Here is a 72,089-nt window from a genome sequence, read left to right as displayed (position 1 = left end):
CATTCCCCTATGCCTTGTTTGGCGTTGTAGTCTGCCGGCATTTCTTTCTGTATTTCCTAACAAGCCCCTCATTTTCCAAACCCTATTATCGTGCGAAAGCTTAGTGAGGGCCTCTGTCCTGGCAGCCTTGATGCCAAGATAGCATAAGAGGGTTTCGCGCCAGTTACCCGCTTATGACCGGCTGTAAACGTTTGCGGCACTCCACGGGGGTTGAAAAGAAGGTCCCCTTCTCCCCGTGTAGTCTGAGTTGCAGTGGCTACCACCCTCAAGCGTCAGGTACAGTCGTACTAAATATAAATACCCCAGAAAGTGAAGGAGAACACAGTGCCCAGACAGCCGAATCGGTAAGGCATTCGAGATCTTATCGAAAGGCGTGCGTTCGGTCCCCACTCTGGGCGCGTGTTTTTCTTTTTTCTCATGTAATTATAATAAAAAAATATAGTAACGTCACTAACGGTAAAAAATAGTATAACCTTTCCAGTATGCCTTCTTTGGTGTTGTAGACTGCCATCATTTTTTTTTTGTATTTCCTAACGAGCCCCTCATTTTCCAAACACTATTATCGTGCGAAAGCTTATCGAGGGCCTCGGTTCTGGCAGCCTTGATTCCAAGGTAGCATAAGAGGGTTTCGCGCCAGTTACCCGCTTATGACAGGCTGTAGACGTTCGCAGGACGCTCCGGAGGTTGAAAAGAAGGTCCCCTTCACCCCGTGTTGTCTGAGTTGCGCTGGCTACCACACTCAAGCGTCAGGTACAGTCGTAATAAATATAAATACCCCAGAAAGTGAAGGAGAACACAGTCGCCCAGATAGCCGAATTGGTAAGGCATTTGAGATCTAATTGAAAGGCGTGGGTTCGGTCCCCACTCTGGGCGCGTTTTTTTCTTTCTTTCTTTCTGATGTAATTACAATAAAAAAGAATGTATCGTCACTAACGGTAAAAAATAGTCTAACCTTGCCCTAATGCCTTCTTTGGCGTTGTAGACTGCCGGCATTTCTTTCTGTATTTCCTAACGAGCCCCTCATTTTCCAAACCCTATTATCGTGCGAAAGCTTAGCGAGGGCCTCGATTCTGGCAGACTTGATGCCAAGGTAGCATAAGAGGGTTTTGCGCCAGTTACCCGCTAATGACAGGCTGTAGACGTTCGCGTCACGTCCCGGGGGCTGAAAAAAAGGTCCCCTTCTCCCCGTGTAGTCTGAGTAGTGCTGGCTAGCACCCTCAAGCGTCAGGTACAGTCGTACTAAATATAAATACCCCAGAAAGTGAAGGAGAACACAGTCGCTCAGATAGCCGAATTATTAAGGCATTCGAGATTTATTCGAAAGGCGTGGGATTGGTCCCCACTCTGTGCGCGAGTTTTAAATGCAGGACATTTCTTTACCTCACGCTGTTATGCGTCCGTAAGTCGGCGTCCGCAGCCAGCCAGCGCGTGCCCCCCTCCCCCGCTCCTCCTTGCTCTTAACAACAGGTGCGGGCGCGCATGCGCGTGCTCCGGCGCTGAAATAGGCGTTGCAGCAGCAGGTGCTACCTCCTCTCCCTCTACTGCGCGCGCTACGAATATACTCGTTGCCCGAGCGAAGGATCTGCGGCACGACGTTGACGTTTGGCCACGGCTTCTTGTGCACGAAGTTCGGCGTCGCCAGCGCGCTTCAGACGCTTGCATTCGGCGTCGGCAGAGCACCGTCTCGCCGCCATGTCTTCTGCCGCCTTCGTTGAAGAGGATGGCATGATGTCTTGAACTGGTACTGCAACGCTGACGTTGGCTCTCGTCGCGGTACTGGTTGAAGGTGTTGCTTCTATTGCTTATGAACTTCGACGATGGCGCACTGCCCTCCCAAGAGGGATAATCAGAAAGAAAAGAAGAGAAACAAAAGAATAATAACAAAGATCCAACCGATTGCCCCACAGATAGGGTGGGGTGCAAACAATGGCAATAAATAACACGTTACGTACTTACGTCTCTCGTCTCTCTTTCTCTCGTCTCGCAACCCACCTACCCAACCCCTACGACAACAACAACTACAACTACCACCGCCAACTACCACAACCTACGTCACGTGACCACCCCCAATGCTCTGCATTTACTCGTGTCCCTTGCGCGGGGGCATGCGACGGAGGATTTTTTCTTTCTTTCTTAATCATGTAATTAATAATAAAAAACTAATGTAACGTCACAGTCTAACCATTCCCCTATGCCTTGTTTGGCGTTGTAGTCTGCCGTCATTTCTTTCTGTATTTCCTAACAAGCCTCTCATTTTCCAAACCCTATTATCGTGCGAAAGCTTAGCGAGGGCCTCTGTCCTGGCAGCCTTGATGCCAAGATAGCATAAGAGGGTTTCGCGCCAGTTAACCGCTTATGAGCGGCTGTAGACGTTCGCGGCACGCCCCGGGGGTTGAAAAGAAGGTCCCCTTCTCCCCGTGTAGTCTGAGTTGAACTGGCTACCACCCTCAAGCGTCAGGTACAGTCGTACTAAATATAAATTCCCCAGAAAGTGAAGGAGAACACAGTGCCCAGAAAGCCGAATCGGTAAGGCATTCGAGATCTAATCGAAAGGCGTGGGTTCGGTCCCCACTCTGGGCGCGTGTGTTTCTTTCTTTCTTTCTCATGTCATTATTAATAAAAATAATGTAACATCACTAACGGTAAAAAACAGTCTAACCATTCCCCTATGCCTTCTTTGGCGTTTTAGACTGCCGGCATTTCTTTCTGTATTTCCTAACGAGCCCCTCATTTTCCAAACCCTAAATAAAATATATATATATATATATATATATGTATATATATATATATATATATATATATATATATATATATATATATATATATATATATATATATATATATATATATATATATATATATATATATACATATATAACTGTCATGAGTCAAGGACAATCCCCGCAACGACTCCGAAGGAGATCAAGGAAGAGAAAAAAAAGTGGAAGAGCGATGGATGCAGGTGTGGTGCGAGGGGACCAGGCTCCGAAACAGCCAAGCCAATGGTGATGCGACCAGAGGAACCGACGTCGCTACACAAGCCTGGCGGGAGCGGGCTGACTACGCATCGGCTTCAGCCTCCCGATATTCCACCAACCGACGTCTTGGCAGCTCCAGCACCGACGGAGGAACCTCTTCGGTCAGCGGCATTTAATCGTTGTCCTGTGCTACAACGGCCCTGGTAACGGCAAGGTCTTCCGGCATCCCAGGCTCACTACGCCAGTTTGCCAATAACACGACAACCACACCCGGGTACCGGCTCTTCGCGGCGCCCGGCGATTTCCTCACGTCAACACGCATGATCTTCGTTAGCCTCGCCTGTAATGCCATATCTTGCAAGGACGTTGTTTGGTTGTCAGGCAGAACTGTCATAGGAGAGTTTTCTAGTGTGTTCGCGTGTGTGTTTTTCTTTGCTCTTTAAGTTTCTTTCCTTTATGATAAATCTTTTTTCTGAAGCCTTCACCCCTTTCCTTTTTCTCTGGCGGGCAGGACGCGTGACAGTAATAATTGACAAGCCTGCCAGGATCTTGGCATATCAGCTGCCAGGATAGGCCCAGTGTCACGTGCCTCGCCAGCTTAGAAGAATGGATTGGGAAAAAGTGCTATCGTTAATTCAAACGCTCGGGTTGAACATAGAGGAGCCATTTCGAATAATTGAAGAAGAGAGTCAGAAAGAGCAGAAAAAGTTTGAGGGAGAAAAACGAGAATTGGAAGAACAGAAACAAAAGGCAGAGTCAGCTCCGCCTCGTGCAAAGTAGCGTCGGAAAAGCAGAGAGCATTCAACCCGCCGCACATGAGATGGAATGCACGCGCACTGCAGGAGGCGATAATGTGGAGAGTACGATAGATGGAAAAGATAAAAATGTCTCACGGCAGACCATGGAGGAAGAAGTAGCGTTCCAAGTGCGAGATTGGAAACGTGGTGCGTGTGGCACGGCGGAAGGCAAGCCACAAGAAGATGGGTGCATCGAGAGGGTGCCAGCCAAGGACAGTTGGCTGTCCATCGTTGCGTTTGGAGGTTCCTATAAAGACAGAGTGGTCCTCGAACAGCGAGTGATGACAGACAAGGTCTTTTCTGAAATGAGCGCTTGTTGTTGTAAGACCGCGTTCAAAGGCGGAGTTCCCTCTGATATAGAGAAAGGTGCCATTACGGAGGCTAGAGTTGGTTCTGAAAAGGCCAGGGAAAATATTGGCCTTGTCACGGCAATCACAGAAGCTGAGCCATTCGCTGAGTTTGGCAAATCAACTGGAACCGCGCTTTAATGATGAAATGTGCACTGTCGATACAGAGACGCGAAGAAAGGAATTGTACAGGGATGTCATGCACGAGGTAGTTGTCGCTCGAAAATATCCTTGGCGAGGCCAAGATAAGCAGTCTCGGATGCCCACCAGAAAGCAAAAACATGCATCCTCGAGATAGAGAGCTCGGAGCAACGAGAAGGGGAGAGCTGGACACGTAGACGAGTTCTAGAGCGTCAGCGTAGTCCTCTGGAGAAAGACTGGCAAACTAGAAAACTGCACAAGCTATCGTACGCAACACGGCGGACATCTAAACGACTGACCACAATGCGGATGAGCAAATGCAGGCTCGAAAATAGGCATCGGGCGCAAGGTAAACCACGTCAAGGGAAAGGTGTTGCGCCACAAGCGGAAAGAGCTGGCCCAAATATTTCGCGTGATCTCGAAGAGCGGATGATAGCAGTATTTCGGCACCTTCAGATACTGTTGAGAAAAAGCTTGTGTGCCAGATGTGGAAAAGGTAGGAGGAAAGCTGTTTGGAGAAACCGAAGCGGTTGCCCTGAGCAAGATGTTAAATGGGCTCGCTGGAAGAAGGTGAAAATCTGAATCGTTCTGAACTGGCGCAGAAAGGTGAGCAATTGCGCAAGGTCACATCGGCCGGAACTAACAAGCCACACACAGACTAATCGTTTGTAGGCACTTTCTCAACAGCAGCGCTGGAGAGGTTGAATAGAGGGAGAAAATTCCGGTGCCTACAATTCCCACCGAATGAAGAGAAATGAGCGTGTTCATGAAATTCTACAATAAGACTTTGGGTGCACCCTCACCCCGGCGACCATTGCCGGTAACGCACTCCCTCAAGACAGCAGGATTGTTCACCCTGGGACAGTATTGTCGGCGAAGAAACTTACTGCAGTCACAGTCTCCAGCGGCTGCGAAGCACCTCACCACGGCGGTTGTCAGACCTGTGACGCAGCAGAGGGTAGTACGAATCGCTAGATTTGGGCAGGCCGTCATTGGAATCTGAACTTGTCATCGTTTAACACCAGCACATTATCTTGTGCGGCGAGTTTAGAGGTGTTGTTCAAGGTATTAGAGGGCAATAAATGGGATGTAATATGGCGTAGTGAGGTTAGTAGGAAAGGTGAATCCATTACAGTGCTGAAAAAAGACGTCCTATGTTACAGTGGTCTACGTATACAGAAAAGAACTGGCAATGGGACAATAAAAGCATAGCTGGCAACGTGGACAAACTCTACAGTATGAACGAAAGAGTAGCTGTTCTTGTAATTAGGCCTAATAAGAGGTACGAACTCAAGGTGGTACAGGGCTCTGCGAATACATTTACCCACGGCGACTAGCTAGTGTAACACTTGTATAAAGATGTGAAATCGACAATGGTTATATCAAACACATAATATACGGTATTTATATGAGACCTAATTGCTAAAGTAGGCAAGAAGCAGGATGAAGAGAAGGCAGTCGGGAACGATGGTCTGAGTTTTTAAAGTGACAGAGGGGACATAATACTTCAGTTCGCAGAAAAAAAAATAGACTACGCATAATGAAAACGGGAGAGCCGAAGTGGACGTGGATGAGCCTCAATGGGAAACATAAATTTGAAATTGACTTCAAACTATGCGATAACCCTGCCGTCATGCAGGATTAGAAGGTGCACGGAAGGTTCAGTTGTAGGGACAACCGTATGGTAAAATCTCAAATTGGGCTAGATTTCAGGAAGGACCGTAAAAAGCTAGTAAAAAAGAAGATGATCAATCTGCAACTGTAAAACAGGACGTTGCAGAATTCAGGATCGCGCTGCAGATGCGAAACTCAGCTTTAACCGAGGAAGCAGAGCTTACGACACGGAAAGCCTGCGATAACCTTACATGCATTATCACGGAATGTGCAGTAAGATTTGGAGTTACGATCGCAAGACAGGTCAATGGTAAACTTTCAGAGGAGACAAAAGCCTGACAATATTTACCCCATCTTGCAGAATAGTGCTCGTGGATTTTTGGAAGTTAATCAATAGGCGTAAGACAGCAGTTGTATTGCTGTGTAATATGAAGAGAATTGAGCGTGCTGTAAAAAACAGAGACAGTCTGAAATTGGCGAGGAGAGATCAAGTCATAGGTAAAAATTAAATGCATGCACTGAAAGACTTGAAAGGCAAATGCATCAAAAATATGGATAAAATGGTTATAGTCGCCTAGGAGTTCCATAGAAATCTGTACAGTAGCCGCGACATCAAGGATATTACCTTACGAGGAAAGGATTCAGATGGGATAGACATCCAACCAGTAACAACACAAGAAGTAAAGAATGCTTTCAAAAAATAGAATCGGGCAAAGCACCCGGTGAGGATCAGATAACCGCCGACCTCTTCAGGATAGCGGGCAAATTGTAGTACAAAAACTCGCAAACCTGTCTACACAATCCCTTATTGCGGCGAGTTTACCATACTCTTCGAAGAAAGCGAACATCATCCGAATCCCTAAGAACGCTGCCATGAATGACTTGAAAAACTACAGGCCGATCATCTTCTGTAAGTTGTCTACAAGATACTTATCAACATATTCAACAAAAGTTTGTGTCACTTAATTTTAATCAAACTAAATACTATAGCAGGGTTACGTAAATACTATTAATTGAATATTCGTATTCACACGATCAATCAGGGCGGCAGAGAAATCAGAGGAGTGTACTCTACCCGAATGCATAGCGTTCATAGGTTATGAAAAAGCAATGAACCCTGTCGGAACCTAAGCAGTCATTCAGGCACTGCGGAATAAGGGTTTAAACGAGCAATATGTAAGAACACTAGAGCACATCTAGAATGGACCACAGCAACCATCGTCCAACATAACGAGAGCAGTAACCTACCTATAATGAAGGGCGCAATACCAGGGGACACAGTCTCTTCACTGTTATTCAGGGCATGTTTACAAGAAATATTCAGAAAATTCGTATAGAAGAAGGTTGGCGTTAGGGTAATGGAGAGTACCCCAGTATCCTTAGGTTTGCTGATAACGTTGTCTTTCTAAGTAACGCGGGGGACAAAGTGCAATGCATGTGAACCGCACTGGACCAGCAGAACAAAATCGTGGGCCTAAATATATTAGCAGAAAGCTATAGTAATGCTTAATAATCTCGTCAGAGCACAGCGGTTTGAAATGGGTGGGTAGGCAGTGGAAGTGGTAAGCGAATATATCTCCTCAGTTTAACTAATGACGCCGGATCTCAACCAGGAGGACAAGGAGGTAGTGCAAGGATAAAAATGGGGTGGAGTGGAATCGACCGGCAGTCTCAGATCAGGAATGGCATTTTACTATTGTTCCTGAAAGAGAAAGTGTATTACAGCTGCATCTTACTGGTACTCACCCGCGGGGCAGGAACTTGGAGGTTCACTAAGAGGGCTCAACCTATATTGAGGACGAGTCATCGAGCAATAAAGGAAAGATGAGTGGTGTAACAATAAAGCACACGAAAAGACCAGACACAGGGAACAAACACGTGTTAGTAAAATACTAGTAGAAAGTAGGAAGAAACGGGGGGTTGGTCATTAAGAAAAACAAACTGGATCCCTAGAGGAGGCAAGCTTGGCAGGGGGTGACAGAAAGTTAGTTGGTGAGATGAGTTCAAGAATTTTGCGGCGATAAATTTCTCGTCGTCAGCACAGGACTGAGACAATTGGACACACACGGGAGAGGCCTTTGCCTTGCTGTGGCGTAGATAGACTGATGACGATAGTAATGATGACTGAACTGGAATGTTACAATTTTTTGTAAAGCTGATGCAGTTCACATTTGTAAAATTTTAGACTTCAGTGCATACGCTTTTGCTCTATTTCTGTGATCTGAACTACTGCAGTGTGCCGCTTCAAAAGTCACCTTGTCTGACTGGTAACCACATTGATTCAATGGGGGACCATGGCGTAAATGTTAAAAGTTGGAAAGCATTTTGAGATGATGCCGTGGCAGATGGAGCAAGATTTCTTTGGTAATCTGTTGTTCTGAAATATGTGCCTGAAAAGCGTTAATTATATTGGAAATTTAAAAAAACTATCAGTGTAGGTCATAATGTACCCTGGTAAGGTCTGCCGAACCGAGCTTGATCACTTACAATTACTCGCAGCTTTTGTAGAAAGTGTAAACAGATTTCCAACATAAACCACTTTCTCTGTGCCTTGTTGCTTGACTTCAATAAAAAACTGCTGTCATGTTGTATGTCTTGAGTGTACGATAACATGGCGCACCTTCAACTTGTGCTGCAAGGCTAGAGAAAGAGCTAAAGGTCCACTTAGCCTCCTCACCTTTGGAAGCTGCTGCTAGACGGTGGACCAATTAGCATGGTACACGAGATATTGCGCGCCTCGTTGCCGTTTCGGCGTTGCTGCTTCGGCTGGATACTCGTGGTTAGAGCGTAGCCACTTCATAAGTGTTTTTGTAGCGACACAACCGCGTTCGCGCTACGCTTTTTCTTGCTCTGGCTCTACATACTTCTTCGGCCGAACCATGTTTTGTGGGAGTGTACACGATGTGCTCGGTGCGGAGTCACGAAGTGCAGTCTTTCGCTGAGCCGGCAATACGATACCTCTTTTCCCACCAGTGGACCTTCTGTTAAGCTACGCGTTCCTAAATAGATTGGAGCCTTGCTTTTTTAGAATGTTCAAAACCTGTATCAGGTGCTTTCGCTACCAATACGGAAATACTTGGACTGTACGGCCATGTATTCTGTTTGATAGCGCTTACTATTAGGACAAAAATTGTGTTCATGGCTATATATCACTGCGGTAGTGCGATGTTCTATACTTGAGTGCAAGCTGATAGCGGCAATAGATCATGTATTGTCCTACTCTGTCAAAGTGGCCGACCCAGATTTCAAGGCGGGCGCTTTTCTAAAGAAGATTACGCCTAATTAAGTGACATTGGCTGCTTTTTCCCATAGTTTTTTTCAGTGCCGATGTAGCATTTTAAAAGCTGACAAGGCTGAATAACGAATGAATACTACATGTGCACCGTTCAAAACGCTTCCAGTAAGACACTCTTATTATGATGATGACGAAGTTCCCGAGAAAGTAGAGGGAAGAATCGCACCGCCAGGAGCGTAGTGGTCATCGCACCAGACGCGTACTCTGGAGGTCGTAGGTTCGGATGCCCACTCACAGAAGGGGTGTTATCCACTTTCCATAGACATCTGTACCGGTTTCCACGATAATAAATTACCTAGCTCATTCTCCCCTAGGTTTTTGTTGGCCTTTTGACTGCCTCCCCTTGTTTTTGCAACACTTCAATGAGCCCCACATTTATCTTATGATACGATATATATATAAGTGTATATATATATATATATATATATATATATATATATATATAAATATAAATATATATATATATATATACATATATAGATGTTTAAATGTATGGTGAACCAGAATGGGATACGTAGGGGCTCGTTGAAATAAGGCAGAAATAAAACCTGGGAAAGCAGAGGGGAGCATATGCTAGGTCATTGAAACAGATGACGACCTTGGAAAGACTGAAAGTCGACAAAAAGTGGCCCCCGGGTGGGACCTGATCCAATGACCTGCGACCTGCAGACGCGTATTATCTAGGTCGTGGGTTCGGATCCAACCCGGCGGGGCTTTCTTCAACACTTTCTTTCAGTCTCTCCACATTCGTCGTGTGATTAAATAACCTCCCACATTCTGCCCTTCGCGTTCGGAGGTTTTCTTGACTGCCAACCCTTGTTTCTCTCTCTCTCTTTCTCTCTCTCTCTCTCTCTCTCTCCCTCTCTCTCTCTCTCTCTCTCTCTCTCTCTCTCTATATATATATATATATATATATATATATATATATATATATATAAATATATATATATATATATATATATATATATATATATAGCGAATCACAATAAGAAATGAGGGGCTAGTTGTAAATCACGCAGCCATAAAATTTGGCAGTCAAGAAAACCTGGGTAAGCAAAGGGGAGGCTATGGTAGGTCAGTGAAACAGATAAAGAGTTTGGAAAAAATGAAAATGGAGAGCAAATGCACGCTAGGTGGGATCCAAACCCACGACCTCCAGAATACTGGTCTGTTGCGGTCTTCTAAGACCTGTCTTCCAGAATACCGGTCTTCCAAACTCTTTATCGCTTTCAATGACCTACCATATCCTCCCCTTTGCTTTCCGACGTTTTCTTTACTGCAAACTTTATTTCTGTCTTACTTTCAATGACCCCCTCATTTCCGATTCTGATTCGCTACATGCATAGCGAGGGCCTCTGTTCTAGCAGTCTTGGTGCCATAGGATGCTTAAGAGGGTTCAACGCTGTTCGACCACTCTCGACATTCCGTAGACACTCGAGTCACGGCCCGGGGGTAAAAAGAAGGTCCCCTTCACCCCGAGATGTTGGAGTGATGCTGGATACCACCCCCAAGCACAGGAAAAAATTACATTGACATAAATACCCCAGAAAGTGGAGGGGAAAAATAGCCAAGCCGGTAGCGCGGTGGTTATCGCACCAGGCCGGTATTCTGGAGGTCGTGGGTTCGGATCCAACATGGCGGGCAGTTTTTCTCCACTTTCATTCTTTCCAAACTCTTTACGCGTTTCAATGATCTACCATAACTACCCCTTTGCTTTCCGAGGTTTTCTTGACTGCCAAACTGTATTTATGTCCTATTTGATGTATATATATATATATATATATATATATATATATATATATATATATATATATATATATATATATATATATATTTATATATATATATATATATGTGTGTGTGTGTGTGTGTGTGTGTGTATATACATCTAGAGAAAGATAAACTCACAAAGCGCGCAGAAATAGTATAAGTAAACAGTCTGATACACAGCAAGAACAATAACTAACAAGGTTTACTTACGTAGTGGCAACGGGACTTGCCTTCATGAGAGTAAAGTTACTAGATTTGGCTGTCACAAACATTTCGAACACATTTCTTATATAGGTTTGCAGAAAACTGTGAGAAGGAGCGGAAAATGTTTGGGAAATGGAGAGTGTGCATACAGTCGGGCTACGCCTATGTTACAACAACAACAAACTAAAAAAAAAGGGGGGGAGAGCGAGAGAGAGAAAAAGGGGTCATGATAACAAAGCAGCGTTCAAGGTTGCACCATGACGGGTCAACGTATGCCTCACGTCCTGCAAGTTCAGACAATGTGGGAAACTGGACAACCGCGGTTTCAAAAGAAAGGGAAGTGTATACAGTCAGGTATTCAGTAGCTGGGGAGACTGGTTGGGGTGGAAGCGAAGATGGGTGTGCCCCCGCGAATGAAGAGAATAGATAGGGGGCACAAAAGAGCATTTCATAGAAGCTAGCAACTGAACAGGAAATAGGTAGGGCCACAAAAGGTTAAACATGAATAGATCACTAAGAGTTAAACATTCTTAAGTGGTGGTTGGAACGAGGCCGCCTTCCCCAGGACAAATGGCATTGTTGAGCCGCATTAGGCTAATAAATCTGCTGTATTAGGAGAGTTTCTGCGAATTCTGATGGGAAACTCGAGGGTAGGAATAATTAACATCATTATAAAAATTATGAAGCCGCCAATTTTAATCGATGGATAAGCACGTTAGTTTTCCGTAACTTTCATTAATTCCAAGTGTGGCTGACCCAAACTTATAAATGAGATAAGATTCCCGAACCTCGCGGTCGTGGTGCGTTTTGAAGGCGGATTCTCAAATCGTTGCTTTAAGACGTTTAAATGCATGCCCGGGACTGTTCACATGTAGAAGGATCAACATTTGGGCGAGTTGGTACTGGTTATGTATCATCTTGACGAAACAGCGTAAAAAACGGGGACACTAGGAGAGAAAGACGACAGGACGACGCTGTTCACATGTCTTGACAGGGGCAACTATGGGCAGCTTTTTGCATGAGAGCGGTGAATATTGAACCGTATTAGGAAGGGCGTTTCAGTTTGGCCGATATATTATTGCCTACAAACAGTGCACTGTAGAAGATATACGCCATTAGCGGAGTCACAGTTAAAGTTACCTTTTATATTTACGTAGTAGTCTGAAGCCGTGCTGGTGGCGCGCTGTGTAATGGTCATGTGTGGGCATACTTCACATCGGAGTTTATTGCAGGGCATGCAGCCAGTAGTTGCCGGTCGGTTGATACGCTAGTTAGTAAGAAAGTCACCTAAATTCTTATTAGGCCGGTAGACAACGCGTGGTGGTTCGGGGTATATGCTTTTTAAGCGGTCGCTTTGCATTAGGATATTGTGATGTTTCTTTTAGCACGGTTGACACTCCTGAAGCGGATGATGAGTGGGTTAAAACTAAGTTAGTTTGCGGGTTCCCGTTCGGGGCTTTTTTCTTACAGATTTCGTTACGGTATAATTGGTTGGCTCGCACAATAGCGTCGTCGATAACTTTTTCAGGGTATTTTTTATTCAGGAGGGCGGCCTTGAGTTCTCGACAGTTTGAGTCAAAGTCGGCTGAGTTTGAGCAAATTCTCCTAAATCGGTGGGCTGGGCTGTAAGGTATTGCTGTCTTGCAGTGTCTGACATGGCTACGTCGGAAGTGCAAATACTGCCGCGTGTCTGTCGGTTTTCTATACAGTTTAGTTTGAAGCCGACCTTGGAAGGTAGTAACGGTGACGTCCAGAAAGTTTACACTGTGTTCAGAATAGGAATGAGCAAGGGAAATACTAGGATGGGCTAGGTTAAGTGCCTCAATGAAGGTGAGGAGCTCCGCCTCACCGTGTTGCCAGATTATGAATATGTCATCAATATACCTTTTATAGTACATTGGCTTTAAATTTTGGGTGTCAAGAAAGTTTGATTCGAGGTGAGCCATAAAGATATTAGCGTAGTTAGGTCCGATTCGAGTTCCCATTTGGGTTCCGCTGACTTGCACGTAATGAACTCCGTCGAACTCAAAATTGTTAAGTTCAAGAATAAGCCTAAGGAATGTTTGGAGAGCAGAAGAATCGATAGGTTTGTCGCACGATGACTGCTCATACGCAAGGGGTACAGCGGCGATGCCATCTTCATGGGGGGAAGTTAGTATACAGTGACGCAACATCAAGGGTGACTAGAAGGCAGTTATCAGGAATTTCAATTTTTGAGATGTCTGAGAGAGAGTCATTGGTATCCTTAATGAAGGAGGGAAAGCTGGGCGGAATGTCGCTAATGAGATTATCCAGATAGCACGAGAGGTTTTCGGTAACAGTGCCAATGCCAGAAACAATGGGGCGCCCTGGGTTGTTCACCTTGTGAATGTTTGGGAGAAGATAGAATTTACTGGCTACTGGGCTTAAGGGGATCAGGGAACGAGCCGTGGTTTCATTTATTTATTTTGTTTTTAACAAGCTCAGCAAGTTTATCTTTGACAATTTGCTTATAATCTTGAGTGGGATCATTGGGTAGTGCTTTATAGAACGTCGATACTGATAGTTGCTTATTGGCCTCGTTAACATAGTCGGTTTTGTCAAGGATTACGATTGCGCCTCCCTTGTCGGCAGGTTTAATAATTATGTCCGGACAGCTTGCGAGTTCCTCTAGGGCTTTCTTTTCGTTGGTAGTCATGTTGTGGTGGAAAGAAATTTGTGTTTGGTATGCTTGGTATGTTTGGTATACACAGAAAAAAAAATAACTTCACTAATGGTCAAAAAATAGTCTAACCATTCTCCTATGCCCTCTTCGGCGTTGTAGACGGCCTGCATTTCTTTCTGTATTTCCTAACGAGCCCCTCATTTCCAAATAATATATATATATATATATATATATATATATATATATATATATATAGATATGGGAAAAGTACCATTGGGCTCTATATGGGTACAAATAAACTTCAGGCACGAAAAGTTAAGAAAGGCCAGCGTGTAACATTTTATGAATTTTTACCCACCACCTTTTTACCTTTCTGAATGAAATGAAAGAAGGTGAGACAAATATATCTCCCCAAAGCCATATAAGCATATATTCCGCCGTCCACACAGCAATGCTTTGGCCCATTGAATAAAACCGCCTTGTGGCTTCCGCGGCAGATCTCTTAGCTGACTTACTTAGCGGAGTATTTTTTGCAAATACATTTTATTCAGTTTTTACGCCGAGCCTCTTTCATTTCACGGCATTACTCCACGGAATAGGCATTTCTTGTGGCTGGAGTGCAAAAGTTCTCGTTTGAAGTCACAGGAGTGTGTGCGTCTTTTGGGTGTAAATTATTAAGTATAATTTGTGAATATGGTCCCCTTCACTCGTTTCTTTCAAAAAAAGCGAAAAACATTTTTTTACACAAATACGCTTTTAGTGCAGGACAGTTTTGTTACGTGTGCCTTCAGAAAACGCCAGAAAAACATAGGCACTAAGCATGTCAGTGATTAACAAGGCAAATATTATTGCAAGAGATAAAATAAATGATCAACAGATACTTTTTAACTACAGATAAATTTTTTGTCCAGATCATTGTGTTGGTGTCGTTTCTTCTAGAGCACCCGTCGCGTAAGTATTTTAGCAAAAAATGTAGAACCTTTTCCCGCGGAAGTTGCAGTCTTTGTGAAATATTTTGGAAGTTTGCCTGTTTTCTGCACTATTCAAAGAATGGACGATAAGACAGTATTGTTATCTAGAAGCTTTTAGATGGTTTTTTCGGTTAGCGGCCCCGCAATATAGGCAAAAAACAGCACTCCTTTCAATGGCGAACATGTTTGCATACGTTTCAAACTAATGATTTCTGCCATGCTTGATATATTTCGGACATTTTATTCCTGTAAAGCCGTCAGACCTTGTCGCTCAAAAACAATGTTATATAAATCACTATTATTCACACAGGCAAGAAGCCGATTGTCATCATTCCTTATGTCGTGTGGCACAAGGTATATCGAGAAAAGAGAATAACCTGCCCAGAGAAATTTAGCATAAGCATTTCGTGCTTCTGCGAACATATAGGAAAGTTTTTCTAGACAGTCGAAAAAGGGCTCTATAAATAAAAACATCGTTGAGTAATTGTTTTGTTCTCATAGCGAAATAGTGGTTTCCAGGTTGACTTGTTAAGTTCTGCGGTAACCTGCCTCAAATGTTGGGAGATACTCGCATTCTTTTTTAAGGGCAAACTTTTTTCGTACCAAAGGAAAAATATCTCAGAGGCTCTACGTGTGCCTAAACAGCGAGCTTCAGAAATCAAATGTCTTAGAGTGTGTTCTAGTGGCGCGCGGTGACCGTTAAAGGTGCCAGCCATTAGTAACATTTGTACCAATGTATGCAGGCTGCAATATTCGATAAGAAGCTACAGTATACAGATACTGTTTACGTTTTTTGTTTTTCTTCCCGTGGAGAGGCATGTTGAGTAGACCATTTATTCTCGACTCCCAAAACAACGTCAGGAGACTACAACTAAAGGGTTCATTTTATTTTTGTTTACCTATTTAACGTATGTTTTACGTATTTAACATTACCTGTAGATTTTGAGACTGAAGCCCAGCTCGTCTTGAAGCTTCACAGATGAAAATTGGTCAGAATATTGTTTGCGTAATGACCAAAATATTGCATTTACGGTGTGTTGTGCTGAATCTTATGAAGCAATTAAAATTTACCCATGATTAAAATCAGCATGACGAAGGAAGCAGGTTTTTTATCGGAATGCCACCCTTTTACACAGACAATTCCTTCAAGTTCTTTTCCGTTGGTCAGGTGGGATTAGGAAACAACCCATGGCATTCTCATGACAACACAAAACATGCTGTCATTGTCTTCAGACGAGAAATTACACAACAAAAGGATTTGCGCTCCTCTGAAGAAATGTCGCAAGTTCTTTTGAATTTGCGGCGATGACAACAATTGCATCACATAGATTCCAGAACATACCGAATATTTCTTGAGAAAATATAAATATGAATATGCATAAGGACGTTATTTGAATATGCTTATAAACGTATATAAATATATATGAATATTATTATGAATATGCACGCTATTTAACATGGCGGGAATTTTCTAGAGCAACACCGCTATCATTCGCGTTGCACCCAAAAATAAGGAGTGTGCCTGTGAGCTTCGGTTCAGGAGATCCAACAAAAGTCTTGCAAATTCGGAAACGCTCACACAATAAATTTTTTGAGGAATTTTAGAAAAGCGCCTGGATAATAATGTCCTTACATGCCATTGGTTAAAATCAGGAGTAAAGGTTTGAATAATATGATCGCACACCTGTCAAAAAAATGTTTTGAAAGTGTTTTTAAATCTGTTTACATCCTCCCATTTCTCAAAAAAAGACTTCAATTGTAAGTCGTACTTCGGAGCCTTTTAAAGTACTGCCTGAGTTGCTCGGGCTATAAATTTATATTTATTATACCCGCCCAAAAGGTTGCGTTTCCAACCGTGTTAAGGAAACTTTCGAACAGTAAATCTACCCGATTGGGCGTAAAGTTATTTTTCTTAAACAAGCGTCCTCCGAAATCCATTCTCTTTAGAATACAACAAGAATACAGTGAGGTGTCTTAGCACATGACTGCGGTGCTCAAGGTTGGTCAAATACGACCATGGCACAAAAAAATTGAAAGGTAAAACAGACGCCAGCACTACATTATTATCTGACCCTAAAGCTGCAAAAAGGCCTCAAAACAATGGTAGGCATATGGATTATTCTCTTTCTGGGTCAAGGGGAACTCTCTCGATTCAGGTCACCTACTTGTTCTGCTGCGATTTGAAACAAGGTTTTTAGTTCCTGTCTTGTTGTTGCAAGATCATTTGCATCCCTGTGGTTTGAAGCGTTGTATTAAATAGGAGAACGGTCAGAACTGCATTTACGTTGTCACGTACCAAAAAAACGTTCGAAAGTCCGGCCACTAAACAAACTTTATTGAAGCAAACTTGTGGTCCCCAAAACATAAATCAACAAAAGGAGCCAGAAAGCACCCAACAAAGCGACGTGCAAAGTAGACCATCAGGAAATGGAAGGCGGCGGCATTTTCGCTGTGACTGCTTACGTTTCGGCGTAATTCTTTCTGGAACCATCCGATAAGACTCAGAACACTGAAAATCCCAGTAAAACTGTTCAGTCTTTTCAAGTCTCTTACAATCAAATATAAATCCCCAGTATTTGACAAAGAGAAGAAAACACATTTTGCCTTGATCACAAATAGCACAGTGTGCTTTGGGCAGACGCTGGAAACGAAACAAAAGTAAAGAAATTATTGCGCTAGTTTCAGGCAATAGCCATACTGCTTATTACACCAGGAGAAAACATACTATTCAGCGTAAATATGGGCATAGGGTACTGTAGTGAGTCAGAGAGGAACCGCCGAAATGACAAAAAAAGAAGACATGGTCGAAGGAAGAGATTGGACAAGATCAGACGAAACCTTTGACATTAACAATATTTTGCTGTGGTGTCGCCAAAACTGTTTGCATATCAACGCATCTAAAACAAAGTTCATGATTTTCCATTCGAGTCAGCGTCAACTTACACATGAACCAATTATAAGTATTAACAATCATGCCATTCAAGCAGTTAACCAATGCATTTTTTTGGGGGTTGTTCTTGACAGTCATTTAAAATATACTCAGCACATTTCATATTTAAAGACAAAAGCTGCTCATGGCATCAGGATATTACTCAAAGCACGCCATTTCTTTAGTGTGTCAACTTTACTTTCTCTTTACTATGCTTTTATTCATAGCCATTTTACCTACTGCTTATCTTCATGGGGTAACACGTACCCCACTCATTTGATGGCATTGCAGCATATCCAAAATCAGGCCATTCGCATATTAACTTTCAGTCCATTCAGCTCCCATGCTTCTTCACTGCTGCAGCAGTTGAGTATATTATCTATCAATAAATTATTCAAATATAACCTAGCAATCCTGTTGTTTAAGTCATTACATAACTTGGTACCACTGAATGTTTTCACCCGGTAGTCTTGTTAACGTAAATTTCACTAGGTTTGCCTCTAATCCTAATTTGCTGTTACCTAATGTACACTCTAATTATGGAAAACTAACGGCCAATTTTGCCGCTTTCGTGTTTTCGAATTCCCTGCCAACTAACGTTAAACTCTCTTCGTCGTTGCATTTATTTAAAAGAGGTCTTCTTGAAGTTTTTCTGCAGCTGTAACCACATTGTCTCTTGTAATTGTCAATATGCAACTACCTGTCTTCTGTTACCCTTGACTATGTGTTAATTTTGTTGATTTCTTTGATGTACTGCCAATATTTTATGTACGATTGACTATGCGCTTACTCACAGGAGGTCCCCTTTCAGCCCTTGGCTCTGGGACCTCCTTCTGTATTGTCACTCATGTATACAGAAAACGAACAAATAAACTCTTTTTCTGATTCTGATTCTGATTCTGAAAAATGGTCGCAGTTAAAATAAAGCGAGAAATATGAATGGCGGTAACAGATCCAATTGCACCGCCCCCCTAAATAAACAGGAGTTTAAAACTCTGAGAAGGCTTGAGTTACGCCTGTACAGGAGAGGCAGAAGGAAGAAATGTCGTGATATGCACGAAACAACACATAATCAAGAAACAGCAGCACCGGGCATGAAGGGAGTAAAGCAGCGCCCAGGAGCGAAACGAGGAGTAAACGTTTCGGATAATTAACTTGTTAGTAAATCTGTCCAGCAATTCACGTCGATACCGAGGCTCTAGCCAAATGGAGCTGTAGAATTTCCGTTTGAGCATTCGTTCTCAGCGTGTCTAGAGGTAATTCGTCAGTCCTGTCCCGCCGCCCAGTTCTCTATTAAGTTACTCTTCGACGGGCCCCATGGCGACGGTTCAAATCACCGTGAATGCATTCTGCCCTTTATGCAAGCAAGGGAGTAGCCATACCACTGAACCTAATGAAATGCAGCCATGCAGTTCTGGCTACATAGCCACACAGCCCGCAAGCACTACGACGTCACGGCCACAGCGCAACCCCACCATGTCAGCGATGGTGACATGGGTAGGCCTTCTACACTCTGGACCAGTGTCGTCGGGCTTCGCGGATACGGTACTGGAAAGGGTGAGGTGGTTTTTACAGCGACAATGTATGCCAAACACAGCCAGTTCTCATTCCACTGACGCAGCTTTACTCGGTACCGTATCTGCGTTGGTCGTGGCACCACCGATGGCTCTCCATCACTTTTATAAACCTCGCTACCACCGATGCTTTTTTCACGAGTTGTGAAAATAATAATAATGGTGCTTGTGCCGCTCTCAACAGTTCCAATTTTACTTTATATGTTACAGATGCGTGTGGTGTGCTCGGAGGAAAAACTTAAGTGAATGAGGCAAATTTGCATAAATCAAGCTAATAGCACCTATTAAATGGGCAAGTGCATTTTGGTTTTTATTTTCAACCAGTAAGCGCGTATTTATTCTGCTACCAGTATATGCGCACACGAATAGAGGTGCATGACATAAGCGAGGGGTAAAACGGCCGTGTACAGCTAGGCTTCAATCGTTCACTGATCACATGCCAGCTGTACTTGTGAGAGATTTAAACAAGGGCACCTCACTGCCAAATCGACCTCTTTGATGTCATCTCCGTCTACAGGGGGTGGAGTTGATAAATACCGCAGCGAAAAAGACGCCAACAATGCGGCAGGGAAAGAAACAGACCCACGTCTGGCCGGTGGAAAAAAGCACGCCAAATGTCAAGTCTCATTTAGTTCGTTGTCTAGGAAGTACGCTCCACTGCATATCGCACGCAAAGGTGTTTTGTTTCCTTCAGTGTTTTGATTGACCCAATTTTATATGCTGTCGTCCTTCTTTGCAAGTAAAAAGGGCAGGGATGTTTCAGTTTTTGTTAGTGGTTTTATTTTTTTTTGCGGTCAGATGCCTGTTTTAGTTTTGCAATGAGACATGTTCATTTCTGAATAAATATCTTATTTGGTTATCACGCATTTGTTTCCCTTTTTCCGTGCCCAGCTAAACGTTGGTACTTTGCTATCAGGTGGGCGGAGGAGGTTACGTATTTTATAATGGTTATAGATTTAAACACCACCTAACAACTAGAACAAAGATGCGGTAAACCCGTGGGTTTGGGTACTTTCGAAAAAATAAATAAGCATAATTGGCCGGTCAACAAACCAAGAAAACTACATATGTAACATTGTGCGGAAAAGGTTAAAGAGACTAAAATTGAGCCACAGCGAAGTGACACACATTTTTCGAGTAAAATTTTATATGCGAGCACGTTTTTCTTTTACGTTCACCTTTCTTTTCCTCAGAAATACATCTCGCCCACTTAAGAAATATGTTGTACTAGAAAATATTGCGCCATTACTTTGACTCTGGCTTATCGTACCGTGGCAGCATTTACGTGTAGGAAGTATACAATTGATGTTTGCAGGTGTTGTTGAATGCGTGGCTTGAGTAAAATGCGAAACGTTAATTTAACTCCTGGTTCATGTCGGTCGTAGCGGCTACAGGGTATACACAGCACTCCTTAAATCGCGACTTTTGGCTTATAGTGGTTTACAGTATTTGATAGGATTGCTTTTATCGTGGAAATTAGGGGCGAAAGGGCTTTTATGTATGTTGGCTGTTATAGAAAGTAACGAGATATATTAGGTAAGAATGCAAAATAAATTCTTTAATTCGCAGTTGTTTTCACAACTACGTCACCAGTCATGCAAAGTTGTGCCAGCTTCACAAAAGCCACACGCTATTTATGTCCACTGCCAAACAAACACCCCTACCAAGGTGAAACGCATAAGAAAAAATACTAGTTCTTAAATGCGAGATCTTCCTATTATTAAAATAATTGTTATAGTTAGAAACCAGGACATTTGGCAGCAAATATGAATTTGCGCATGTACATCACCTTATCTCTGTTAGATGTCAATTTATTATATTTTATTACTAAAGAATCGCGTGCTCCTAATCGGCAGACGTAAAAGTGAATACACGATGATAGTTTCAATTACACCTTCCCAGGTCGAGCGTTAAGTGATGCTTAGAACAAAGGAACCGAACACTTTGCGACAACAGGTAACGGGTATATGCATCATCCTTTTTGTTGCTTGTCACATAACTTTAAACCGAACTTCAATACAGAGGAGAAGAAATGTTGAGACTCCTCAGTCCCAGCCACGATCCAGGACATTTCAAAATTTTCTCCAGTAGTCATTTTGAGTAACAGTTCAGCTCAATGTTCTGAAATTGTGTTATTATATGCAGTTGCCGACTAATCTGCAGTAAATATTATTTTCGTGCTCAAAATACGCTAAGAATATTCCTTTCCATAGACACCTTTTGGTACGTCTGAAATATATTTAGGTATAGATGAGTACATTATACAGCTACTGTCGCCTTTGTCTATTTGTAGTCGTGTACTCTTTGACGTGTTTCGAAAGACCTTGTGCAGTAAATTCTAAAATTCCTGGTACATAGATGCTGTACACATATCTGTCCAAAACACGTTTTGGAGATGGTCGACGAAGATGGATGGCACTAGGTTCGCTACAGCCCAGCGATCTGCTTTAGCATTGTTCTCTCATTTCTTGCCAGCTGTCTCTCAAACCGGACAGCAGACAGCGCTCACGTTCTTTGCGGCCTGATCTAACGTTCACTTTTTAAGGTTTACGACGTGTTTATATCTAGCATTTAAATGGCACCAAAACCCCCCAAAAAGTGTAAAACCTGATTACTTCGAATAACTACTTTCGAAACAGTAAATCAAGGTGAAGAAAGAAGAAAACATTACGAAAATATATCAGAAAAAACCTACCACCGCATCAGTACGCGCATAGATCGAAATAGGTAGTATTACATAAGCCAGGTGTAAATTTCAAGATTTTGGGAAAGCAGAGTACTTAAATCAACACTGCTATAAGCGCGGACACATACGGTTGGTTTTTAATATTGTGTTCGTGTACTGGTATATATTTTCAAAGAACATATTTAGTTTTTACACCGTAATGCCACTTCGTCAGCTGATCAATAAGCATAAAAATACTGTGGTACCATTCTTTCCATTTTCCTCCAGTCTTCATTACACGCGAGTTACGTGGGAGCTTAGAAAGTTCCTACCATACTTTCCTGAGCTCCTGCGATTAGTTGTGTGAAAGGACGTTCCACTAAATACCTAACAAAAGACGACTACTTATAGGAAGAATACCGGTTAAAACTTTCTTTGATAAGGGACGTTATGGTCTGGCATAAGAAACTAACTTTTTTATGTTGAATTCGTTTGTACAAGATAGACTTAAGGCATGAGACAAAAACATTACTATCTAGCGTGTCAGCAAGAAAACTGGTTGATTCGCGTGAGATAAAAATATTACTACCTAGCGTGTCAGCTAAGAAACTGGTTGATTCTCATGAAAACAAAACAGAGGTACAAGATATCCCTTCAACTACCCAGGTGCTATGGTCAACTTAGCGTACTGATATCATAAGGTCATTCTTGATCAGCCTTGCATGCAATTTGACGTCATCAGGAGCATTCCTGCGTAATTGGGAAGCTGAGATTGGTTGCTCGTTAGGAAAGTTTGAACGTAGATCATAATAAAACTAAGATTTCAATCCACATGGCTATAGGTAAGGAAACTGTTTCTGATATAGATTTATGTTCACAACAGAGAGAACGCAGTAATGTAAAGTAACAAAAACATTGCTCTGCCTAACCCGGCAAACTGAGGTGGATAAAAAATTATAAAAAATAAATAAAAAAACTAAATTATTTTTGTACCTAATAAAGCAAAAACTGTGATCAACTTAAGCGCAAATTCTTTAAATAAATAATAGCTCCAATCCACGCTCTGAAGGTGGTTGGAAAGCAAAGTTGTAAGCGGCACCCACAACAATTAGCCACGCGACGTCATTTGAATTCACACACGTGACTCTACAAAGAGTGAAACCAGAGATTCTGCTAGCTGTTACCTGGAATTTGCGGGGGTGGCGTCACGATCGCAAAAGCATAGGCCACGCCGACCTAGATTTGCGGCCACCGCTGCGGTATCCTGGTCCCGATTCGACAGATAAAAAATGGAGAGGAGCGTGTTTCGAAGGGTGAGACCACTGATCCTGGCCATGTTGATGGGCTAGCTCGGTGTTAACCACCGCGGGAGATATGCGCAGACACCGACCAATTCTGCGTGTGCGCTTAGTGATTTTCATTTGAACCAATTTAAACTAGTTAGCTTACTAAGTCTTAAAACTGCGATGAAGCTGAGGGAACTCTGTTGATGGCTGTTAATCAGAACCAGTTGCTCTTTTGGCCTTTTGTAATACCTCATAAAAAACAAACGAATTGGTATTCGCCGATTTAGAAAACGGAGTCAAATTCGTGGCAAGCAGTGCGCAAAAAGTAGGGCTCCTCAAACGGTCAGATGTCTTTATGTGGAATCTACATTTTGTTTTTCCGCACTGCAAACAAATCTTTTACGTATCTTTGCCGTAAAACTACTTACTTCCATCGGGTCTGGGTTACACAGGAGTTGCTGTCGAACAAGTTAATCAAGCCATGCGAAGGATGCGTGCAGTGGAGGAGAAGCTTTGCTAAAACAGGCCCAAAACAACAGTAGCTAAAGCAGACGACAGAGCCGACGGATGGATCACACCCATGCGCCAGCCGGGATGAGCTGCTCCTGCGCGCGGAGCACGCGGGGTAAATTCTCCGCGCCATCGAAAATGTGCTTCGTAAATGACATCCCCCCCACCACCACTGCCGCCTCCACCGCTTTGGGAGTTTATAAATATATATGTGGCATCTGAATTCACGAAATACATCTTTTGGGGAGTTTTTTTTCTTATAAAACAAATAGAACACTTTTTTGTACATTCGGGTCTTTAAGTTCACCTAATGAACATCAGGTGGACGACAATAGGTAAAGCTTTACGATTATTTCCGGAAGAAGAGAATTCTTAGAATTACCCTGGCTATCAATCTGTTAGCAGTGTTCTTTATTGCGTTTTGGGTACTGTTCTAGTTTCTGTTGAATTTTACCCCATGCACTTTTTCTTACTTAGTGTTCACATCAATCGGTGACCTTATCTTGTATGGAAAACAAACCATCTGTTAGTCTTCAGAAACGAAGTCAGGAGCTTATTGACGCTTACGAGGAAGAATGTAACCAGGTTGTAACCTACTAATTTTGCTCTTGTGTAATGCAGTCTGCTAGATTTTGTTTGATATTAAAAGTCCGGCTTCAAAATACGTGTGCAGACAGTGCTGTGGCATTAGATAATTTGGGGCTCCGCAATGTACGTCCGTGCGTTTGCCTGCTTGTAAAATATCTTCGGTTAAACACAGACTACGCAGGAGCGCCACTTTGATTGAATAAACCTGTGTAGCTACAAATATATCGCGATGTTTATGGGCGAATGAAAAGACCTACAGATATTAGCTGCATGCAATGAATTTCTTACCACGTGGCGAAATAAATGAAACATGCCGCATTCTCCCATGGCAAGGTATGAAGTTTTTCAAAACCCCGGCTCCTACACGACTTTCATATCAAACTAGATACTAGAGTATTTCGACTGTACTCCAACCTGTGCTCGAAATGGACGCAGCATAGATTGTGTGCCAACTCCTTTCCTCGCTGAACGACATGTGGATAATGAACTGGGCACAACCACAACACGGGAAACTGGAGAAATCGAAACTAATCCTGCATACGGTGATGAAGCTCACAATGCTTTCGCCAAGTCAGTAAATATTGAATGCAAAAGCAAACAACATACGAAGTAAGAATGTTTACTAGCCAAAGATCGAAAACCCTTGTCTTCTTTCATGGCATACAATCCATAATTTCGAGGACCTGGAGGAGCATGCCATCTTTGCTGTAAATGAAGCATTACGTTGTGAATTAGTTGGTCTATTGAATGAAGTGCTTCCTAGATGTCTCATAAGTGTATTGACACAACGTGCGAAAGAAACATCTTCTTGGATCTACAATGTTCTCGATGCGAATCGACGGTTCGAGAACCACGCGCGCTGAACGATAAACTTCCTTGCTTTTGTCGTCGTCGGACCGGGCTCCGCGGTGAGTAGCACCCTGGGCTTCGTTTGTTCCTGCCCGGATCCTCGAGCCGAGGGCACTGCCGGTGCCTTGCTTATCCGGGCCGCGTACGTATCCCCGCAAGTAAACCTAAAGCGTGGCAAACTGTTCGCATGGCGACGCAGTGAGACATCCCCCTCGCGAGCGGCACGATCAAATGTAGAGCATTTCCGGGGGCGCACGACCTTAAGTAGTTGGCGTTACGTTAATGTTGTTGCACTTGTGGCAACTGCTGACGAGAGAGCGCTCCTCAGCAGTAAAATTGGGCCCATCTCCCCGCGATGGGGACTCGAGTAAATGCGTCGCATAGGGGGTGGGTGTATTGCGTTAACGTTGTTTGGGGAGTTGGTGGTAGTGAATGCGTTGTATCAGCAGCTTCTTGACGTAGTTTGAATGAGTCAAGGATATAAGGCGCGTTCGCAGCCTCCCATTGTGTGTCGGCTTTGTGGCGCAGTGGGTAGAGCACCATGTGCATTGCGTTCCGCCCGCAGTGTCGAGGGATCGAAGCCAGGCTCGGATAGTATTTGTTTTGTATAGTGTAGGGGGAGGGGTGCGGACTACGACTACGGACGTCAACGCGGGTGACATCGTGAGTTACTGAAATACTCTGCATTTAAAAAGCGTAGCGTGTGGTCTTCGGCGGCTGCTCAATGCCTCCCCAGCGTCAAATCTCTTCAGGTAGTGAACGAAGATTATGGTTATATGCCAAGTATCTTCACTAGAACACACGACACAGCCCGGCGGCGGAGTGTGGTATTTCGGAGACCGAAAAATGTACAGAAAATCTAGACACAGGGTTTCAAAACTGCCAAGCAACTTTTAGATGGCCTTTTGTGTTTGATGCGGTTTCGTACGAAAAACCTATGCTTTATTTATTAAATTTCTAATAAACAACGTTGACAATCTGAACTATAATAATTCTCCGACAATCACGACAAACCTGACCGGGAGACCTTGTGTGAGTAATTTACAAGATACGTCTCGCATGCTGCAGGGTAAACGCAAAAAGAACTGGGGGTGTCTGTGTAAATTCAAAGGAGGACGTTCTCTGGATAGTTGTATTGTCTAATAAATGGACTGATACATTCTTCGCATAAAGTCTTGGAATTGTGATTTTACCAAGAAGTATGGGCGTCCGTGGTTTCATCCGTGACATTAGGGGTTCGTCCGTGACACGTCGTGCTTTGAGTTTTTTGACTCTCCCTGGATATTGCCTGGACTGGGGTCTAAAAAAATATAGCTGTCAGTCTGTGGGTGAAATATACTGCCAGCAAATGGAAAGCACACTATTACAATTTTCTTCTGAAACGCTGCTTTTAAACGTGTATCAAAGTGAACTTTTTGTGCACCACCCTGTGTGAGTCCTGTCCTACAAAAAGCTGGTTTAGCGCATAAAAATGACTGTTTTCTGCGAATTTTGGTTACTGCTTTTATTAAAACACCCACCCGACTTGTTCAGCAACACAACATACATTCTACACAAAGAGGGGCATTTCTGCACTAATATATGTACGTTGTCAGCAACTTCATAGTAATTTCACATTCACAGTTTGCAGCTCGGCACATCTCAATAGTGAGAATATGTCGCCTGCAAACCGAAAATGGTTTAAGTAGTTCCAGTATATTTGCTACCACGCATCTTCTCATTCAGCTACTAATACCCCCGCCAAACATGCTGTTGACAGTTTGGTGAGATGTTATCTGCTTGTTTCACTCTTTCAGATCGGGAAGTTGTCGTATTGGTCGTTAAACTTATCGTGCCCGTGTATCCCTCATATATGTGTTATCAAAGAATCTGATGTAGGTTTCCTCTATTCCTTGATCTTTAACGCTCTAAGCACTAGTGCTGAGTACAAGTCAAAAAATATTTCATAGTCTACAAATGGCATGTACAGTGGTTTTTTTTTGCAAAACGGTACTTTCAACCATGCGTATTGGCGTTTATTTATCCAAATTTTGGCACAATATGGGCAGCATAGAAAATTCGATTTAGTGCTCGGCCATTCGATTTGGAAAGTGGAAGTTTAGGCCGGCCTTATTTTCTATTAGGCTGCTTTGAAGAATGCCAAAACTGTTCCGTTTTTACGTACTTTATTACTGTAATTATTGGCAATGTTTCAAAGGCTACTTCTCGAAAGCATGTTTTTTACTCCGCTTTTTTGTTGTCCTAAAGAGCAGCTGCCACGTTCTCGGTCGTAGTCCCGAAAACATACGCTGGAACCTGTATGCCTTAATAGCAAATTTAAAATAAATGCCAGACACAGACTGCCAAGTCTTTTACTGCAATTCGTGAGCTTCCGTCAGGAATACTTGTTGTGCACAAATCAAGTGTTCTAGGAAAAAAACATCAGCTGTTCAAAAAAAAAGGTCCAGGACTAGCTAGTAAAAATGCTTACATTCGAATAGGCGCTAAGTGTTCGGTTACACGGTCGACCATTTGTCGCATGCGAAGAAAGACCTCTGAGACGGCCAAATAGTACAAGCACAATTTGGCGCATATTTTACATACAGAATAGTGCACATCGACTGCAATAAGCTGTCCGGTTTGGTCAAGTTCTGCAACAATAGGGCGTGTACATTGAAGAAGTCCGTCAAGGACAGATATTTCATCGCCATCAATATTACAATGTATAATAAAGAGAGCAACATCAGAGCAAGCATACAAATTCTGTTTCACCTCATGTCAGAGAAACATTCCTTTAACTTATGTTTTCTGCACAGGTATACAGCTCTTTATAATGTTTAGACATTCTGTATTTTATCCTCTTCAGGGTGTTTCTACTCAAAAACATAAACACTGCTCTCCTGTAATTTACACCGATGTACCCCAACGTTTTATGTAATTCTGTCATGATTATATAACGCACACTCCTATGCTTCAGGTTTGTTTTAAAGCAAACCCTGCCAGCTCTACCAGCAAACGGTTCTTTCGTGGCGTGTAGGACGGCAAACTCTCAACGCGTCGGAGGCGGCGTGGGGGAAGGGTGGAAGGCAGATGGTTTCACTCACGGAGGACACTAGAGATGGCACGGCAAATTCACCCAGCGTTCCCCGCGCGGAAGTGCCTGCTCGCTGGAGCCGGTGTCGGCGGTACTGCTTTGTCGTCTGTTTTAGCGACGGTTTGTTTAGCCTGTTTTGGTGCAGGTACACGTCCATTGCGCGGTGCCTTCGCACGGCTTGATTATCCTGTTCGACAGCACCTCCAGGGTAAACAACACCCAACGGAACTAAGTGGTCGTACGGCAAGCATACGTTAAGAATTCGATTTGTGGGCGGGACAACAAAATTTACTAACCACATTCAGACATCTCACCGGTAGGGAAACTCTACCTTGTGCGCACTGGTTGCCACGAATGGGCTCAGCTTTTTAAATACGGGATTACCAATTCGGTTGCGTCTTAAGAGGTATTACAAACGGCGAAAATAGCAACTGGTTCTGATAAATTGTGATTTTAAATGTTCCCTCAGCTTCCTCGCATTTCTCAAACTTTCTAAACTAACTAGTTTGAATGGGTATAAATGGGAATCACTTAGCTCACATGCCGAATGGTTTCGGCCTCTCCACTTGGGTCGCGGTGTGGTGTAGCCCGAAGCTAGCACGTCACTAGGTTCCGCTGTCTCAGCCTTCGAGAGGCACTCCTCTCAGTTTTCTTTCTGCTGACTCACGGCCGGGCTAGAGCGGAGACGGCCGCTATACTAGCCCGGCCGTGGCCGATACTGCTGCTGCGTTTGGGATGCCGCACCCGTAAATTCCAGGTAACGGCTGGCAAAAACTCTTTTTTCCTCTCTCTAGAGCCACATGTTTTAATTCAAGTGACGTCGCATAAGCAATTGTTGTGGGTGTTGTTTAAAGCTTTGCTGTCGAACTAACTTCACAGCATGGATTGCAGCCACTTTTTTAAGCAGCCTGAATATAATTTGTTTCCAACTTTAAGAAAACCATTAGAGGCACTTTATTCATCAGGCATATTAAGAGCGTGCACATCCGAAAAAAAACAGTTGCTATTTTGAGAGACAACCAAATTAAACAGACCTTCCAATCTCTGGGGGTGCCAACAATAGCTATACTGATGTTCAATTCAAAGTTTTGTAACGTATATGTACCTACTTCTGTCTTCAGTGATGTTGCAACGAATCAGTTATGTTGTAATAGGGGTGTAAAGAATTGGTTGTGATTCCGAGCTGCTGTTTATGGAGTCTTCTTTTAACCATTCTTTGCACAAGAGAAGTGGGAGCGATGTTTGAGAATGACGTCATTGACGACGTTGAATAATGTTATGACGAAGCTGACAAGAATGATGATGATGTTCCTGTTGGTGATTGTAGCGCATGGCGCAAGGACATTATATTAAAATGGGCTCACTTGTATTAGGCCACGCTAACTAACCTGATTGAAAACGTATATGTGTTTAATAGGATAAAAAAGGGTAACACAGTTTAAAAACCCCCAGTTGAATATTTATATAATAAATTACACAAATCTGGCATACCTCAGCACAGAGGCCATGCATAGGGAGAGCCGATGAACTTCAATATTTTTTAAACGCCTACAGCGCTGAATTGCTATTAAAGAACGCGCTAAGACTATTAAAATAAAAAAAAATTGCTGTAAAACAGTTGCTAACATTGAAAATTAAAAGCTATCCTTAAAGTGAACTACAAGGTACCTGCTGAGTTTTTGATGGGAGTTTTTTGAAGTGATGTGTGTACAATGTCTATTGCCTGTGTCAAAATGTGTCTTGGAACATATTATTTTTCTTTGCAAGTTCCATTGGCCTTTCAGTAACGTGGATGGGAAAGCACTTTTTAAGGGGGCAGACTGGTCTTTGAGCTATTTTTTATTTACCAACCAATTTTAATGAAACTGCACTGCAATATAGAGTTCTTTGTGCTGAGTTCACATCTGCCATTACATTTTTTGTAAATTGATTATATTTTGAGTTAATTGATGATTAATTGCCATTATTTTGGGTCACAGTTACAAAATAACCACTCCATACAGAATGGCAATTACCACGTGGCTAGGCAGACAAATCTATAAAAAATACAACATAGGAAGAACTTTTTTGATTCAGCTATTTTTGGTCGTTTTGCAACACAGTGAACTTCGCTTGTCCCGCGCTGTGCCAGAAATGGATCGCAGGTGGTGCCAATTGAACACATTAATAATTTTCCAAAGCCTTCATTTTAAAAATTTGTTTCCAAAATTGTATTTTCCACACATTTCGGAATCAGAAGCAAAAGGAGTTACAGTTGTACCTGCTATGAGTGCCGAGATATCTGAGGACAAAATGCTAGCTTTGCATTGCAAGAAAAGTGCCGTTTCGCCATCAAATTCGGCGCTAACTGAGCTGTAGAGTGCACTTTAAAATGCTTTTACAATATAATAATAACGAAATATGGTGCCTTTTGATGAGGAAATTTACAGACTGATGGAAAAATGGCGTGACGGCTGAAAAGGCAATTTTTCTGAAAACACTTTTTTTGACCGTTTTTCGGCCCCAAAGACACAATAGCCCCCTTAACATGAATGTGGTTTAAGCCTGCGTTCACAATCCTCACCGTTGTACTGTCAGCCACGCAAATGACCGCCACACAACCGTTGGCACGGCTGCGCTAGGATTTGCGCCCACGACCTGTCTAGCCACAATTGGAGGTGCAACACAGTTTTTTTACAAGGCTTGATGTAATGCCCGGACAGCTGTAGGAACGCGCCTAATGGCTTTTCCTAAAACTTCTCTACTCACATGGTGCTGCTTTCTGGGAGAGGTGGAGCTAAGTAGTCCGTAGTAACACTATTGAGCGCCGATAGTTGGTGCCTCTTACGGCAGCGTAAAGCAGCGGAATCTGCTGGCTTTATCCGTCCGCCGTCTATGCGGAATGCCGCTCAGCCTGTGAAACACCACTGCCGCATTCCACAAGCTGAGCTCGTCATAAGGCAAGCGTCTGGCGTATACGCTACGGAGCAGGGCCGTGTAAAAGTACCTTTGGCGAAGCGACCCACAAGAAGGACGTCGCTCGCCAAGCCCAACCAGTTGAATGCTTCCTACCCCCGAATCATTCTCATTTCGCTGTAGCTCACCGTAACTTCACCAAACGACTCGCTGACACGCCGTTCGGTTTCGTTCACATGGTTTGCGAGCGCCTGGGGTTTCAATTAAATTTCCGCAATGCTGCGGCGCGTACAATCCAGTCACTACTTTTGAAGCGTCTAACTTTGTGATACCAACAAAATATAAATAGCGATGTGCAAGTTAACATTGATATACAATAAACATTCAAATGCTCCTGTGAAGACACAATTCATTTTTTTATTTTAGCCATTTCTACGAAAGAAGGATCAATCATATTTTATCTCTAAAATATACAGAAACAAATGTTTTTTGTGTAGTTAACACCGGCCACTAACCTTCTTCTTTATATTCGTCCACGTAGAAAATGTAGTTTCTGCTCAAGAAGACACCACATTCGTTCTCGTTGTCAGCGTAAATCAAAACCTCCGTGTAACCACCGGTTGCTATAGGGGATAAGACCAAAGAAAAGTTTGTATGAAGAGATATTATTTATTAGGTTTTAAAGTTCAATAATGTGTTATCCTCATTCGAAGTTGATGTAATTAAGACAACAAAATTCAGCTGTCGCGCTTTTGACCAATAGAAAGCAGCGGCCTAACTCTCTTACTATTGCTGGTCTGAAATACCCCGAAAAAGTATATTCTAACGACAAGTAGCTTTGAACGCTAGTTTAGGAAGATCTTTTTTCGATTAACCTCTACCCCAGAAAACTTATTACTAGTGGTTTATTCCACAGGGCGATAAATAGGAAGCCTTCTTGCTTTTCAGAATTGAGCTGGATTAAAATAATTGGCGATTGCATACCTATTTAACGAGAGATAGACGAGCACGTTTGATTGCCGAAATGTGCCTGAGTCGGCTGCTTTTGATAAATTGGTGCAAATATATTTTGGATGCTAACTGTCGCCACTGCTGTCAAACGGCAGCGTTCTGCGGTAAACGGCACGTGGCGGCTCAAGGAAAAACCAAAACCCTGTGTAATATTGTATGCCATAGGAGTGTGTACGCGCAGCTCTTTCTCCTATCACGTAATTTTTATGAAATAGAGTTACTTCAGTCCTTATACAAAAAAGAAGACATACCTGTACCATGCAACTCTAAAAGGGACATACCGGAGGGAAAGCGCAAATTTTCAGCCTGTTATTGTTAATAGAAAACACATTGAAAGTAATCTTGGTACAAAAATAGAAATAATTTTATAGATGATCTTAATATGACGTTGCCTCACATATGAACGACGCCTGACAGATTCGTTTAATTGATAATTTTCAAATAACTGTGCGTATTTTAAGTTGGAGAACACAGTAGCAGCTAGGAAATACTGTTATGCTATCTTCTTTCAGTATCTCAAATATTCCTTGTTGTATTATATCGCGTACCCCCGTCACAGAGGGCATCACAGAGGAGAGTTGTACCTACAGAGGGTAGTGGTAATAACATACTACAGTTTATATGGCTGTATGAAAATATACACAACGGCTTAGGAGGAATCTGCATACTCACTGCATCGTGTGCGGACCACTAACAGTGAACTATTACACAAAGGTGATGACATGTTTTGATGAACCTATGAACACTGTTGAAAATGTCAAGAATAAAGCGAAAAGGAATTATCTAATACATTCCTCAATATCGTGCCAGTATTCTTAACAAGCATGAGGGAAGCCAGTAGTTGATTCCACTCATAAAGGTCGAGGGGTAAGAAAATGCTAGTAGGGTAAAGGGCTGTAATTAAAGATAACTTATCTGGAATGATCTGCGCCCTTTAAAACATGAGTGAGGTGAGATCAGGGATATTTTATGAGTGCTTCTATTTATAGATAATAAAGAAGTGAAACATCCGGGATATTTTCCTGCGCAAGTGTAGTGGTTCGGTGTACAAGGTCTTCTTACGAGCGTATGAATAAAAATGGACAGAATTCCTTAAGGAGGAAAAGTGCTGCTAGGCTGTAATTTTGTTTATTGCATATATCATATACGTACTGAAAACATCATACACAGAGGGCTTTTATTCGATTTAAGTTGCAAGCAGGAATTTGTTCCCTATAGTTTGGTTGTATGCTTGTGTTATGAAGCAATTTGGCCTAATTCAGCAAAGCATTCTGCTAGTGCTCAAAATGACAGAAGAGAACTGCGTATTCTTACTAACGTCTGCTTTTGCGTTAACGGCCTGGTATTCAGGTACCATCACTGGTACCAAGGGCGATCTGTATTGTGTGCACGAAAGTTTTAGGCTTTGGTAGCATGATAACAATTTTATTTCGCCTGTGCTGGTTTTGAGTGCAACATGAGCAGTCGAAAACAAAATATTGATAGAGTCGGGAACTCTTTGAACCATTGAAACTTCGCTAGTGTTGTTTATTTCTCTGAAAATGACAGACTTGTCTCCAACGTGCTTAAAAACAGAATTCAGAAAATGGGGAAGGTCAGTCTATATAAAAAGCAAGGCCAAATAGCAAAACGTTTTGGGATGTCTGATGCCACAGGAATAGTTAGAAATTTCAGTCACGACAATGAACCGACTTAAGTGGCTTAGTAAAAGAATTTATCCGGGATGCAAACATTTGGTCAATAATAAGTTGGTTTAGTTTGCAAAAAAGCCGGCCAGAGTAAGGTATATCAAAATAATGCCAAATCAACACACGTGGGGATTCCACTGCATGTGTGAAAAGATTGTATATTTAAATCTGTGGAGCAACCTAATGCGCTAACACTGAATTACTTTATTGTTTTGAGCACGTTTCTAGTATAGACTAACTTTGTTTCTAAACATTGGTTTAGCTCATGAAAACATAAGGAAATGACGATCTTTGAGGGGATGGTCCACATGCATCACAAAATTTGCAGGTCTCGCAAATGAAAACATAAAAGCTGCTGAACAGTTTGTCCTCATTACAGCTGAAACGGGCCTGCTGGTTTAGTACACGCTTGTTTAGTAGACTTTAGGGAGCATTTTTTGCTAAAAAAACTAAAGCAAAAAAAGGCCGAAATACGATTTAACAGAAACAAAACCGATAGAAAGTATCTGGAATCTTTTTATTCACAGCAGAATATTTTGTTTCTATTATTGGAACATGTATTGAACGCGTTTGTAACGTGATTCTATGTAAATTTCTACGTTTTAGCATTTTATTGCTGCCTTGTCACAAATATTCTTTGATTCAACTTGGCGTAGTTAACCGTAGCCAAAATCCTTCCTTCAACAGATGTGTCAGGGAGTTTAACGACAACCTAAAAAATCACAATTGCATCATTCCAAAATACCCCGCACTAAGAACATGGAGTATCCTATCTTTTCACTGGTTATACTAAATAAAATTGTCCAACCGAAAACCGTAATGATTTTCTGACATCAGATGCTTTGAGGCAGAAGCTGTGCCGATAAAAAGTAAATATTGGTATTTTCAGAGATAGTATGCCGAGCGCAGAGCGAATCTAAGGTATATACAAGTGTTATTTTTCAGAAAAAGTGTTCAGGTGAAGGTTGACGTCAGAGAAAACGTAACGACTCACATTTTAACGCAGTGTACGTTGTTGCTGTTTCCTCTGCTGCAAGTATCGGTAACCTGTACGTCCTCTAATTGCTGTTCTGTTTCCCCGTAGGAAACCGCGCGTGGCCTGTCTATGCCGCTGTAGAGCTTGAACTACCGAACGAAAGCAAGCGACCGCACCTGCAATTTGGCGCGACGGGATGGATGACGACGAAGGGCTCCCATTGTGGGGTGATATAGGGCGGCAAATGTGAGCCCGCCTTCGCCAGCCGTGAATTGCGAGCGAGTGCCACGCCCGTGATGGATATTCCTATGGAGGGCTGCAACATATATTTCAGTTTATAGGTTCCGTTAGTTGCATAGTCAATACTGCCTTGCTGGCCAATCCCACCTTGTGGGTACTTACCGAAGACTTCTAGGGAGTCTTCGTCGTTTTCGTCTGTAGAACTAGTTGATCAAGTTTCATTCTTGTATTGAGCTAATCTCACCTATCCTAACCTAACCTAATCCAACTTAGGAGCCAAGACAAGCTCCTCTTGAATATATAAAAATATCCGATCAAGCTTGCAGTCGTTATGCAGCCATAAATTAAGGTCATCTGTGAGAAGTAGCAACGGTTTTTCGCATAAAAACACAGCTTTTGTCACCAGATTGATTGAGCTAAATCACTCTGCCTATCTATCTAAAACTATATAAAATATACCCTATTCTAACTAATTGGTAAATATTCTGATACTAGAGTAGCGTACTCATTTGCGGTGTGTTTAGGTATTTTATAATATTATAATCTGGGCCTCTACTTGACCACACTTTCGGTCTCAATTATGTGCAGAATAGCATAAAGGGCAAACTGAACAGATTTCATGAACTAATATAGGTGTCATATGCTGGGATGACGGTTTTTCATCTGGAGTATGGTTACAATATAAAACACACCTTTAATAGGAGTAAAACAACCTAGAGTGAAAGGGAACATGAAAACCTAAAATTTTTGGTTGCTCATTTGCCCGAAAGAATTGCTGGCGACTACCATCCTCCGCTTTGCGCAATTTCTTCGCAGCGGGAACAGCAGTATACTCGGTCAGCCCGCTATCCTCTGTGTCTCAGAAAGACTTTGCGTGATCAGTGAAAGTACGGCGGAACGGGATACTCTGCCGTTGTCACGTAGCGGGTCGCCGCAGCAGACAATGATGTCTTTAAAAAGTGTTTGAACCTACCGCGCAAATGTGAGGTAGTTCTGATGAGCCACACAGCAAGGAGGATGCTGTTAAGACCACGTGCAGCACGCAGCAGGTGCTCGACGTCTGCTCGAGCCCCCCTCACCCCCACATGTGCCCCGCCCTTTCATCCGTCATGTTTTTTGGCCTCCGCTCATCGGCTACGGAGCCATTGCCGGCACCGAGCCACTGGAGCTGCTGCCTAAGTGCCGGGCCCTTAAATGATCCAATGATCAAATAAGGCGGTGTTCCTGAATAGGCGTGTCGTACTAACTCATCTTATTTTGCTTCAAAGTTGCGATGAGCACAAGGGTTGTGTATTTTTATAGTACGCAATAGCAAAACCGTGTAAAAGAACGCCACAAATGTCAGCTAGAGCGACGCATAAAGAATGATGGAGGGACCTGTCGTGAAACGAGGAACAAAAGGTTCTAGGCCTAGTGAACACAACCGGCCACTCCAGATTACATAATACCATCCACTTCCGGAATTTCAAGTTTTTTAAGGTTGCATTGCCCAGTCCAGGCGAACGCCCAGTCCGGGCGAACTCCCATGAAAAGATATCATTGTTACATTTGACCGCAGCGACAATTGTACATTACTGATGATCGTGGGGTTTTTTTGGGGATCTTTATCGTGCGCCGAAATCTCGCACACACGGGCGTTTTTGCTTTTCGCCTCCATCAGAAAAGCGGCCGCCGCGGCCGGGAATCGAACCCGCGACCTCGTGCTCAGCAGCGCAACGCCTTAGCCACTGAGCCACCGCGGCGGGTGTACATTACTGAATAAAGTAACCTGATCAGTACGAAAAAACCACTTCATGGACAAATTAGTTGGGACATTGTACAAGAGTAATATATGTTATGAAATTTTGAACAATATTTTCATCACACACCCATATTATATTTCAAAAGTAAACTTTTAACTCAAAGCTGAGGCAAAAAAATTGCGCACAAGAAAGCATAAGGAAGCAATAATGAATCACTCAGAAACTTAGAAAACATGCTATTTGAGGAATCCTGTGAAGGTATCCATCCGTTTGTAATAAGAGTGTAATAAAATATTGCTTCGCCCTTCTACTGAACTGTGTTGACGTGTGAAAGGAATTTCTATGGTTAGAGAGGTGGTTCCATAATGAAATGCCCAAGAAGTAAGCCATAAATTGCCCATAGTTGGTATTGGCTTTGGGTAGTAAAACTTTATTTTCGGAAAACCGCGTGGTATTGTGATTAAGCAGAGCAGTGGCTGTTAGGCTACATAAACTCGTAAATTTAAGAAGCCCCACAAAAAATGCCACACAAAGCTGTTACATCTGCCCAGCAGATGGTGTCTACCTTTAAAACTTCGCTAGTGGATGTGTTGGAGTCATCTCAGCAATTTCTTCTTCCCGCGCTGCAGCTACTGCTATGGCAGACCCTAAGCTCGTCTTTTTTTTCTCTAATGCGGCTCCAGCGACAGAAGTCAACCTCTATCCGTGCTCTCTCGCGGCGCCTTTTTCCTGCTCTATTCGCGCTACATTAATTTAGACGACTCCTATTAGGCTCTGAAAGGCCACACCACACTTACTCTACACTCTGCAGAACATTGTCAGCTGCCGTGCAGCACCTTCATCGCGCGCAGAGATTGTTACAGACCGACGTATTCGGTTCGCGGGCATTCATGTCTGCGTGACATCGCTTGGAAATGTTGAGGGGCTGCATGATGCGCTAAGGATAAACAGCTTCACTGCAAAACAGAGCCAACACAGGCATTGAATAGGCGACTAAGTTTTTTTATTGTTCTCGGGGTCTTCTTGCAAGAAGAGGCCTGTGGCAGGGCTCTATCCGGCCACCAGGAGGTACAAAAGGCAATATATTTGATGGACGTTATGTTTCCCAGTCAGGCGCTCAATTCAGTACTGCCTGATTAGTCACATTTTGTGATATATTCCCGCAAACCATACCTAGCCATTTTTGGGGGAATGCACATCTAGTAGGAATGAAACTCATCAAAAACCACTTGGAGCGAGTAGCATTGGACATTATCTAACGAATTTCGCTAACCACTCCGAAAGCAAATCCTTACGTTATTACCATTATATATGTTGCTACACGAAATCCTTACGCAGTAGTATATCATGTATTGGAACGGATAGGTGACCGAAAATTTTTTTTAAATATTTTCACATGTTTGTTTACTATGAGAAATATTTTTGCCATGAAAACTCATTAACTCAGGACTGATGAAATAGATTGGCAGCTTGCTTTCCTTCACTCAGTTGCCGATGGCGTCATATCGAGAGCTGGTCAAGGGGTTTAACTGAATACAGAAACAAAGCGTTCGTCGTATCTGCAACGAGAGCTCTAGGATTTACGCTTAATATGTGGCCGCTCTTCGAGAAGTTTGAAAGGCAATCCACGTCATGGAGCCGAAATACCTTGCTTTTGACCGATACATCAGAAACCTAAGTCGATCCTTGAAGGGAAATAGTCAGAAAAAAGTTTTAATGAAGGCAGGAAGATTTTCTATGGATACTTTGTCGACCTAAAATGAAAAGTGGCTGGAAAACACCTATCGCTTTCAGCACCATAACCTCAGAAGGCCACCAGGGTAATAAAGAAGCAATACTGCCACAGGCACAAGTGAAGGGGCAAAAGAAGCCTGGAGATCAAGTACCGCTCCTCCTCCCGTTCGACACGGACAAGCTCATTCTGACATAGAAGGAGATCATCGCTGTCATAGAAAGAAAGATGTCGGCTACGTCATCCACCTGCTTACGCGAAGCATCTTGCTTCACATCAGTAAGCTCAGGAAATAGGAATCGCGGAAAGAGCTGTACAAAGAAGGCGTCTAAGTTCGGTTGCCCTCCGTACAGAGGGCGTGGATGACGAACTTTGTTGTGGAAAGCTGCACAAGCAAGAAACGTTTCCCGGCGGATGGCTTTCACAGACCTAAGCGGAAAAAAAAGAAGAAATTACTCTATCTTATAAGTGCAGAACAGCGTCTTCTCGGACATCCCGCGGGAGACCCATGTGGTCGAGTAGCACATGAGCCTCAGGTAGGACACACCGGTGAAGTATCACTGAAATCTACATCAGTAATTATTCTTGACCACGTGGCAGTTGCAAATAACCTATAAAGCAATCAATAGCTTTAGGGCGCCGTTTGATGACATTTTACGTGCCGAGTACTACTCAACAAATTGCGTAAATTAAAAGGAAATACTGCGTAAGCCTGCACATGTACCATGGAAGCAACAAATGTGCTCATAAAAATGTCGGAAAATATTTAACCCAGGCCTCATAGTTAGAAAAACTTCATCACAACTTGGACAATATAATACAATCTTATATTAAATGCCACACACTGTGACTACCTCGCTCAACATAAAGTCCAAAGAACAATACCAAGAAAATTTTAAACTATCACCTAACCTGCAATAAGGCTGTACTGGATACCACCACCCAAATTCTTAACAGAACGGAAATACTCTCTAAAGCTAGAAATACCAGAACACATTGTCAGACTGTAAACATCCATCTTGCCCGCATACACCAAGTCCCTTTAAAGGTAGTGGACACGTACGACCTTCCCTGACCGCTCGGATAAACAGCTAACCAAAGAAAGAGCGACCGATGTTAGGACGCCGTATATAAACTCAAGATGAGAGAACCACACCTACAAAAAGTTCCTCAGTATTCATAATCAACATAAAAAACATAAAAAAAGATAAGAAGGGCTTGCGGAGATTTCTCGGACTATGCGCATACTACAGGAGCTTCGTCGCAAATTTCGCCCGCATTCCATAGCCACTCAACCCCTTGACGAAAGATAGCACCCCTTTCAGCTGGGAAAATGCCCAAGAAACCGCCTTCTGCGAGCTGCAACAATGCCTGCAAAGCCCGCCTCTGCTAGCGTATTTCGACGAAAACGCCGAAACGGGTATGCACACGGACGCCAGTGATATAGGCTTGGGTGCCGTCCTTGTCCAAAAGCGAAGCGGCTGCGAAAGGGTAATCGCCTATGCTAGCCGTGGTCTGTCGAAGGAGGAGAAAAACTATTCTGCCTCTGAGATAGAGTGCCTGGCTATTATATGGGCGATTTCAAAATTTCGCCCATACGTGTATGGAAGGCAATTCAAGGTTGTAACAGACCACGATGCGCTGTGTTGGCTCGCCAATTTGAAGGACCCCTCTGGCCATCTTGGGCGGTGGAGCTTGCGCCTGCAGGAGTTCGACGTTACAGTCGTTTATAAATCCGGCAGGAAACACTCCGACGCCGACTGCCTGTCCCGCGCCCCCGTCAACCCACCACCACAAGACTCTGATGAAGACAGCGCGTTCTTCGGGATCGTGACGGAGAGCGACCTAGCCGCCCAGCAGCGTGCCGACCCCGACTTACGCGTCATAATCGAGTACCTCGAGGGATGCAACGTTGCCGTTCCTAGGACCTTCAAACGCAGCTTACCAGCATTCAGCCTGAGAAACTCCGTCCTTGTGAAGAAGAATTTCAGCCCCGGAACAAGAGCGAATTACCTTCTCGTCATCCCCGCGGACCTTCGTGACGACATTTTGGAAGCGTGCCACGACGACCCGTCTTCCGGACATCTGGGCACAGCCCGCACTATTGGAAAAATCAAGGCGAGGTACTACTGGCCCGGCCTTACCTCTGACGTCACCCACTACGTCCGGAGCTGCGGTGACTGCCAGCGACGAAAAACGCCACCGACGAGACCCGCCGGACTTCTGCAGCTGATCGCCGTTCCATCTAGGCCCTTCCAACAGATGGGAATGGACCTTCTAGGCCCGTTCCCGACATCTTGATCCGAGAACAAGTGGATTGTTGTAGCGACAGACTACATTACGCGCTACGCAGAGGCCGCCGCTCTTCCGATGGAGACTGCAAAAAAATGTCGCAAAGTTCTTCATAAGCCAAGTTGTGCTGTGACATGGAGCCCCGGAAGTCCTAATCACGGACCGCGGAACAGCCTTTACTGCGGAGCTGATGCAAGAGATATTACGCTACAGCCGCACGGATCGCCGAAGAACGACGGCGTACGACCCCCAAACGAACGGACTAACGGAACGCCTGAACAAGACAATCGCGGATATGCTGTCAATGTACATCGACGTTGAACATAAGACTTGGGACGAAGTGCTTCCGTATGTCACATTTGCGTACAACACGGCTATCCAGGAAATTACGCAAGTTACACCGCTCGAGCTTGTCTACGGAATACGGCCGACTACGATGCTCGGCGCCATGCTTCAACACGTAGAAGACGACGACCTCAACGACGACGACCAAGGTTACCTTCAGCGTGCGGAGGAGGCCCGCCAGGTGGCTCGAATTCGTACAACGGACCAGCAGCTGGTGGATGCAGGGCGCTACAACCTCCGATGCCGAGACCGCGAGTACCACCCTGGTGATTGTGTATGGTTTTGACTCCCATTCGTCGACGCAGACTAAGTGAGAAGCTTCTGCGACGGTATTCGCGGACCCTACAAGATTCTATGACGTGTCGGTAAACTTACCTACGAGGTGATTCGTGATGGTGATTTCGGAACATCACGACGACGCACGCGGCCAGAAGTCGTCCACGTGGTTCGCTTGAAACCTTACTATACAAGATGACCGACCTTTTTGTTGTTCGGACCGTCTTTTATTTTAGCATCGGGTCGATGCACTCTTATAGAAAAGAAAGAAAGAGAAATTGTGGTTTTTTGGCGCAGCAACCTTTCGGTTATAATGCGCCAGACGCAGGGTAGAATAGTTATGCAACGGTTAAACGATGTAATTCAAGGTGTTGTGAAGATTAAAAACATTTTAAAAGGACTCAAAGATGCACTTAGCTAAAACCGGTGTAGAAGGCCGGTATCTTCAAAAAAATTTGAAAACGTTACTAAAATCCACCAACGGTTCATCACTAAGTAAAAGCGCAGGGTGTAAAAGGATGCAAAAGGTGTGTAATGCTTTGAAATGTATGATGCGTGCTGCTTCAAGGTGTGGGCAGCTTATTAAAACATGGAGTACAGTAAGATGATCTCCACAGTGGTTACACATGGGTTTCTGTTCTTTCTGGATCAGGAAGCCGTGTGTGAGCAGAGTGTGACCTATTCGCAGTCGGCATAAAATAACCTAATAAAAACGATATCTGTGTCTGCAACTTTTCCATTTAGATATGTATGGTTTCACTAGGTGTATCTTATTTTAAGTCTGTCTGTCCCATTCAGTTTGCCAGTACGTTGTAATGGACTTTCGTATGGTGTTCCGAAGGTCGTGGTAAGGAACCTTGGACTTTGTTATTGCACAAGGCTTAGTATCGTATGCTGCTCTGTCGACGGTTTCATTTTCTGGAATGCCAATGTGGCTTGGTATCCAGCAAAAAACGACACTAACCCCTTCCTATGTAAGGCCGCACAGTCGATTTTTTAGCATACCTACAGCCGCATTTTTGAAGGGACAAGGGAGGTCAAAGCACGCATGGCGCTTGAGGAATCTGTAAAAATTGCCACTTTTTGTAGTCCGTTTGCTATGACATCTTCAATAGCTGAGGTTATACCGAAAACCTCTGCAGTGAAGACACTGCCCTAATCAGCTATCCTCTCCGTTACAGTAACTGCCGACGAGTTTACAAAAGAATAACCAGTGTGATCAGCAGTTTTTGAACCACAAGTAAAGTAGTGGCAATAGCTACTGTATTTATCCTTAAGTGCAAGAAATTCTTGGCCCAAAAACCGGTGTCGAAAAGCTTTCTTGTCGTATTTTAACAGCGACAGGTCACGTTTGACAGCGCTATAGACCCAAGGGGCTAAAGCATCCGAGAAACTCAGAAGAGTTGGCGGGCATATCTTGAAAGAGTAGAGTCTTGTGCTCCTCCAAACGGAGGGCAAGAGGGCGGACCACTCTTGGTTTGTTCTCATAGAGCTTCTTGTACTTATTTTCAAACAGTTCTCCGGCACAAGGATGGTCATTTATGCATGCTATTTTGGCTGCATATACTCCACGTAGGTGCGCTCGACGGTACTGCACAGGCCACTCATTGCACTCAACGTAAAGACGATCAACAGGGGAGGTACGATATGCACCTGAGACAAGTCTGAGGCCCAAGTTGTGCACTGGATCAAGCGAGGTGAGAACAGATTGGCGAGCTGACCCATAAACAATACAGCCATAATCAAGACGAGACCGTACAAGTGAGCCATAAATTCTGAGCAAACATGCGCGGTCGGCCCCCCATGACTTCTGCGACAAAATTTTCAATATGTTAAGTATCCTCATGCAGGCCTTTTTGAGTGTCTTTATATGAGCCCCAAACGTTATTTTGGAGTCTTAAATAATGCCCAAGAATTTGTGCTCACTGTGTACTGGAACGAGCATATCCCTGATTTTTATTTCAGGCTTGGCGTGAATACCTCGTTTCGCGTGAAACACACACATGCGCATTTCTCAGGAGAAAAGCGAAAACCGTTTTCATCTGCCCATCGTTGCAACCGATTGACCGTAATCTCTATTTGTCTTCCACAGACTGATTGCTTACATGACGAAAAGGCAATCTGCAGCTCATCGACGTAAAGGGGGTACATAACCGGTAGAGGAATAACCTTTGCCAAGGAATTTATTTTAATGGCGAAGAGTGTCACACTTAGCACACTGTCCTGAGGTACTCCATTTTCCTGGCCGAAAGAACGGGAGACTGCATTGCCCAGTCTCACAGTGAAGGTTCGTTGTTGAAGAAAATCTTGTACACATGAAAACATTCGCCCTCTTATTCCCATTGCTGCCATATCCTGCAAAATTCCATACCGCCAAGTGGTATCATAAGCCTTAGCCATACCAAAAAAGACAACAAGGCAAAACTCGTTGTTAACAAAAGCATCTCGTATCATTATTTCAAGCCGAACAAGGTGGTCAGTTGTAGAACGAAACTGCCGAAAACCACATTGAAACCTATCTAAGTAACCTGAACGTTCGAGAACAAAGACCAATCTAAAATTTACTATCCGCTCAAATGTCTTGCACAGACAACTGGTCGACGTTATGGGTCGGTAGCTTGATGGACAGTCGGGTGGCTTGCCATCTTTCAGTAACGGAATTACGACAGCCTTTTCCATGCTTTGGGGAGCCTACCCGTTTTCCAGATATATTAAAGAACTTCAGAAGCACTTCTAAAGAGCTATCATTTAGGTGTGTTAGAAAAGCGTAGTGAATAAGGTCAGGGCCAACAGAAGTAGCCTTGCACTGAGCTACTGCTCTTTTAAGTTCGTACAAAGTAAATTCTTGGTTATAGTCTTCGGTGTTGTTGCTAGTATTTTTAATCCTGAGCTTTTCAGCACTAGCCTTACGTCTCATGAACTCTTGTGTGTAATTTTTATCGCTAGAAACATCTGAAAAGTGGGCACCTAAAACATCCGCTTGCGTTTGCAACAAATCGTTCCCACCGTCGGTAGAAAAAAGTGGTACCGTAAACCGTCTGTAGTTGCCTTTGACTTCGCGTACATGGTCCCAGACTTTTTTTGTGGGAGTGGTAGTGTTTATTGTGCTTACAAAGTTTTGCCACGAGTTTCTTTTTGCTTCTTTTCTGATTTTTCTGGCAGCAGCTCGGGCAGCCCTAAAGTTCAGGCAGTTGTCCATGGTAGGGTACCATCTGAACACACCCCAGGCCTTGTTTTGCTTTTTCCAGGCTTCGCGACAGGCATCATTCCACCACGGCTTTGGCTGCTTAGGGATTCGGCCAGATGATTGTGGGACGGCTACTTTAGCAGCTTTAACACGTTCCTCGCAAATGTAGGCATTTGCTACGTCTATTTACATACTGCTCACGTCAACTCCCTCAAAACTGACCAGATCCTTAAATTTTTCCCAGCTTGCTCTCTCGAGGCTCCATCGGGGTGGACAGTTTTTGAGGGCTGGAAGAGGCTGCACATCTCGGAACAAGGCGGGAAAGTGGTCACTTCCATGTGTATCGTTCACTACACTCCACTCAAAGTCCATCTAGAGCTCTGGCGACCCAACACAAAGGTCTAGCCCAGAAACGTTTTCCGTACCCGCAGAAAAATATTTCTTGTCTCCATTATTGAACACAAAAAGACTGTTATTTGCCAACCACTTTTCCATTTGTTTTCCCCGACTGTAGACTTTATCACCTCCCCATAGGCAGTGATGGGCATTAAAGTCCCCCATAATAACAATTGGGGCAGCCAGTTGCTCAACAAGGTCATTAATTTCCTGTAATGACACATTATCAGATGGTGGCAGATAAAGTGAGACAACAGTGACCAGCTTGTTGACATAAACTTGTGCTGCAACGGCCTCCACTGTAGTGTCAAGTTGTATTGAATTTAGAATTGTGCCCTGTGCCACAACCAAAGCCACACCCCCTGAAGCGCGGGTGCTCTCTTCTCTGTCTTTTCTGAGGAGGTGATAACTACGGAGAATTTTATCATGTCTTTTTGTTAAGTTTGGCTCTTGCAACGCCACCACTTGGGGCTCATATTCATCTATCAACTTGTGTATGTCGTCGATGTTATGGATTAAACTTTTACAGTTCCAGTGAATGAAGGGAACCGGCATTTTAGTTTTTCGAATGAGGTACAATAAACTTTTTTGTTTTTTTTACTTTTTGTCATGTGGTTTCCTTGCAGGAGGTTCACTCCTTGCAGGGGTCTTGGATGCGTTTTTCCCAGTACCTTTAGAAGGCACGGGTAGGAGAGATGTTGAGTGTGTCTTGCAGTGCCCCTTTGGGGCCCTGAAAGGGACGAGGTGGAGGGAACAACGTCCATGGCCTCCTCAGCCGGAGCAGAGAGGGCCGGTGGTTGCACAGCCTCGGGGGCTGGAGCGCGTGCAGTCGGCTGTGGCTGTGCTGGCTGCTGCACGGGCGGAGACTGGGCAAGGGCCAGGTCAGCAGAGCTAAACTGCGTCCCTACCGATGCCCGAGGCGGCCCGGCCCCCCGGCGCACCACCTCGGCGAAAGTGCCTTTTAGCACAAACGATAAGCGTCTTTGCGCTTCTTGAGTTGATAGACCTTCTTTTACCTTGATAGACATTATTTCTTTTTCATCTTCGAATTTCCGGCATTTCCGTGAGAACGCAGGGTGTGGCCGTGCACAATTGACACACTTTGCTTCCAGCGCTGCACAGGAGTTTGCGTGAAGATCAGTACTCGCGCACGTGGCGCACGTCTCTCTGCCCCGACAGCTCTGCAGTGTGTGACCAAACCTCTGGCACTTAAAGCACCGGCGTGGGTTTGGGATGTATGGACAGACTCGATGGACTACATAGCCAAGTTTCATTGATTCAGGAAGCTTGGTGGAGTTGAAAGTCAGGACAAGGTGATTAGTGGGGATGTCAATGTCGTTACGTCGGATCATGATATGCCTGACCGCAGTAACATTTTCCTCTTGCAGGCCCTCTAGGATTTCATCCTCCGTGAGGTCTGCGAGGTCAGGATCTGAAATCACTCCTTGGCATGAGTTTAGGCTTCGGTGAGCCGATACTTTTATAGTTCGGTTTGCTAACCTTTGCATTGCAAACACTGCATCAGCCTGGGCTTTGTTTTTGCATTCAATGAGGATACCTCCAGAGGACATCTTTGTAGCTTTGCATTTACCGCCGAGGACAGCTTCCAGTTCTTTAGCGACTATGAATGGTGACGCCTTTCGTAGGGGGCACTGGCTGTCAGTGGATTCGAAAACAAAAATCTTGGAACGCTTTGTTCTTTTAGTTTGAATGGGACCCTTTATACAGGCTAGCTTACTGCGGTGCGAACTCGTTTCCGAGCCCGATCATGAGGAGGTTGTGTCGTAGCCATAAACTAGCAAATAAACATTCAGCAGCCATGCTGGCCACCCACCTCGGAGCCAAACACGGGAACGCAAACTTGCGTTAGCCATACGTGGCCACTATAACCCTGCATAAAGAAACCTAGTGTGGCCATTCACACAGGGTTAGCCCTTGCTACCTGGAAGAGGAGATCGGAAAGCAGAAAAAATAGAGGACAGGAAAGATGGATAAAGAAGACAGGAAAGCGAAAGAGTGGACAGGGGGACAGGAAAGGGCGATTGGCTGATTCACCCTCGGCCGGGTCAGTCCGGGGGTGCCGTCTACAAGAAGCGAGGGCCAAAGTGGCGTGTTGCCTCCACTAAGGGGCCCTAAGGTCCACAACAACCTCGGTGTCGGCTCAGCCACCAGGATCCCCTTTTCCCTGGACACGGCTAAGCCACGCAAAGCCTAAAGCGTGGGTGGGTCCAACCCACATGGGCTCGGGGTCCGCGGTGTCGCCACTTCCGTCACCTTGAACGTACAAGGTGCCCCTGCGGGGCACTCTTATAGGGGGTAATGACGCGAACCATGTATGTTATTTATTGTTTGTTTTTACTGCCGGGCAATGCCCGGTGGTGTTATCTGCGTTCCAAACGAAGCGAGTCCTCCATTCTTTACTTTTATGCCGCACGGGCTATTACATGCAGATAAGAAGACTGTTTCACCCTAACGTCACTACCCAAGAATAATCTTCTGTGATCTACAAAGTTCTGAATGTGAATCGACGGTTCCTGAAACACTTGCGCCGAAAGATAAATGCCTGCAGAGCAGACGCCACGGCATTCGATCTCCGACGCTCACTTGCGTACGTGACTTTGCTGACTGCTGCTTCACCGCCAGTGTATTATTTGAGTTGTTAGGGGAGCACAAGTTCGCTCCAATAAACGTTTTTTACTTGAAGACAAAACTGCGTCGTCTTTGACTTGGTGACAATACTGTCAACTCGTACGGGAAAACAGCCTTTATGAGGGGCACAGAAAGAAAAAAATGCTTCGATGGGGGCATGAACGGTCAATCAGCGCTTACACTTTGGCGATAAGCGCGAATTCTGTGGCAAATCACTTACAGGACTTGTTGCCCTGCTTTGGGCCTCTCCTTTCCACGCCAGCTTAGTCATTGAGCGCTAGGTTGTAGTAGACGGTTAGAAGCGTTCTACGCTGGCTGACTGGTGCTTGCAAAGTAGGCATGGCCGGCTTTTGGGGCGCTTAATCCGCCAGTGACTGCTGCGCAAAAAAGGTTAGTGAGCGGAAAAAAGCATGCACAGTTCCGAAGAGTTCTGCAACTATTCCAACATACCGGTGGCAGTGTAGCTCGTGGCGCGGGTCAAGCCTTGATGCCAATAACTGAAAAAAGAGATAAAAAAAGAAACCACGTTCGACGCCAGGGAACGAACACCGTTCGAGCGTAAAGGGTTTGCGAGCCCGAACCCACCCGACGAAGTAACGCCGATCCACATGAGAGCAAATCACCGGTTTATTCCGGGAAAACGAAGGCGGAAACAACAAATAAAGCAACTTTTGAAGCACTATTACGAAAGTAAACCATGCTTGCGCGTAAATCGCGTAAAGAAAACATTGCGATAGTTTAAGCACTGCTTATGCAGAAAGTTGCGACCTGGGGCTGTACACTCACATCTTCAAACACTTGTGCCTACGACGGGTGGACAGCGTCCGCCATGGAACCTGGTTGCTCCTCGCTGTCCAGGAGTCGTGGTTGTGACTCACCGCCCGTCGCTCCCGTCCGCCGCCCGTGGCCGCAGCTGCTCTCGCGTCTGCTCCGGTGCGCACTCACCCCTGTGCTCTTCTGAGTGTTGCCTTTAAGTCACTCAGTTGGTTGTGTGCATGTTCCCGGTTTTATGCGCACTGCACGTATTTCTGCAAGCTCACTGTTCATCACACACTCTCGCAGGGGCGCATGATGCACTCACGCCATTGTCGCTGTTCGACGCGCGCACTTCAAAATTCACCCTATGCGGGCGCTCGTAGGGGATGCGTCCCTACACCTTGGATACATATCACGTAATTTTTCCTTACCTCCTTCCTCTCCAAAAAAGCAGTTTTATGTTATTTACGAGCGCAGAAACTAGAGTATGCTTCCTTAGCTCGGGATCGCGGCCATGTCAATCTAATTAACCAACTTCAAGCTGTACAAAACCGTTCCGTGAGATTTATAATGCCTAACAATAGCCGTACGTCAAGAGTAAGTTCAATGAAATATACTCTGAACCTACTGCCTCTCACTACACATAGAAAACTGTCCCGGCTGTGCCTTTTTCAGAAAGCTGATCAAAATTACCCATGTTCTGAAATCATGCGGGATACAGCCCGAATCTTTCATATCTGAACGCCTTGACCATCGTCATAAAGTTCAGATCCCGTGATAAAACACTGTGTCCCACTCTCATTACTTTTTACCGAAGACATGCTTTGAGTGGAAACACCTGCCTGCTTCATAAGCTTGTATTACCAACCCTGACCGTTTACGGGAAGCGCTTTTAAATTCAAATTTGCTGTAGTTTTCTTGTAATTTTTGTTTCGTTGTGTAACCTCAGAGAAGTGTGTATTTTTTTCGCTTTTGTGTTATTCTGCTTTTGTCAGTACGTTATATTCTTGCATCGATTCGTTATATTGGTGTACATATTTATGCTGCTGTAGTGCGAATATTAGTAGAATTCAGAAAAAAATGGACGTGGGCAGGGCAGGTAATGCGAACGCAAGATAACCGTTGGTCTTTGAGGGTAACAGAGTCGATCCCTAGAGAAGGCAAGGGTTGCTGGGGGAGAGAAAGTTAGATGGGCAGACGAGATCAAGAAGTTTGCGGGAATAAATTGGTCGCAGTTAGCACAGGACCGGGGTAATTGGTGAATAATGGGACATGCCTTTGACCTGCAGTGAGGATAGATAGGCAAGTGAAGTGCATTTACCTTTGGTTTTGGTTTCTTCTCCCTAATCTGATGGCGCTTACTGCTTGTTCATTGCGCTTGCTGAACTGCGTGATTTTAAAACTATTTTTTTATCTGTGTGTACAAACTGATACATTTGTTGTATGCATTCTTGCTGACTTTGTTGGTTTATGTAAGCCCCTACCATCTACACTGTGTATGCCCTGAGGGTAAAATAAATAAGAAAATAAACAAATACCTTTCGGGTATATTGAGTTAATAGGGAGTTTTAAAATAGGAGAAGCCGGCGTTCGAGGACCCTAACAAGTTGGGGCAACCGAAACGCAAGGCGCACGCGCGCGGCGAGTTTTAAAGAGGGGCGCCTCCGACAGCCCGCCACAGGCTTGCGTTCCTCGCGTCGGCTCGGGTGATGGGAACTTTAGGCTTAGCGCCGTGGCGGATATTTGGTCGTCGCTATCTGTGCAACTGCGAATGACAATCCGTAACACAACTTTTCACCACACTATCATCCTTTTTTTTTTCTCGCATGTGGAAGTTTTGGTCTGTACGATTCAGCCTGCACCTCTTGAACCAGTTCATGGCGGTTCAAAGTGGGTTCCGCCATCGGCGGAACCAGCAGTGCACTTTTTTCATGTGCTTCTGCACCTCCTCGGCAGGGAGTGCAGGCATAGCCGTGAACTCGTCCTGCACCCGTCGGCACCACCGGTGAATCGAACGGCGCGGTTCATGTGCCGCGAGCTGCACCACTGAAACGAAAGGCGACGTGTTGCACCGCCTGAACTGGTTCACGTGGTGCAGGTGAAACAATTAGACCCTATATTTCACCTATAACTGCCGTTCGAGCATCGGTGACCAGGAGATCTGCATTGCCTGTTTAGATGCTTCCGCGCAGGTAGCGCCTCTCTCGGCCGCTACACGCACGGCGTTCCGCGGCGATCGGTCGGATCGCCGAACTTCCGCGGCCAGTCAGCGTAGGCTTAACATCGCGGCAGATATCTGATTGCCGCTTTTACAATAAGCCCTGACAAGAATCCATAGCACAATTTTTATCATACTAACACATATTTTCTTGCATATGTAACTTCTTTTTAGCGATCATATTGATTGGGAAGAGCAGCGACAAGCCGTTGCTACCATGGTCTGCACCGGTTCAAACCATTGAGTGTGCCTAGCTGGCATGCGCGGCCGGCTTGTGCGCGGACTGTTTCCGAATGCAAAAAACGCTTCACGATTGCCTGCTTTATCCGTTGCTTGCGAACGACGCGCGGAATCTACAAATTCAGCTCAGCAATTGTCGTAGTTGATCGGGTGAATCCAGGAACAAGCCGCAGGTTTCGCTTCGGCCATGGTCACCCGCAGTCTCACTGGCTGCGAGAGTGACGCAAGAACGCGAACTCCTGCTTTGGGGCCCCCGCTATTTCGGCAAAATAGCGTGCGCGCTAGACGCAAACCCAAAACAACAAATGCAGCTTGCGTTCTGCTCGTGCGCAGTACAGACGCCCCAAGACAATTGGGGGCCACAGAGCGTTGGGGCACCCTCTTCTAAAACTCCCTATTGTGTGTAAGTGATGCAAGCTTTTCCGTTAAGTGCACGCCTGGGTATTGGGAGGCCTCTTCTTCTGACAATCTGATAAGTATGCATTTAATTTATTGGCGGATTGAAAGCCACTCCCACCCAGCTAATCTGTTGTGAAAATTATGACACAAAGAACGATGTATTGGGGTTAGACATAAATACTTTTATGTCAAGTTTCACCCATTTAAAACTGGTGATCAGGGAAAAAATACTTAAAAAAATTTTTTTTGATGTAAAAACGGCATGTACTATGTTCATTAGTAAAACAAGAAGAGTGTATCTTGTTCGGTGTGTTTTAAATTTGACATTTTGAGGAATGATTTCGTAGGCATATTTAACGTTTTTGTACAGCAAAAGTAGTATATTTGTCTACAAGCGCTTTTTCTAACCAAGTAAATGCCATCGTCGCATTGTGGTCAGTTGACTAAGCAAAATCCCACGCCTATTACCTTCATGTAAACGCAGCAGTTATAAATTAAATTAGGGAGATTCTAGACAAGATTACTCCGAAGGTGTTTCTTTCGTTTCATCTTTCTCCTTTTTTTTTCATAAATCTATGTTATATACCCCTTAGGCGGGATATTTTCTATAAAATAATTGCGGGGACATAATGGAAGCATTTCCAAGGGGTAGAACTAAGTTGTACAAGGAAATAAACTTTATAAAAATGCCAATACATTCATGACACAAAAGATGCTGGGGACCATGGCATAGGCGTTGAAATTTTAAAGAAGGTAGGAAATATTGTACTGGAATAGCTTCCACCATAATTTCGGAATGCTGAAGAACTAAAAACTGGCCATTGACTGGGAAAACACCAAGAACATTCTGATTCTTATTAAGGCAGCAAGCAAGGACCTTAAAAATTACAGACCAAACACCGTACTTTCAGTTGTTTACAATCGGTTTAGCGAAGTTGTAGTTAGCCGCATAGGTTGCAGCCTTGATTCCACACAACCAAGAGAACTGGCTGGGTTCGCAGGCTATGGCCATGCTCGCGTTATCGAGTTGATGTTTGGATGGTTTGACGATTTAAATCAGCTTGCTCGGCAACAGCCTTAGACCGACAGGCTTAGACGGAGCTGCGCGAGCTGAGCTTCAGACTACCCAGCAGTACGTCAGCTGAGAAGCTCAGCTTTTCTTGTGCAACGAAACTTAGCTCATCTAGCTAGTCATAGCAGTAGCTCATCTTCTCATTTATTCAGTAAGCCAGCGTGTCAGCTTACTCTTTTTGGACTGCGCGTGTAACATAAAATAGCGGCCAACGCTGGCCCAGTATCACTACAGGCTCCCGCGACAACGTCGCTGATAGGAAACTTCTTTCGCTCTCTCGACTTTTGTCACCTGCCTCTCTCTGCCCAACCCAGGTAGGTTTGCACTGCTGCGTGCAAGTACTCAGCCGGTAGTTAAGTTGGTGAGAATACTGACATTGTGGAGTTTTGTCTGCTTGATTAGAACAAAATGTCGGATCGGTGGATGAAATTTGTGCTCATAAATTACATAAAGGCCAGTAAATGTGCAACTTTAGTATATCCCAAGACACCTCAATTGCGTTTCTGAAACTATAAAGGCACGGTGCTTCCTGTAATAAAATAAAATTTTCAAGGCAAAATGGAATAAGACATATACGCTATACTTCGAAGAAGGGGATGAAACATATATTGCCAGTAGCACAAATGTTTTGCGCTAATTCTTTTGTTTACGCTGTGATAAGCGTAAACAAAAGCAGCCGTTATGTTTGACGGTTGAGCAAAGGAATCATCTTTTTGTCAAGCGTAAACATGACGGCTGCGAATTTTTTAAACACAACAGTTTACACCTGTTATATTTGTGGAAATCTGCGCTCGAAACAAATATCCACGTATTGATCAATGGCCGTAGGATCAAATCAGTGCAATTGTAATCATGGGTGCCCTTAGTTACTGTTTTATCTGAAATACACTAGTCACGTTTAGTCTGTTTCCTTGAAGGTCAACAAATTAAAACTCCAAAAGAACATCGCTTCCTGGGCGTTAAATTTGATCGAGAACTTTCGCTGGGCTGCACTGTTCAATGTGATTGAAGGAAAGGTTAATGCAAATATAAAGATTGATACACGGTAGTAACGTATTTACCGATGGCACAGTATAAAACCAAGCGCCGTCCAATCAAGGGGACGAACTCCACGCGCGTCCCTCTCAGCGTCCTCTTCCTGTTCCCTCCGTGATGATGATACCGACTTGATGATGATGTCTCGTAACAATATTCTTTGTAGGCTTCTGTGCACACCATGGGGTAGACGTAAATCATCTCTATTACAAGTTTCCTCAGCAATAATTAGGCAAAGAATGGCGTACTCAGCGCCAATTGTGCACGGGCTCTCCAAACCCCTGAGGAAAGACATCAAACGCTGTTGGCCACGAGTCTGCGTGTTTGTTTACGTGTTTCTAGGCCATCATCAAGTCCTATTGAAATTGCTGAAGCTCATCAGCCTCCCTACCCAGCGATTCGAACTGTAGAAACGTGTCGGCATTTTTTTCGAATATCAACCCAGCATTCCCGCCATCATCCTAAACAAGGTGTTTCAGAAAGTTCTGTTTTGATAAGTTGAAAAGGTCGTCCTTTTCTGTCAACAAATAAATAGCTGTAGTAAAAGCGTTCTCTGAGGCCCTAGTCGTGTCGTGAATGAGCAGTAACGATTCTGCGTCTTCCACTGGCGTCGTTTGTTGCTTCGCCGGAAACGCGGCTAAGGGCGCCAGACAGCCAGAAAAACACATCGGAGTTATTACCAGCTTTGAATATGACAAGAGCATCGCAATCCATACAATTTACACTACTTACACTTAAACCTGTCTGCGTGCATTACTGCAATTATTTCAAATTCCTAAGAGGAATCCTTGAGCAACTTAAATTTTGTGTGCCACCCTTACTCCAAAAGTTTGCATGCATTGAAGTCCCACGCGTGGTCAGGCAGCCTCACAAATTTTGCTGGAATATTGTTGTTGTCTCTCTTTCTTTCTTCGGCGTTTGGCGTAAAATATTCAGACCGCCGGTAGTGATTCTCTTTTTATGCGTCTGTTTTATCACTTTTGCGTTACCTCCAGATCTACGCCAGCATCAGTTTCTAGAGTTAGAGGTTTGCGTGACTGCGAATACCTGTTCTTCTCCTGTGGAATCGCGTAAAGGTTTGAAGCGCCACGCAATAATATACAACCTTCACGTTTCGGATTCGAATCACGTACGCTTCAAGAATATTTTGAGTTACGAACCTTTCAATCGAAACACCATGACTCCTAGCGAATTCTTTCATGCGTGTGGGCCAAAAAGAAATGAACAACGACAAGGACGGCAACTTCTGTTCTATGATGGCTATGTAGACTGCGTTCCCCTACTTAATATTCCGCTGACAGTACAAAAGAAACTGTGAGGAAAACATACTGAAAACTACGAAGGATATCATTATTATAAGAGTGAAGGAGTCCACAGTTTCAACTGCTTGGTCAAAGCAGCGCAGAGGTGTTAAGAGACATCGATTCCACAGATGAGCCTGTAATTGCAGTGCGTTGTTGTCTATACAGAGAAAAGAAAAATAAGACGGATGACACACATAGCAGATCGCCCGGCTGCTATATCGGCGCTAATGCTTTAAATGACAAAAGAGCGTGCGTATGTTTTTTTATGTATTTTTGTTTAATTGGTCATTTTTAACGAGTAACTGCAAAAACAACACCCCTTTTTGCACAATGGGGCAATAAAAGGTTTCCGTTAATATTCGTCATGAATGGTGAATTTAAGGCAAACCCCGATTTAACGGAAATAAAGCAATATAGAAAGTACCGTGAATGAATAATTTTCTGGGCGAGTTGATTTAGACTTAAGATACAGTTTCGGGAGGCTTACAACTTCTTGTGGGTGTTGAGGTGAAAGCCTCGTTGTACATTCTGTTATTGTACAGAATCACTTAGTTGGACTTTTCACATACGGCAGTCACCACTTCATAAAATAATGAACTGTTCCTTTGAAGGTCGTTGCACTTGTTTTATCCTGGCTCTTCGTGTATATGCTTCCGATACTTCGACAGGCCTTTTAGTAACGCCATTCGCTACTCCACCATCCCCTCGAAAGCAACAACAAAAGCTTCTTCAGCTCTGCAATTACAGCTATGATTGTCGTAAGCTTGTGCGGCTGTGTAGCTATACTGAAGAGCATTTTATTTCTCCAGTAAATACGCTCAACTCTAAACGTGGCTCGTACTGCAGGTTTGCCAGGGGCCTATGCCCTGAATGCGCTACTTTGCTCTTTAAAAGAGTTGGCTTTCAAATTACGTCTTTAAATGATCTTTCCTTTTGATCGCGTGGAAGCCGAGATGACACTGCTAGTGTCTAGACCGCGAAATATTGTGGGCCATTCTCGCGCAGCACGTGGGTCAAACACAGGTGTTTATTTTTTTACAGTGAAATATAGTGAAAAAAGGCGGAGACGGACAAATTCAGTTTGATGAGAGAAGTTTGCTCAGTAAAAAAAATTTACTGAAGAAACGCAGAATACAAAGCCCAGTAAACTCTAGGTCCGGCTTTGCACACAGCTATGGAGGAAAAGCCAGCCAAATGCTAAATGTTCACAGCATTGCAGCCTGGATTCTCTTTGGAGCACACTCACTGAAGTTTTAACGACCCTATGGGTGTCCTACCCTCGATGGGAAAGCCCCTCATGAACTCCAGTTGCCACATTTGTACTCTCCAGATGCGCACCTTCTATCCAGAAAACACACTCACACATGCCAACGCCATGCAGTGCTGGGAAAACATCGAAGCAGATCTTTTATGAAAGTAAAATGCACATTGCAGGGCCACGAAACAGGTGCCGGTTTGTTGAATTTAGAACTTCCAAGAGCCCTGTGGGTACAAGTATCCAACAGACGCCTCGAATTCGCTTGGAGCTAAATGACCTTGTTCCCGCACGCTACACTGATTCTAACCTGACTAGGAATTCGACCCACAACCCCGGTAGCCTAGGCTGCGGTTAAACATCTGCCTTGGAAAAACGAACAGCAAAAGAAGATAACCTTCATTCGCCCCCGGTGTCGTGCACAGATAGTGCTATGACACTGCAGACGGATTGAAATCATCACTACTTTCTATTACATCACTTTAGAGTGTTTTACACTTTATATAGGCAGCCTTTTTCTGATCAAACAATAACTAAAGCTAGAGCAATGACGCTTTTTTTTAAGAGTGGGACAGTAACACTTTCATAATAAAATATAGGGAATAACGGTGAAGGTGCTTCTCGTACATTGACAAACGAATAAAAGTATTAAATTCCTATTCTAGTTGTATGATAACAGAACTGCACCACGTTTCCACCTTTTTATATTCTTTACGGCTCAGTGGTGTAAAAAACTTAAAAATACTTTAGAAAACTGTGCGTGATTGGCTGCGTGCTTGAGATTTTCTTTTTATGGCCCGAATACGCACTTCTTGCGTACCTAATTGGGCGCTGTATAATGTACAATAAATATACTGTCATGACACTTATGTTCTTTTTTTCAGGTTTAGTTGTGGTGGAGCTGTTTTGGGGACATTGATTTGGTCACAATGTTTTCCCGAAGACTTTTTAAGTTCATTGCATCGTGTACTGAACTTAAAAAGCCTATGTTAGGAGACAATTTTCTTAAAACTGGTAAATAAAATACCGTCGTCATCGTGTGTGTATAAGCTTAGCTGCCTTCCTCAGCCTCATGACAACTAAAATTAGATGCGATGACTTGGAACACTAATTTGTCTTTGTCTTCTTAGTAATCATTGTGCGCTACCAGGAAATATATTTTTGTAATACAGACACGTTCTTTGAACTTGCACTTTGACGTCGGCAACAATTCACGTCGAAGCAGTAAAGACTTCAAGCCTCAAATTACGTACACGTTTTACCCAAAAAGGTATAAGTCAACTTTTTTAGGCCGATTGTGACATGCGTATAATTACAGCAAAAAGTTTATTGGTTTTCTTGTGAGCGCGCGCGACCATCTCATTATATCATAGTTTCATTATGTGTCACTTTCCTCATCGTGCACTGCCAAAAAGGTCAAAAAAACGCCGTGTGATATATTTTGTGAACTTCAGGGGAGAAATGAGCAGCGCTTTAGGTTGGTTGGTGACTAGGAAGTAGACAAAATAAATATTTTCTGGTAGTCTGTGTAATGAGCGGCTTTTTGTAGTTTATTAGAAGTTTATGGTAAACTTCGCTTTTCTGTTGCAGCCTATGCAGCCAACCTGCAAGAAAAACGTGGAATATATCATTAAACATAATACCCTTTGCTTTTATCGTTCGGGCATAACCCCTATGAGAAGACTTGTATAATATCGCATTACAATTCGCATGTGTCGCTTCTGAATCACACGGGGCATTGCCGTTAAGGCGGTGCCCTTATTTTGTGTACGGCGATAGCGAGCGGTGAGCCCTACGTTCTTCGACTCGCACGCATTTCTTGAACCCTTATGGTGTCTGGGTTCACGGGTATGCCTCAAGGTGTAAGACAGTTTCTATACTGTGATCCTCTGCACTAAGTGTTTAAATGCTCAAGAAAGAACAATATCAGTGGATGGCATACCACAACTTTTTTTAAGGCGTTCGTCGCCATTCCACCCATGCGTTTTACAAACTGCACGCCTTACAAAGAAATTGTGATGTTTACCATATGAAAGCAAGGAGTTAGGAAAGAGACTTGGGTATATGGTGTCAGTTCATTACCCTTCGTGGCGGTTAAAGGAAGTTGGAATGCTTTTCACAGTGATCATAGCGCTTGGAAAAAATGACGATCAATTGTCTTTATTACCGGGGGGACTTGTTTTCCAAAGGGGATGAAAGGAAGGGATAGCGGGGGAACACGTCTTCGTAAGCTGCGCCCCGCAGAAACCGGAGCTGTTCATTGTGCAGCCAGGTAGGCCCAAGATGGAATCGCCACCGAAGGTGTTCGTCGCGATCGACGGCACAAAGATCGAGCCTACGCAGCAGGTCCGCATCCTGGGCCTGTTGCTGCGCGACGACGGCAACGAAGCCGCGGCCACACCTAAGACCGCGGCCACACCCAAATGAGGGGCTCGTAGAAATAACATAGAAATAAGGGTTATTTCTGTGTTATTTCTACGAGCCCCTCATTTCCTATTCTGATTCGCTACATGCATAGCGAGGGCCTCTGTTCTGGCAGTCTTGGTGCCATAGGAAGCTTAAGAGAGCTTAACGCTGGTTGACCACTCTCGACATGTCGTAGACACTCGAGTCACGGCGCGGGGATTAAAAGAAGGCCCCCTTCACCCCGAGAAGTCAGAGTGGCGCTGGCTACCACCCCCAATAATAGGAAAAAATTACATTGACATAAATACCCCAAAAAGCAGGGGGGAAAATCGCCCCGCCGGTAGCGTAGTGGTTATCGCACCAGACCGGTATTCTGGAGGTCGTAGGTTCGGATACCAACTAGCGGGCATTTTTTCTCCGGTTTCTTTTTTTCTTTCCCAATTCTTTATCTGTATCAATGACCTACCACCACCTCTCCTTTGGTTTCCGAGGTTTTTTTGGCTGCGAACCCTTATTTCTGTGTTATTTCTACGAGCCCCTAATTTCCTATTGTGATTCGCTACATACATATATAAATTGTACTGGAGATAGTAGTCTCCGACACGACGACATACCTTGCGGTTAGTGTGCGCCAATCTCCCCTGTACAACCGACGGGGTATGTACCGGAGGAAGGACTACTATGGGCCGCATGATGATGGCAGGTGCAAGGTGCTGCGCGAGAGAAGAAGAGGCACGGTCAGCATCGCGTGGCTCGCTCTAAGAGAACGTACCGAGACATCGGTCTGCGCTGCCTTACCCGTCTCTGGTCTCTGCCTCTTTCCAAGCGTCTTGCCGGTCCCCAGCTATAATCCCCCTTACAGTGTGGTGGAGGTGCAGTTCCCCTTTGCCTTAGCAGCCTGGAACTACGGAGCAAGGGCATAATTCGACCAGTATTACAAGAAATCCATCGTGAAATGGCGCCTCCGCAGCATGAACCCATCATGTGCTCCGGATCTCTTCCTCGACGTGACCCTGCCAAGTTCTCCGGCGCCGACGATCATGACGCAGAAGACTGGCTGTCATCCTTCGAAAGAGTGAGTGCCTACAACCGCTGGGATGACCCGACGAAGCGTGCTAACGTCGGCTATAGCCTTACTCAAATAGCCGAACGGTGGTTCCTCAACAACGATGCCGACATGACAACCTGGTCTGCCTTCAAAACGAGATTCTTAGAAGTGTTCGGTCGCCCCGCCGTCCGCAAGCTTAAGGCTGAACAGAGTTTACGTGGGCGCGTGCAGCTTGCCGACGAAACTTACACGAGCTATATTGAGGATGTCGTCGACCTCTGTAGGCGCGTAAGTCCTGCTATGCCCGAGTCCGAGAAGATCAAGCACGTCTTGAAAGGCTTCGAAGACGGCGCGTTCCAGATGTTGCTCAGCAAGGACCCCCAGTCGGTTGGAGACATAATCAAATGGTGTCTTAGCTACGACGAGCTCAGGAAGCAGCGCATTTCTACCCGCCAGTGCTTCCCGAATGACGAACGGCATCGGGCCTCACTTTCAGCACTTGCAGTCTCATCTGATCTTGCGCCTCTTCTTCCACACATTGAACAATTCGTGCGCGAGGAGGTTGCGCGTCAACTTAACCTTCAGCCATTGGCATCCACGCCCTCATGCCCGTTACCTACGACAGTATGCCGCGTAATTCAAGACCGAGTCGCCGAAGTGCTGCCGTTAGACCACCAGCTTACATCCTCGAGTGCGCACCTGGTCGCGGCCGTTACTGCTCACCTCGACTCGCCCATGGCTGCGCCCCCAGCCGCACCTGTGGCGGCGCCTCTCTTTTCGGCTATGGCAGCACCTATTCCTTCCACCATGGCGGCACCCTTCGCTACCCCGGTGGCAGGGCCTTACACGTATGCTACTATTTGTGCGCAGCCACCGCCCGCAACATTTCAGCCGCTTCAGTACGCCACAAGTCAGCGGGTGCTCCCATATCCTCGTGCGGCAGCTCAAGCCCCCAACCCATGGCGCACGCCCGATAATCGCCCCATATGTTTCGCGTGTAACGTTCCCGGACATGTCGCACGTTTCTGCCGACGCCGACCGCTTCAGACGACTGACGTTCCTCGAGCGCCCGCCTATGGCTCTCCGACCCACTCAGCGTCCGTTCCTTCTGGCTCAACGCCTGCTTCGTATTCACCCGACGGGTTTCCCTATTCTGGCCGCCGTTCTCCTTCCCCACGCCGCCGTTCTATTTCCCCGATGCGCCCCCGAGTGAACCCTGCAGCCCAGGGAAACTAGCAGCCGCAGTTCCTGAGGCACGAGCTGCGAAACTGTCGAACGTGCTAAGTCCTCATATTTCGCCTTGTAATGTGATTGATGTGATTGTGGATGGAACCCCGGCACTCGCGCTTATTGACACTGGAGCAGCCGTATCTGTGATTCAAGAGACTTTTTGCCGCAAAATTCGCAAAGTGATGACGCCGCTTTCAGGATTTACTCTTCGTACTGCCAACGCACAGCCCGTTCAAACGCTAGCCATGTGCACTGCTCGCGTTACCATTCAAGCCATTCCCCACATCGTTGAACTGGTCGTCCTACGCTCATGCTCTCACGACGTCATCCTCGGCTGGGATTTTTTGTCAGGTAACCGCGCTGTCATCGACTGCTTCCGTGCAGAAGTTGAACTGTTTTCACCTAATGATGGTGTGGCGGAAACTACAAGCGTGAAATTGGTTGCTGCCGAAGATGCTTCCATTCCCCCATCCTCTTCCGTTCTTGTACCTGTATCGTCACCTGATGTTCCGGACGCCACCGTTCTCTTCACACCATCCAGTCTGTTTTCGTCGCGCACAAACCTACTCTTGCCGTTCGTTGTCCTGGACATCAAATGCGGTTCGAGCATCATGTCAATTTCTAACACGTCTCCTTGTCCGTCTCGCGTGCTTCGCGGCGAATGTCTTGGGTACGTCGAAGTTGTTGCGCCACACCTCGTTGTCGACATCCCGAACGAGTCAGCCACAGGCCATCTCGACGCGCTAAGCCCCGACACCACTTTCGATCCGGCAGTTTTTCTGCCTTCCATAGATACTGGCCTCACCGCGAAGCAAACAGACGAGCTCCTGGTTCTTCTACAACGATTCTGCACGTCCTTCGACTCCCACCAAACAACCCTAGGGCGCACGTCAACTGTCTGTCATCAGGTTGATACCGGGAACCACGCACCACTGCGCCAGCGACCATACCGCGTGTCACCCAAGGAACGCCGCGTTATCGAGGAGCATGTAGGCGATATGCTGTCCCGGGACGTTATTAGACCCTCCACGAGTCCCTGGGCTTCTCCAGTCGTGCTCGTCAGCAAGAAGGATGGGTTTATTAGATTTTGCGTGGAATATAGACGTCTAAACAAGATTACACGGAAGGACGTGTACCCGCTTCCTCGAATAGATGACGCGCTGGACTGCTTGCAAGGTGCCGACTTCTTTTCTTCATTAGATCTGCGCTCGTGTTACTGGCAAGTACCCATGGCTTAGGCTGACCGACCGAAAACAGCGTTTGTGACACCGGATGGGCTCTACGAATTCAACGTCATGCCCTTTGGACTGTGTAATGCGCCAGCGACATTCGAACGAATGATGGACAATGTTCTGCGTGGGCTGAAGTGGCGTATCTGTTTATGCTACTTGGACGACATTGTCGTGTTTTCACCGGACTTTACGACCCACCTCCAGCGACTTGACCAAGTCCTTACGTGCCTTACTTCGGCTGGCCTGCAAATGAACCTCAAGAAATGCCGTTTTGCTACCCGCAGACTTACTATATTAGGTCATGTGGTATCTAAAGACGGCATCCTACCAGATCCAGCCAAGCTGCGTGCGGTCCGCGAGTTCCCTAAACCGACCACAATGAAGGAGCTTCGAAGCTTTATTGGGCTTTGCTCCTACTTTCGGCGATATGTCCGGAACTTCGCGTCTACCATCGCACCATTGACGCAGCTTATCGGTGACGCCAAAGAAGTTTTAAACTGGTCAACGGCTTCCGAGAGAGCGTTCGAGACCTTACGAAGGCTTCTGACATCACCGCCGATATTGCGCCATTTCGATCCTACCGCGCCCACTGACCTTCACACGGACGCCAGTGGTACCGGTCTCGGCGCTGTCCTGGCTCAATGCAAGGCTGGTTTTGACGAGTATGTCGTGGCGTACGCAAGTCGCGCTCTGACAAAAGCCGAGTACAACTACTCCGTCACAGAAAAAGAGTGCTTTGCAATCGTTTGGGCAATTAGTAAATTTCGGCCCTACCTCTATGGCCGCCCTTTCGAAGTAGTCACGGACCACCATGCTTTATGCTGGTTGGCATCGCTGAATGACCCGTCCGGACATCTGGCCCGCTGGTCACTTCGACTCCAGGAGTACGACGTTCGTGTTGTTTACCGCTCAGGAAGAAGACACACCGACGCAGACGCCCTTTCTCGTTCGCCATTGCCACCGGAAGCTACTACGTCAGCGCTGGTGTCGAACATCGAGGTGTCGTCGCTGCAAATTGACGGCATGGCAACCGAGCAGCGGAAGGACCCTTGGATAGCTTCGGTACTAGACTTCCTTGCAAACCCTACAACGCCTTCCGCATCTCGCACACTGCGGCGCCAAGCAGCGCATTTTGCCATTCGGGAGGAGCTCCTATACCGGCGTAACTATTCCGCAGAAGGCCGCAAATGTTTGCTAGTAATACCGCGTCACTTGCGCTCCCAGATATGCGCATTGTTTCATGCTGACGCCCAGTGTGGGCATGCTGGCACACTAAAGACATATCAGCGCCTACGCCTACGCTACTACTGGCGAGGCATGTACACGTTCGTCGCGAAGTACATTCGCTCCTGCACTGACTGCCAGCGTCGTAAGACCCCTTCACAACACCCCACTGGAGAGCTGCGGCCGCTACCATGCCCGGAACGGCCTTTCGATCGGATTGGGATTGACCTCTACGGACCCCTTCCAAGCACTCCATCAGGCAAGCGTTGGATCATCGTCGCGGTGGACCACCTGACTCGATACGCCGAAACAGCCGCCCTGGCCACCGCAACTGCACGCGACGTCGCCATTTTTCTACTCCGGCGTTTCGTCTTACGCCACGGTGCGCCCCGAGAGCTGCTCAGCGACCGAGGCCGCGTATTTCTCTCTGACGTCGTGGAGGCGCTGCTAAAGCAATGCCAGATTGTCCACAGAACCACGACTTCATACCACCCCCCCACAAATGGCCTTATTGAAAGGTTCAACCGCACCCTTGGAGATATGCTCTCCATGTACATATCGTCCGACCATTCCAATTGGGACATGGTGCTACCTTCGGTCACGTACGCATATAACACCGCCACGCAAGCGACCACAAGCTTTTCACCGTTTTTTCTTCTATATGGACGTGAGCCGTCTTGCCTGATCGACACTATTCTGCCCTATCGCCCCGACGCCTCTGAATGTACCCCAGTTTCCGAGATGGCGAGGTACGCTGAGGAATGTCGACAGCTCGCTCGCAAGTTCACATCAGACGACCAAGGACGCCAGAAGTCTCGACATGACAGCTCCGCCGCTGCACCAACGTTTGAACCTGGATCCCTTGCATGGCTTCGTGTGCAATGCCCCAATCCTGGTCTTTCGGGGAAATTCCTTGCTAAATACCACGGCCCATATAGGATTCTCGAACAAACATCGCCCGTGAACTACCTCGTCGAGCCCGTGACTCCCACCTCAGACCTTCGTCGTCGAGGTCGTGAAATAGTGCACGTTGAACGTTTGAAGCCCTACTACGATCCCCTCGTGGTTTCGTCCCCTTAAGTCGCCAGGATGGCTCCTCTTTTCGGTGGGGGGTGATTGTACTGGAGATAGTAGTCTCCGACACGACGACATACCTTGCGGTTAGTGTGCGCCAATCTCCCCTGTACAACCGACGGGGTATGTACCGGAGGAAGGACTACTATGGGCCGCATGATGATGGCAGGTGCAAGGTGCTGCGCGAGAGGAGAAGAGGCACGGTCAGCATCGCGTGGCTCGCTCTAAGAGAACGTACCGAGACATCGGTCTGCGCTGCCTTACCCGTCTCTGGTCTCTGCCTCTTTCCAAGCGTCTTGCGGTCCCCAGCTATAATCCCCCTTACAAAATATATATATATATATATATATATATATATATATATATATATATATATATATATATATATATATATATAAAAGCAAAGAAAACATCAAACAAGGTAGGGGCCTGACAAAGAGAAGTCTATTTAAAATGAGGCGAAAATAAACGTTCGCTTTCAAGAAAACTTTGGAAAGCAACGGGGAGGTTGTAGTACGTCTTCGAAACAGATGCAGAACTTGGAAAGAAAGAAATAAAGGGAAGAAAAAATTTCCGCCGGGCGGTATCCAAACCCATGACCTCCAGAATACCGGTCTGGTGCGATTACAACTATGCTAAGCGGGGCTATTTTTCCCGCCACTTTCTGGGGTATTTATGGCAAGGTACATTTTGTTTCTCTCGCTTGGGGGTGGTAGCCAGCACCCCCCGGAACCACTGGGGGTGAAGTTCGTGTTAACCCCCGGGCCATGACTCGAGTGTACAGGACATGTCGAAAGTGGTCGACCAGCATTAAACCCGCTTCAGCCCCCTTGTGCACCATGACTGCCATAAGAGTGGCCCTCGCTATGCATGGAGCAAATCAAAATAGGAAATGAAGGGTTGGTTGAAAATCAGACAGAACTAAGGGTTGGAAGTCAAAAAAACCTCGGAAACAAAGGGGAGGATGTGATAGTCATTCAAACTGACAAAAAATCTGGAAAGAAAGAATCTGGACACAAACTGCCCGCCGGATTGCATCTTTCTTTCTTTCCAAATTCTTTATCTGATTGAATGACCTCTCACATTCTCCTCTTTGCTTTCCGAGGTTTTTTTGAGTGCCAATCCTTATTTGTGTCTTACGCACGCACACGCACACACACTCACACACACACACACACACACACACACACACACACACACACACACACAAACACACACACACACACACACACACACACACACACACACACACACACACACACACACACACACACACACACACAAACATATATATATATATATATATACATATATAAATATTCATAAAGTGTAGTTCTTAGTTGCTGCAGGAATACGCACAAAGTAAAAGTACGCTCTTTGAAGGTTTTATTTCAACTCTTAGACCTCAGACAGGGCTACTTCAGGAACGAAAGCTTTAGAAAAAAATCATACGGGCTCAGGGGGGGTGGCAACCCGAAATACAAGCCACATGAGAAACAAATACACAAACAGCCACGTACACCATACAAGCCTATTCTGCTAAAGGTAAGCGAAAAAAGGCCCCCGAAAAACAAATGACAAGAAAAAGAAAAAGGAAGGGGGAGACAGAACACATATATAGAGAACATCCCGCACAAGCATGAGCGATGGTGGTCATAGGAAATGCGACACGTTTATGGGTGGCGAAAGCCCCAAGACATCCGGTGTTTCAAAGAGGGTAAAACAACAAAGCACATGCCGCAATGAGGTGTGAGTGTGCATGCGTGCCGCCGGTAAAAAAGATTGACTACCGACCGTCTTCAGCGGCAAGTTCAAAAATGCAATAGGTGGCCTTTACTGTATTTAGAGCGCGGGCTGCCTCCGAGAATTTGGGTTGTCCTACACAACCTAATAGGGGAGCTCATTTCAGGCATCCCGTTCTCCGCCTTCGCCTGCCTCTGTACATGGCATCGCCCGTGTCTCGCAAGAGCAATGCACGCCATGTTAACTGTTAGCACTCAGCCCTGTCGCCCATACACGAGGACCCCTCGGCTCATTCCGCGCAAATGGGTTGGAGCGCGGCAATTTGCTAAAAATGAAAACAAGAAGAGAGAGGTGACAGTCGGTGTGTGCCGGGCCTTCAGGGCACCAAAACCTGGAATACAAAATAAAGAAATAAGGAAAAGACAAGCAAAGCCAAGCATGAGCGAAAAGTAAGCAAGGACGCGCGATCCCCGCGCGCTAGGATTGGCGACCAGAATGTGAATAAAAGACACCCAAGGCAGAAGCTACAATAGACCGCAAAATAAAAGACTTCAAACGCGTACGGTCTAAATTGGAATCCTCAACTTTCGATTTCCCATTTCTTAAGGATAGTAACCCACCGAACGTAAATCAAAGTTTCATAAAGCTTTTCAACATTCTCCAGGAGAGCGAGTGTCTTTACAAAATTTTTAGTGATGCTCCGCGTGTAGTATCTAGGCGCGCAAAACGCATAAAAGTCCATCTTGTCCATGCTTAAAAGCGGCACACCAAACAGTTAGTCTGCCGCCCGTGTGGCAAAAACAGATGTTTCTTATATAAACACTTAAAAACTGTGAGAGTGGCAATCAACACACTTTCGGACTTCCAATATTCCGTACGTGGTTCATTCGATTGTGACTCCTTTGACTTGGTTTGCCTATTAGAGCGTGGTGGGTGTAATATGCGGTACATAGGACAGAGTGATGGAACTTTATAAATGCTGATTAACAATCACCGCTATAATACCAAAGCATTGCAAACCTTCCCTAGTCCGGGAAACAGGCGATTCAAAACCTTCTTTGGATGACAACAAAGTCACACTTCTACAGAGCACTTTTTCTAGATGTAGGGAGCGAGAACAATGTGAGTGTTTCATACTATATGAATTTAATACCCTGAAGGGGGGTCTAAATGAGAGTCCAGGGGCCGAATTCTCTAAAAAACGGGCGTCGCTTTGAAACGACGGGGTAGCGCCATGCAAATACATGTGTTCTGGGGTTGGGGCCGTCGCTTTGGGGTTCCGAGCAGGGGCGTGAGCCACAGAAAAGCGCTGTGGCAAGGGCGCGAAGCGACAAGTGAAACGACGGGGGGGCAGTGGGTGTCGCTTCGCCCCCTTGGTACAGCGCTTTTCTGCGGCTCACGCCCCTGCTCGGAACACCAAAGCGACGGCCCCAACCCCAGAACACATGCATTTGCATGGCGCTACCCCGTCGTTTCAAAGCGACGCCCCGTCGTTTTAGAGAATTCGGCCCCAGGAGCAATGACTGTAATTCGTATGCTCCATGACGCCGGAGAAACTGTGACGCTGGGACATACGATGCCTTGTAGTTTTGTCCTTTTGCTATGCCTATATAAAGCCCTTCGTGTGCATCGGCCTCTCCCACGCATGGTAATGCCCTGTTTGAGGTGCACAGGCAGCTTGTTGCACCCGGTGTGAGATTAATATTTAAAACACTAACAACCTACCGCTATATTCTCCGCTCACTATATATGTCTCATCCTCTTCCGACCACCCGAACACTTCCCTTCCGGCCCCCCTCTTTTTTATTCCTTTCTCTCACTTTCTTGTTTCAGCGTTCAGCAAGCAGAACACACCTCTTTCATAGCCACATCGTACCCATTGCCCGTATTTGTCACCATATTTCATACCCATTTTATCATTGGGAAATGTGAAATTGAATGTTGAAGCTTCCAATTTTGACCGAGCGTGCATGTGGCATTATATTTTGTACTGTAAATATTTTGTACTGTACTGTAGCATTATATTTTGTACTGTAGTGTACTGTAAGTACTGTAAAGGTCACCGCTTGCATTCTTGAGCTTGCCGCTGAAGACGGTCGGTAGTCAACACTTTTTACCGGCGGTGAGCACGTGCACTCACTGCTTGTAGGGGCACGCGCTTTGTTGTTTTTCCCTCTTGGAGACACCGGGTGTTTTTGGGCTGTCGCCCCCATGAACTTGCCGCATTCCCTATCACCCCCATCACTCGCGTTTATGCAGGTTGTTCCAATAAATGTGTTTCTGCTCGCCTCAGCAACCCTCCGTTTCCTTCTTTTTTTCTTTGCCTGTTTTTTGTGTCCTTATTTTGCTAACATTTAGCAGGATCGGACGTATTTGGTGTGTGTGTTCTTTGCTTGTTCGTTTTCCATGTGGCTTGTATTTCGGGGCGCCGTTTACATATATATATATATATATATATATATATATATATATATATATATATATATATATATATATATATATATATATATATACAGAAAGATAGGTCAGCAGTCTAAAACGCCAAAGGAGGCATAGGGGTGTGTTTAGGCTCTTTTCTTTTTCAGTACGGTTAATTAGGTAAACATTTTTTTTAATATACAGAAGAAAGAATGAAAAACACGCGCCCAGAGTGGGGACCCAACCCACGCCTTGCTTTCTTTCTCACGTAAAAAATAAACAAAAAATACTGTAACGTAACTATCGCTAAAAAAACTGTAACCATTCCCCTTTGCCTTCTTTGGCGTTGTAGACTGCCGGCATTTCTTTCTGTATTTCCTAACGAGCCCCTCATTTCTAAACCCTATATATATATATATATATATATATATATATATATATATATATATATATATATATATATATATATATAATAGCGGGAAACAATTTCTTGGACACCGGTAAGTATAATGAAGAAAATGAAATTTTAACGTTTCGACCATGGTTATCCTGATGAAGGCCGGTCCCCGGTCGAAACGTTAAAATCTGTCCTCTATGGACGTGTTTCATTTTGTTCATTATATATATAGATATACATATGTATATATATATATATATATATATATATATATATATATATATATATATATATATATATATATATATATATATATATATATATATATATATATATATATATATATAGCAGAACAGAGAGATACGGGCCGAGGGACTCGGTAAAGATACATATCAAGGTTGCAGTCGTCATTGCCAGTGCTATTCGGCTTTTTTCGAAATATTTAATAGGGCCGAATGACGTGTGCTTGTCACGTTTCTTTGATTCAAATAAGCGAAAATATAAGTCGAGAAAAAATCCGCCGTTTTTCCGGGAGCGGGACTCGAACCCACATCTCCGCATAACCGGTGCGGTGCGTTAGCCATTACGCTATCCCCACAGCGGCTTCTCTCTCGACTTTAAAGCGGGGGTTTATATTTACAAGAGCTCTGAGGCCGGTCAACTAGCGCCGCCCCTCGACTACCGCGGGAGACGTAGAACGTCTTCTTTCCCAGCGGCCGCCACGTAGAACGTGGTCGGAGGTCGGGGTTAGCAATTGGCATATCCGAACTGCTGGAGCCAGTGCCTCGTAATGCATGTAGCAGAACAGAGAGATACGGGACGAGGGACTCGGTAAAGATACATATCAAGGTTGCAGTCGTCATTGCCAGTGCTATTCGGCTTTTTTCAAAATATTTAATAGGGCCGAATGACGTGTGCTTGTCACGTTTCTTTGATTCATTGGTAAATAAGCGAAAATATAAGTCCAGAAAAAATGCGCCGTTTTTCCGGGAGCGGGACTCGAACCCACATCTCCGCATAACCGGTGCGGTGCGTTAGCCATTACGCTATCCCCACAGCGGCTTCTCTCTCGACTTTAAAGCGGGGGTTTATATTTACAAGAGCTCTGAGGCCGGTCAACTAGCGCCGCCCCTCGACTACCGCGGGAGACGTAGAACGTCTTCTTTCCCAGCGGCCGCCACGTAGAACGTGGTCGGAGGTCGGGGTTAGCAATTGGCATATCCGAACTGCTGGAGCCAGTGCCTCGTAATGCATGCAGCAGAACAAAGAGATACGGGACGAGGGACTCGGTAACGATACATATCAAGGTTGCAGTCGTCATTGCCAGTGCTATTCGGCTTTTTTCGAAATATTTAATAGGGCCGAATGACGTGTGCTTGTCACGTTTCTTTGATTCATTGATAAATAAGCGAAAATATAAGTCGAGAAAAAATCCGCCGTTTTTCCTTTAGCGGGACTCGAGCCCACATCTCCGCATAACCGGTGCGGTGCGTTAGCCATTACGCTATCCCCACAGCGGCTTCTCTCTCGACTTTAAAGCGGGGGTTTATATTTACAAGAGCTCTGAGGCCGGTCAACTAGCGCCGCCCCTCGACTACCGCGGGAGGCGTAGAACGTCTTCTTTCCCAGCGGCCGCCACGTAGAACGTGGTCGGAGGTCGGGGTTAGCAATTGGCATATCGGAACTGCTGGAGCCAGTGCCTCGTAATGCATGTAGCAGAACAGAGAGATACGGGACGAGGGACTCGGTAAAGATACATATCAAGGTTGCAGTCGTCATTGCCAGTGCTATTCGGCTTTTTTCGAAATATTTAATAGGGCCGAATGACGTGTGCTTGTCACGTTTCTTTGATTCATTGATAAATAAGCGAAAATATAAGTCGAGAAAAAATCCGCCGTTTTTCCGGGAGCGGGACTCAAACCCACATCTCCGCATAACCGGTGCGGTGCGTTAGCCATTACGCTATCCCCACAGCGGCTTCTCTCTCGACTTTAAAGCGGGGGTTTATATTTACAAGAGCTCTGAGGCCGGTCAACTAGCGCCGCCCCTCGACTACCGCGGGAGACTTAGAACGTCTTCTTTCCCAGCGGCCGCCACGTAGAACGTGGTCGGAGGTCGGGGTTAGCAATTGGCATATCCGAACTGCTGGAGCCAGTGCCTCGTAATGCATGTAGAAAAACAGAGAGATACGGGACGAGGGACTCGGTAAAGATACATATCAAGGTTGCAGTCGTCATTGCCAGTGCTATTCGGCTTTTTTCGAAATATTTAATAGGGCAGAATGACGTGTGCTTGTCACGTTTCTTTGATTCCTTGATAACTAAGCGAAAATATAAGTCGAGAAAAAATCCGCCGTTTTTCCGGGAGCGGGACTCGAACCCACATCTCCGCATAACCGGTGCGGTGCGTTAGCCATTACGCTATCCCCACAGCGGCTTCTCTCTCGACTTTAAAGCGGGGGTTTATGTTTACAAGAGCTTTGAGGCCGGTCAACTAGCGCCGCCCCTCGACTACCGCGGGAGACGTAGAACGTCTTCTACGTAGAAAGACGTAGAAGGCACTGGCTCCAGCAGTTCGGATATGCCAATTGCTAACCCCGACCTCCGACCACGTTCTACGTGGCGGCCGCTGGGAAAGAAGACGTTCTACGTCTCCCGCGGTAGTCGAGGGGCGGCGCTAGTTGACCGGCCTCAGGGCTCTTGTAAATATAAACCCCCGCTTTAAAGTCGAGAGAGAAGCCGCTGTGGGGATAGCGTAATGGCTAACGCACCGCACCGGTTATGCGGAGATGTGGGTTTGAGTCCCGCTCCCGGAAAAACGGCGGATTTTTTCTCGACTTATATTTTCGCTTATTTATCAATGAATCAAAGAAACGTGACAAGCACACGTCATTCGGCCCATTAAATATTTCGAAAAAAGCCGAATAGCACTGGCAATGACGACTGCAACCTTGATATATATATATATAAATATATATATATATTTATATATATATATATATATATATATATATATATATATATATATATATATATATATATATATATATATATATATATATATATATGTGTGTGTGTGTGTGTGTGTGTGCGTGTGTTTATTTGAATCAACTGTGTTGGTCCCAAAGCTCATATCTGTTTATAGATCTACCTTTCTGTCTGTGTTCCAGCTGTGCTATCATCTTCTAATTATGTTCAACCAACAAGCCTAAATGGCCACCTCAGGCTGTTTCTGCTTGAGATCCGTTAACGGAGGCATTTGTAAAAATATCTATTTTGTGAGAAGCCACCTTTAGCGCCAGGTTGCTCATAATTGTGTGTGTTAGTCCTTTGCCTTGGCTAGCAGTGGGTCTCCATCCCATGGAAGAGAATGTA

At 44.9% G+C, this 72,089-nt stretch overlaps 1 long non-coding RNA gene across 1 annotated transcript; it reads right to left on the bottom strand.

Annotated features, from left to right (window-relative positions):
* Nucleotides 1–47,907: 47,907 nt before the first annotated feature.
* LOC144142153 (uncharacterized) lies at nucleotides 47,908–48,576 on the bottom strand. Its single transcript, XR_013316865.1, has 3 exons — nucleotides 48,451–48,576; nucleotides 48,115–48,161; nucleotides 47,908–48,041 (listed from the first exon to the last, which is right to left on the bottom strand). It is a non-coding gene; the product is annotated as an uncharacterized LOC144142153 (long non-coding RNA).
* Nucleotides 48,577–72,089: the final 23,513 nt, after the last annotated feature.

The sequence above is a fragment of the Haemaphysalis longicornis genome, unplaced genomic scaffold, assembly GCF_048455015.1.
Source record: "Haemaphysalis longicornis isolate Haplotype H1 unplaced genomic scaffold, Haemaphysalis longicornis Haplotype H1 scaffold_6, whole genome shotgun sequence".
NCBI classification, from domain to species: domain Eukaryota; kingdom Metazoa; phylum Arthropoda; class Arachnida; order Ixodida; family Ixodidae; genus Haemaphysalis; species Haemaphysalis longicornis.
The sequence above is the reverse complement of the archived record's forward strand: the minus strand, read 5'-3'. Positions and strand labels throughout refer to the sequence as shown.